At 44.0% G+C, this 71,370-nt stretch overlaps 2 protein-coding genes across 3 annotated transcripts; both read left to right on the top strand.

Moving 5' to 3' along the window:
- The first annotated feature begins 19,516 nt into the window (after window positions 1-19,516).
- On the top strand, window positions 19,517-24,538 carry LAMTOR5 (late endosomal/lysosomal adaptor, MAPK and MTOR activator 5). The gene is made up of 4 exons (XM_002928300.4): window positions 19,517-19,675; window positions 20,489-20,550; window positions 23,441-23,558; window positions 24,225-24,538. Exons 1-4 carry the CDS (start codon window positions 19,641-19,643, stop codon window positions 24,283-24,285), a joined length of 276 nt encoding a protein of 91 aa, XP_002928346.1. The 5' UTR covers window positions 19,517-19,640; the 3' UTR covers window positions 24,286-24,538.
- Window positions 24,539-32,000: 7,462 nt separating this feature from the next.
- Window positions 32,001-57,782, top strand: SLC16A4 (solute carrier family 16 member 4). Of its 2 annotated transcripts, XM_034654060.1 has the most exons (9): window positions 32,001-32,138; window positions 33,375-33,473; window positions 40,204-40,336; window positions 41,166-41,309; window positions 41,480-41,641; window positions 43,204-43,659; window positions 45,673-45,884; window positions 46,867-46,960; window positions 57,465-57,782. In XM_034654060.1, exons 2-9 carry the CDS (start codon window positions 33,387-33,389, stop codon window positions 57,644-57,646), a joined length of 1,470 nt encoding a protein of 489 aa, XP_034509951.1. In that variant the 5' UTR covers window positions 32,001-32,138; window positions 33,375-33,386; the 3' UTR covers window positions 57,647-57,782. The 2 variants fall into 2 exon arrangements, with proteins under 2 accessions (XP_034509951.1, XP_019664610.1); XM_019809051.2 differs by lacking the exon at window positions 32,001-32,138 and having other exon boundaries at window positions 33,271-33,473.
- The last annotated feature ends 13,588 nt before the right edge of the window (window positions 57,783-71,370 follow it).

Genomic DNA, 71,370 nt, shown 5'->3' with positions numbered 1-71,370 from the left:
AATGCAAGCGGGAAGATTCTGGAACTTACAAACCTACCATAAAAATGCATTCCCTGTCATAATGGCCAAATAATGTTCTAATTTAGATAAACAGGGTGTTAACTCGTTATACTGTGAAGGTCACCTCCACAGGGAGCCGAGGCTATGGAACAGCCACAGGGCCATCCATAGCTTGTACTTCCAACTCCATTAGCTCATGGGGTCTTCACAGCAACCCAGTAAGTGGGCAGGAGCCATGAGGCTCATCTGTCTTTTTCTTTCTTTCTTTCTTTCTTTCTTTCTTTCTTTCTTTCTTTCTTTCTTTTTTTCTTTCTTCCTTTCTTTCTTTTTCTCTTTCTTTTTTGTTTCCTTTTTTCCCCTAATCTTAACACCCAACATGGGACTTGAACTCGTGATCCTGAGTTCAAAAGTTGCATGCCCCACCGACTGAGTCAGCCAGGCTCCCTTGTGAGGTGCATTTTAGTGATGAGGCAACTGAGGCCTAGGGGGATAACACTATGTGTCCAAGGTCAGTGACCGGACCAAGCTTAAATCCCAAGGCCAGTCTCAATGGCCTGGAGATCATCACTGCCATTTGAATTTTTAGCCAACAATTAAAAATCAAGAGATTTTACAGTGAAATCCTGTTTTTGGCTTCTCTGAAAAGTCCGACGGTCTGGCTTCACTGGGCCCACGTCCCACATGGCCACAGTTGGCTGGAGCCGAATGGTGGCTGTCTCTTCAGACAGGACATGTGAGTGTTAGGGCTAACTCACTACCAACTTGCTTCATACGTTTGTGTTACTCTCCCAGCCCCTGTAGGGCTCAGTTTCCTTCCCAGCTCTGTCCCCATCTCTCTGTGTGACCTGGAGTAAGTTACTTCTCTTCCCTGGGCCTCAGCTGCCCCTTCCGTAAAATGAGGGGGTGGGACAGGGTAGTTTTGGAGGCCTCTTCCAGCCCCAGGAGTCAATGCCTAGTGCCAGACTCAAGGCAGAGGAGGGGAGAGCTACGAAAGCACCAGTTCTGCTCCTGGAGAATGTCTCAGTTGTCTTTGACTGGTTATAACAAGTCATCCAGGTAAGGTTTCCAAAGAAAGTAGAAATACAGCTGACAGAGCAAGACGAGGCCAGTAGCTAAGTAAGACTGCTGGGAGACAAGGTCCGTCTCCCTGCCCATGATGGACAGCATGTCCTCAGCATGCTGATGGAATCTGTCTCTCTCTCTCTCTCTCACCGGAAGTGCCACCCACCACCACCATTTTAATTTTCCAACCTGACCTGCCAAGCCTCCTGACAGCCCAGTATCCAATCTTTGCTGATGGCACTTCATCTCTAACTAGAACCTCAACAATTTGTAACGGAAACATACTCTAGATGAGGGAGACAGAGGACCAGAAGGACTAGGAGAGACACAGAAAACAGGAAATGAGGTGGGGGGAATCCCAGCCCGGTTATGCACCCAGAACAGTGTTTATCGAGCACCTAAGTGTGCCAGGCACTCTCCCCAGTAACTCCATGAAGTAGATATTCTTTTGGGGAGAAGGGCACAGGGTAGTGGAAAGGTCCTAAGCTTAGAAATCAGCTCTTCCATTCAAGTCCTGCTCTGCCATATGTCAGCTCAGGAGGTGGGCCCTGTGTCCACTTGATGGATACTTACTGGGGGTCACCTTGGGGTGGGCATTGTGCTCAAGACGAGGGGCTCAGTCTTCGTGCTGGGAGTCAGCCACAGGACAAGCGTGACCGTTCCCAGTTCCTCCATAGTGGAGCTGTCCACAGGGCCTCCGTGAGCACAGTGCCATGCTAGGGGGTGGGGGGTTAGGTAGGCTGAGGGACCAGGGGATTTGAAAAGCATCCTGGGAACAAGCAGACCCGGATTTTCCTTTGAGCTGAAGCCAGCTCTGTGTTTAGAGCAAACATTTCATGCAAAAAGGAGTGAGAGGGTCAGTAAGCAGGCAGGAGCTCGGGGAGGACCTGAGTGCCCAAATTTGGACTAATAACCAAGTCCAAGGCCATGGGGAGCCCTGAAGGGTTTAGAGCAGGAGAAGAGCATAGGCAGGCGTGCTCTGGAGTGGCCCACCACTGAGGGAGAGCTAGCGTGCAGCATCGGGAAGGGTGTGAGAGCCGTAATTATCACTATCATTAGAATTATTAGAATAATAATTATAATTACTCTGTGAAAAGCTTCTTTGAGTACAGCTTCTGTACTTGCAAAGGGGAGCACGGTCCCAGCCCAGCAAGCTTCTGAGCACGGCCCAGGTCCCTGGTGAGGGCGGGGTCCCTGTGCGTGCTGACCTCTGAAAAACCGCCAGCCCCCTTCACCCCGGGAAACACGCGGCCAGTTCCCCTTCTCCTACTAGGAATTTGTCCACCTGGAAAGCTCATGTAAGAGCCCTCCTGCTCCGTCTGTGTTCTGCTACTGCAGACCCAGAGGATTAAGGTGGGGGAGGGTGGATCGGGGACTGTGGTCTGTGAGATGCCCTGAGGAGGCAAATGGTCGTTGGCCAGTGCCTGGAAAAGAAGTTCAAAGCCACAGAGCTCCAGAATCCCTTAACAGGATGAGCCTTGTAAACACTCGGGGGGGAGAAAACTCAGGATGGTCGGAACACAACGCTGGTGGGGACATCAAATCCAACGGCTGCGAGAGCCCCCTGCCCACACAGCGGGTCAGGACACAGCCAGGACCTCACGGACAGGAAGGGGCTGTTATTCCAGACCAGTGTTGATTGACCTTGGCAATCAATGGCTCCATGGGAACAGACAGCCGAAGCTTCACAGGGGGTGATCAATCCGAGCTGGCCAATTCCCCACCGAAGTAAGTCAGCCGCATTCTCCTGCAGAGCCATCTGGAGCCACCGGCCCAGCAGAGAGCCTCCAGCACTCTATTCTCATTAAAACCTGATCCTTCCATTTCTGAAGCTTCAGAGAGAGTATGTGGGTGACTGTTTTAATGCCGTTCTCTAACCCATGCTCTTTTATGCATTTGAAACATTTCATTAAAATAAATAAAAACAATTAAATTAAAAGCAATTCTCTTGGTGGCAGACCGGGGACCTTCGTCAGCAAAGGGACATTTGCCACTTCCCTCTTTTTCTCCCCCACATAAGATTTAGCAACTGAACATGCCTTTTTCTTGAGGAGCAAGAATAGCAGGGTACGGAGAGGCCCAGCTGGGTTCTTCCTGGTACGAGGGTCTCAGGAAGCACGGCCAGTCCAGGGCCACCACATACAATGAGCTGACTGCATGGCACAGGGACAGGGCTCTGCACCTTGCCTGCCTTTGGGAAGAAGGGCTCCTCGGGCCCCCACTTCAAGCTGCCCTGCCCAGAGGTGGGAAGAGTTCTAAGGATGGGTTAGGAACAGGCAGGAGCAGGACTGCTTGTGGCAATGTGAGCAGAGACACCCCCAGTCTTCTATCAGAAAATGCTAACTCCGGGAAAAGACTCCTGGGAAAAGACGTCTTTAGCTCCATTTCCTCCAGCCACCTCCACCCATCCAGCCACCTCCTGCCCTCACTCTTACAGGGAAAAGAGACAAACCGGAGGCCCTTCTAAGCATTCTATCCAATGGGAGCTTGGCCTATGATTCCTGCTATGATGAGAAACTAATTCTGGAAAGGTTGAGGCCAGTGCTGGTTGGTCGGAATGGCTGCCGAGAGAATCGAACTGAGGTTGAGCCTGAAGCCACCGCGGGGCTCCGTGGGAAAGGGTGCCAGCATTGATTGGTGATGTCTGCCATGGATACAGGTTGGGAAAATACAGGCATTAGTGCCATGTATCTTCTAACCAGGGGATCGTACACAGAAAGAATCCTTGTATATTAGAAAATACCCACAAGATAACAACCCCAGGCTCAGGGTCAAGGGACTTTCAACTCCCGGTTATGCTTTTGCCTCTGATTACAGAAATGAATTCCAGCAATGCCTTCGGCCTCTGGCTCAAGTCATCCAGTTGGAATCAGAGTTCTTCCTTGAGAGCTCTGGGTTGTTGGTGCTGGGAATGGGGTTATGACTCATCAGTGTGTTCTCCTTTTCTAGTGGTTCAGGGAGTAAACTGCTTTTTTCTTTTTCTTACCCTTTTGGTAAAGAGACCAGGGCTGAGCCTTAGAAACTCTGCCTCCTGGGATACCAGTCCTTTCTAGGGAGGCCCCCCGCCCTGGCCATCCTTGGCCATCCTGGGCCAAGATGATTCCTATAGGCTCAGATCTCCCCCAAACGATGAGACACTCTTCACGCCTCCTCAGTTAATGTTTACCCTCTCAGAATGGTTCTTTTCAGCTCTGAGCGAAATAAGACTTACCCCTTCAGGCCTCAAAGTCTCAAGGTCAGTGGTTCCTGCCAAGCCTATGCAAGTTCACTTTGAGAATTATTTTCCAAAGGTCAGTAACTGATTGCTTTTGGGAAACAGGGACTGGAGTGGCTGCGAAGGGTCAGCCATCCTAACAGGGATGTGCCTTTTCCTCTGCATACAGCCCTCTGGGTCTAAATCAACTGCAGAGGAGGAAGGGGCCACACTGCCTTTGGGAATGTCCTTCTGGAAGGGCACTATATCACAGATGAACGGCATCGCTCTCTCTCACTTTCTCTCTCTCTTTCTCTCTCAGATGGGCTTTGAACAAGTGAATAGGCCCACCCCGAATAGGGTTGGGTAGATTCACAAGGCAGATATATGTCACTTGCAAAGCAAGTCCCTTGGGTACAAACCAGCTTAATCTGGAAAGAGTTTCCGGTGTCCCGCTGGGGTACAGCCCAGAAAGGAGAATTGTGACTGGACACAGAAAACAAAGCTGGGCAGGCTGTGCCTTGGATAAAAGTTAATGAGCATGAGGCCAAAGATCATGACTGATGTGGGGAAATGTTAATATTATATTGCTAAGTGAAAAAAGCTGGAAACAAAAAAAAGAATGTTCGATGTAATTCCATTTTGCGTGTGTTGGGCGGGTGCCGTGTGTGCATGCACATAGACACAAAGAAAAAGAAGGTTGGAAAGAAAGGAATTAAAAGGTGAGCATTTCGTCCTGGCGAGGAAGAATTGTTAATGACGTTGAGCTTGATTTTATTCATTTGTTGGTCTAGGTGATTCCTCTGCCTTCATACGTTTCCACGCCTTCTAAGTTCTCCATTGGAGCATGTGTTCCTTTTGTGATAGAAAATGAAGTAAGTGTTTCTTTAAAATAATTATAAAGGGTGGAAAAGGAAAAATATAAAAGAACAGGAGTATTGGGATAATTTAGAACTCTGCTCAGATCCTCATTCGGTCCCTGTTTAGCTGATGCCCTTGGAGAAACGATTTCCCTTCCCTGAGCCCCTGTCTCCTTTCCCTAACTCGCCTGCGAGGCATGTGCTTAGAGAAGGCAGGGCTGTTGTTTTCAAGGTGCTTGGTCACTGTCTGCAGAGCAAGGGCGCTTAGCGGCCGGTGAAGGACGGTTATGGTGCTAGGAAGGTCCTCTAGCACTGAGGTCTAGAGAGGGTGCACGGGAGGCAGCCCGGGGGAACCCTGGAAGTGGTCCTGCTGGGAGGTGCCCCCACTTGCCATCAAGAGCCCAGCAGTGCTTCCAACCCAGACGCAGGGAGTGGAGAAGAGCAGAGACCTTCGGGCTCCAGTGAGTGAGACTCCAGCCCCGTCTATGGCCATGACTCATGCGAGCTGACTCTGAAGAGTCCAGGACACAGTCTCCAAACAGAACGCTCTTTCTGAAACTCTGTGTGTGTGTGTGTGTGTGTGTGTGCGCGCCTGTGTGTATGTTTGCAGGTGGAGGTGAGAGGCAAGCCGGACTGGGGGGGCGGATGGATGAATCCACCTGCAAGTTGGTGAGACCCGCAGCCAAGAGAAGTGGCTGAGCCGCCAGAGCAGTGGCATATGGGACACGGGGGGATGGCAGGACAGGGCTGAGCATGCCTCCAAATGACTTTGGGGACCTTGCCCACCAGGGGAAAGACAGCGGCAACACCCCACGGCGGCCCAGCAGCATTTGCCAAAAGGAGCCATCCCAGCTCCCTTCTGCTGTGTAAATCTTACGCCAAGGCGCTCATGTTAATTTCAGTAAGAGGTCCCCAGAGCTCCCAGCTGGGCACATAATTTCACCTTCTTAATGGATCACCCGGCGTCTCCCTCCTGTCCTTAGAAAAACAAGAAAAGGAACTGCCAGAATTTCTCAAGAAACTAATTGAAAACAGCATGAAGTGTCTCATGAATCCATAATAAGACAGTAATTTGCTCCTTTCTCAAAGGCAGACTTGGAGGCTGGGCACTTTCCCTCCGGAGCCTGTTCACCCAGGGGCCCTGGCTTCTGGGAGGAGGCATGCCTGCCCCCACCGAACAGCAGCTGCTCCCTCTCAAGAAAAACTACCAAACAGCACATCCTCGTCCACCTCCCAGCCACGGAGCCTGGGCTGCAGACCTCACGGGCATCGTGGGGGGCTCTTCCAAGAAAAACAAGAAGAAAATGCCTCCGTGTACCCCAGGCACCCGAAAGAGGCTCTTTCCCATGTTCATGATATGTTTCGTTCACATGTTTGCCTCAGTAACTCCTTTCTTGGGTGGATGAAAGACCAAACTAGAACCCAAGCCTTAGAGCTGGGAGGAAAGCCAGAGAGGACCCAGCGTCCCCAGTGCCCAGCGCAGCACCCAGTGCTTCGTGCAGTCATTTGGTGGGTGAGAACATCAAGGCCCTGGGGGAAATCACAGGAACTGTCACGGTCACTGACACAGGTCCACTGCTCCCAATTTGTTCTACCACGTTGCTTTCTTCAGTTCTGTTCAATAAACCAGAGCAAAGAGAGGAGGCAGCAATGAGTAAGACAGAGCCCCTGCCCTCCAGGGACTGGTGGGAAAGGGGAGGATATAAATGACTGTGATGTTAAAAAAAAAAAAAAACCAACAATAAAACCTATAAATAAGGCCACAAGAGGACACTACGCCCTCCGGACATCATTTGGTCATTGCTACACAAGCCCACCCAAGGATTGCTTAATTACCTAGGGGATGGATTTCTGTTTGACTTGGCTATTTACCATTAAGGGCTCAGAGTCTGTCAAGTTACATATTAACTTCTAGATCGTGTCCAGTAAAGATGGAAATAATTTCAGGGCGCCTGGCTGGCTCAGTGGGGAGAGCAGGCAACGCTTGATCTTGGGGTCATAAGTTCAAACCCCACGTTGGGTGTAGAGATTACTAAAGAAACAAATAAATAGGGGCGCCTGGGTGGCTCAGTTGGTTGCGCGTCTGACTTCAGCTCAGGTCATGATCCCAGGGCCCCTGCATCGGGCTCCCTGCTCAGCAGGGAGCCTGCTTCTCCCTCTGTCCCTCCTCCCACTCATTCTCTCAATCTCCCTCTCTCTCTCAAATAAATAAATAAAAATCTTTAATAAATGAATAAACTTTAAAATATATACAAACAATTTCTATCAAATAGAAAAGATAACACCAATTTTATAATTGCCCTATAGAACATCAACCAGTTTTATTTTTTAATTGTGATAAAATGCACCTAACATAATCTGGCACCATCTCAACCACGCTAAGGCATACAGCTCTGTGGCATGAAGTACATTCCTATTGTGCTGCGACCTTGACCACCATCCGTCTCCAGGACTTTTCATCCCGCAAACCTCAGCGCCCATTAACAATACCTCCCCATTCCTCCCTCCCCCTGGGACCTGGCAACCACATCCCACTTTCTGCCTCCATGAATTTGACTACTCCAGCCCTTCTTATAAGTGGAATCATCTGGATTTGTCTTCTTGAGACTGGCTTGTTTTGTCTTCAAGTTTAGTCCATGTTGTAGCTGTCTTGGAATGTCTTTCTTTTCTAAAGCTGAATAATATTCCATTGTATGTACAACCCACAATTTGTTTATCCATCCACCTGTTAAGGGACACTTGGGTTGCTTCCACATTTTGGTGATCGTGACTAATGCTGTGAACATTGGTGTGCAAATATCTCTTCAAGACCCTGCTTTCGGTGCTTGTGGGTATACACCCAGAAGGGGAATCCCTGGATCATGCAGTAATTCCGTTCAATCTTTGAGGAACCGCCATACTGTTTTCTACGGTGGCTGTACCATTTTATAATCCCACCAACAGTGCACACGGGTTCCAATTCCTCCAGATCCTTGCCAATACTTGTTATTTCTTGGTTTTGTTTTGGGGTTTTTTTGGGGGGGGTTGTTTGTTTATTTGTTGGTTGGTCCTAATGGGTGTGAGGTAATATCTCACTGTGGTTTTGATCTGCATTTCCCTAACGATTAGTGATGTCGAGCATCTTTTCACGTGCTTGTTAGCCAGTCGTACACCCTCTTTGGAGAAATGTCTCTTCGAGTTCTTAGCCCATTTTAAAATCAAGTTATTTGGTTTGTTGTCATTGACTTATAGGAGTTCTTTATATGTTCTTGTCCCCTCAGTCATGAGTTACTAAATGTTTGACACATGTCTGTTCCGTATTTTATGAGAGCCATGTTTTTAAATGTTTGAACATTATGTTTGACGGTAACGTACAAAGTGCTATGCGTGTCTGGTTGGGGGATTCAAAGACCTTTTCTCTTTTGAGATCAGCCCTCTGATTAACGGGTGGACTTTTGGCAGGTAGAAATGGAGATCTGTGGTAGACATCAAAGACCCCAGGAAGGGTGTTCTCCTACCAAGACAGCAGAAAGGGTGTTCCCCTACCTGTTGGCTTCCTTTCTTGTGTGTCCTAGCCAGCAAAATCTAACGGCCAACACAGATGTGATACTTTCACACAAGCAAGCCAAGAAAAAAAGCCCACTGCCTCTCTCCTATGCTGTTTCTCCTCACAGCCCTTCCCACAGGGTCCCTGTTACAGCTCTGGGATCGAGCAGCCCCTCCCCAGCCCCCACCCCCCTTCCCCTACCCCTCCAGAGGCTAGAAAGGTCCTGGGCCTTTCCATCAACACTCCAGGCTCATCTTCGAGGCTGCCTTAACTGCGGAATCACATTTCCTGGCTGTCTCAATCCTCCCACATGGGGCATCCGTGAAATATCTCCCTGACAAACTCTAAATGTTACCAGCATCAATCACGGGGATAAACAGCAAACAAGCCCGACACAGAGCAGCCATCTCTGTCGGACCCAAAGTGGTATTAATTAGAAAACTTACTTCTGGCCCCAGAGCCTGCACCCCATGGCCCTGGAAGGACCTTTGCTTTGGCAGCGAGTGTCTCCAGGGAGCCTGCTGGGGAAGCCCCTCTCTTGGGGCTTTTTATTCTGGAGGGTGCTTCTGTCCCCTGCTTCAAGGGAAGGGTCAAAATGTAATGCTGAGACTTGTGTTTTCTGAAGATCTCAAGTATTCATGTTCCTTCTCGGGGTTTTGCGATCACACTGCTGTGTCCCCAGGCTTCCCTAATGCAAACTTCCTAACCTCTGGTCATGGCATCTTCTTGGGCTCTTGGTGGGTACAGCAGCTGGCACTGGTCGGACACTCTGGATGGCCCAGCTTTAGCCAAGAGACCATCACTGACCTCACTTCTCTCCTCCATGGAAATTCATGCACAGCAGGAACCAAGAGAAGCCTCAGCAGAGCTGAGCCCCTCGGCCCCGGCTTGCCCACTCCTCCACCTCTCCCCAAGCCTCAGCTGCCCAGATGCCCTGACTAAGGCCTCCAGATGGTCCAGCCCCTCAGCCTTGGCTCGGCCATTACGACTAGCAAAGGCCATCTCCCCCTCGGGGTCAGCAGGGCTACCTAAGGGGCTGGCCGAGGAAGGAGGGAGTAGAATGGACAGAAGCCCGGCTGTCTGGAAGCTGTCCAGGGTTGTCTGGCCTCCTTTCCACCTCAGTAACTTGCAGGTACTGGGTGGGGATTGAGGGCAGGCTCAAGGGCAGCCGGGCTGCACCTGACTCACTTTCACTAGCTAAGTAACCTTGGGCAAGTCACTCCACCTGTCTAAGCCTCAGTTTCCAAATCTGTAAGATGCTGCTGATGATAACATCTCATAAAGCTGCTGGAGAGTGAAAATAAAACACTTAGTACAGCACCCAGCAATAACCAGTCCCCAGCAAATGTTCACTATTTCTTGGGAGTCCAAGGGTGGATTTCGTCCTGTTTGTGTGGTTGTGTGGATGTAAGAAGTAGAAAGTCTCAGGGAAAGGACAAGGGAAAAGGCCAGAGAACTTGCTGCTCTTTCCCCTAGACATTCTCCTTGCTGATCGATGTTTCCACCAACTCGTAAAGGAGGTTAGTCCTAATTTCATATGTGCTTGTCCGGAGAGTGATAAACTGTTATCCCCTTAAAGTAATCCACACTGCTTTCAGATGGGCCCTTCTCCGCCTTGACAGATGGGGTTATATTCATCTCGCTTCCCCTTTAGCAATTGAAAAGATCAATGAGAAATTAGTCTTCTTGCTTCTGACTTTCTCCTGAGGGAAAATGCTGATGGTCCAGAATTAATGTGGCAATCGATTTACTGTGTGGTGTCCAAAGGCAGGCGGACAAGCTTTCCCACCAGTGGGAGGGGAGGTGGGCGAAGGCAGCCGTTGGACACTTTATGGGACTGGCTCAGGCACCTGTGTTGTCTAAACTGGGGGAGAAAATAGTTTGCAGAGTGTCCGACTGATCTGGGACTTACATCCTGGCGAATGAATGCCCCTAGCTGTGGAGTCCCCAAAACCAAGGACACGTTCAAGTTCTGTGTCCTTGACAAGTTACTGACCTCTCCAGGCCTCCGTTCCTTCATCCACAGAGTGGGGATACTGATCCCCCATCACAGGATGACTGTGGGATCAAAATGAGGTAACGTGTGTGAGCAGATGGGCTCTGTCAATGTCAGCTTTTCATCTTCAGGTGCAAGAGCGGAGGCAACGCTGTTGAATGAGAAACTGACCGAGGTTACAGATGTTAAAACCCAGGCCTAGAGAGAGGAAATCCGTAACAGACAGTGAGTTAGGAAGACCATCCATCATCTTCACTGCTACTGACACCTCAGATCACCACTGTTTCTACTGGTTCCTTGGGAGCTGGAATAAGGCACAGACGAAGGGGTGGACAGGGTCAGTTTCCTGGGATCTCCAGAGGGGATTCCTTCTCTAATAGAACAGACGTTTACTGAACACCAGCTGCAGACAGATGCTTTTCTAAGGACCATGGAGAGTGAGGACCACACACTCAAGTTCTGAAAAGGCCTTGGCTGTGAGAGTGGGGTGTTTCCCCCTTGACCCTCCTGCCCCCCCCTCTAGTCTTCTCCTTCCCAGAAGCAGCTCTGTCTGTCCCTGACAGGCCTGGCGAGGGGCAGATGCCTCCCCCCAAGTCCTCTCCTGAGAACCTGATGCTTGGAAAAGGCAGTGCTGGCTCCAGGCTCCAGGCAGGGCCAGACATGCAGGTTGTCATGGGTGATGATCATTGGTCTGAAAAGTTTTTCTTTCTCGAAATAAAACATGGGGCTTTTTTTCACTACATACCTCATCTGCTGCATAGAACACAAGCTCCTTCCCTAGGGCAGCTCGGCCTGATTTACCAGTGCTCCCAGTGTAGAATTTGGTGAACCAGGACTGTGAAATCCATAAGGAAATGGAACTGTAGGCCGACAGCGAGGCCACAGCGTGAAGTTGGTGGACATGCAGGCGCTGAGATGGCTCGGGCGGCCCTTATTTCTAGGAACACAGAGCAAAATGACCAATGCTCTAGAATTCCGTACAGACAGGGCTCATGCAGAAGAAAGAGCAGAGGGCGCTCCCCACCCCTTTCCCAGGGAGCAGAAGGTTGCCCAGCTGCGGAAAGGGCGATGGGTGCCCCTCTTGCGAGGTCACCCTCCTGCAAAGCAAGGCCCCTGTAGGAGACACTTGAAACCCTGTCTTGTTGCCCAGCCCCCTATGAATGCCTCTCCCATGTTCAGGGCACTTTCATATCTGATCGAGAAAGTCGAACACTTCCTCCTGGACCTCCTTTGCACTAAAGCCAGGCGGGTGATCCACGCCTCACTGCTTACGCTCCCCTACGTGAGACCTCACACACTTTGCTGGCAAGGGCAGCCACAGAGGGGTGGCTGGGGGGTGGGGGTCGTGGTTGTAGGGTTCGGTTCCTGACACAGAAGTGGCACGGGTGCTGCGACAGGCCAGGGGCAGCACACCCCTCCTGTGGGGTTTGGAGCTCTGTCACTGGACGCTGAGACCGACCTTTCTGGCCTTCCCAGTCCCACCAGTTTCCCAACGTCATTTTAAAGCTTCCTTTCCTGGGGTGCCTGGGTGGCTCAGCCAGTTTAGCTGCCGACCCTACGTTTTGGCTCAGGTCATGACTGTCGTGAGATCGAGCCCCACATCAGGTTCCACGATCCGTGCAGCGTCTGCTCAAGATTCCTTTCCTCGGGGCGCCTGGGGGGCTCAGTCAGTTAAGCGTCTGGCTTCAGCTCAGGTCATGATCCCGGGGTTCTGGAATCGAGCCCCATGTCGGGCTCCCTGCTCAGCGGGGAGCCTGCTTCTCCCTCTCCTTCTGCCTCCCCTGCCCCTTTCATGCTCTCTCTCTCTTGCTTGCTCTGCACTCTCTCTCTCTCCAATAAATAAATAAAATCTTCAAAAAAAAAAAAAAACTTGAAAAAAAAAGGTTCTTTCCCTCCCTGTCCTCCTGCCCCTCCCCCCACTCCCCACGCATGGTCTCTTTCTCTCTCTCAAATAAATAAATAAATCATTAAAAAATAATAAATCAGGGGCGCCTGGGTAGCGCAGTCGTTAAGCGTCTGCCTTCGGCTCAGGGCGTGATCCTGGTGTTCTGGGATCGGGCCCCACATCAGGCTCCTCCTATGAGCCTGCTTCTTTCCTCTCCCACTCCCCCTGCTTGTGTTCCCTCTCTCACTGGCTGTCTCTCTCTCTGTCAAATAAATAAAATCTTTAAAAATAATAATAATAATAAATCAAAATAAAACTTCCTTTTCTACTCCATAAGTCAGCTCCTACTGCTGGTACCTACGAACCCTGAATGACAGTCGAGTTCAAATTTGCCCCAGCTGTCATATCTTGAGGTCCCAGCAACGACAACGGCTTCGCTTTGTTCAGTGCTCGCGTTGGTGCCAGGGACTGTGCTCCGGGCTCCACGTTCATTGTCCACCAGAATCGTCACAAGGCCCCACCGGGGCAGGTGCTCTTCTTATCTTCACAGATTGTGGGGCAAAGTGGGGACATCGAGGCATGAGAAGACTTGTCCAAGGTCTCCCAAGAGAGTAATTAAATGCGGTGACAGTAGCTAAGTGCTTGAAGCCACACGTGGATGCCACAGCCAGTCCACAAGAAAGCTTCTCCCTCTGCTCCCCTAGGCGGGCTGGGAAGAACGAGGTGGGTCATCTCCTCTTCCCAACATTCTCTTCTCTGAAGTAAGGATGGGCATCACCTCACCAGGTTCACAGAGGGTGAAATAAAGACACAAAGACACCGTCCCAGAAAGGATGTTTCCACAACGGTGGGTTTTTTCACAAGATTACTGACCATGGGGTCAGCACTGTTCGCCCACAAGCATGTTCTCTGAAACCCACCTGGGGCGAAGGGGATACGCGTCAGGTGGACAGGGATATGTAGCAAAAGAAGCTAGAGGCCGACGTTGGACTTGAAGCCTGTGTCCAGGCCTGCACTGCAAATACATTTTAATACGGGTAATTTCTTTTCCATGCGTTTCCAAGTTCTTATTTCATTTACACAATTCCAAGGCCGATCAATCTTGATATTAAGGCTGATGTGATGTGTGGTACAGACGGTCGAATTAAGGATAAGATATTTTATCGGCTCCTCTAAATTTTCTTTTCTCTGGTCGACAATTTTTTATGCTGCGTTGATCTTTTTTTTATTCATAAAGGCTTCATTCCCATTTGTCATGGCTGCTTTAACTGGGCGTCTAATGAAGGCTTGGATATGGAAGTCTGCATCTCATTTATCCTCAGTAGCAAAATTAATAAAGCATCAGGAAAATAGCTTCCAAGCTGGAACTTCTCTAGCCCAGCCTGAGTCATCTAAAATATATTTTGCTTGGGTCTTCCAGGATTGGGCCTCGGCTGGACACTTTGGGAGACAGTACCCAATTTCAGCTTCCGTCCACTGACAGTCCATACCCTACCCCCCGCCCAACTCGTTGTTTGGAGAGGCTTGGGTTAGAATGGCCAGGAGCCTATTCTCGTACGCATCCCCTCTACACACACTTATTGAACACCTTGTATAGGCCGAGCTCAGGGATATAAAACAGACTCAAGAAGGTCACGGCCAAGGAGGTCATGCCACGACCGTTGGCCAATGTCCAATATAAGGAAAATAGCCAAGTATCAGCATTGGGACCAACTGGAAAGATAATCTGCTCTATCCTTTTGCCTCTGGGAAGGAAATCTTCTTGTATTTATCTCTTTGACACAGAGAGAGAGAGACAGCCAGCAAGAGAGGGAACACAAGCAGGGGGACTGGGAGAGGAAGAAGCAGGCTCCCAGCAGAGGAGCCTGATGTGGGGCTCGATCCCAGGACTCTGGGATCACGCCCTGAGCCAAAGGCAGATGCTTAATGACTGAGCCACTCAGGTGCCCCTGGGAAGGAGATCTTCTTAACCAGTTTCTCTATCAAGGGCAGCCAAATATCTGATATCTCAGATATTGACTTTGACTTACAGAGTTTATGGATATACGAGTATAGTGGTTTCCCAGGGCTGTCATGACAAAGTACCGCGAACTGATGGACTTGAACAGCAGAAAGTTATTACCTTGTAATTCTGGTGGCCAGCTGTCCAAAGTCAAAGTGTCAGTGGGGTTGGTTCCTTCTGACATCTGTGAGGAAGGGATCTGCTCCAGCCCCTCTCTTTGGCTTGCAGATGGCAGTCTTCTTCCTATATCTCCCTGTATCACTGTCCCCTCTGGGAATGTCTGTGTCCAAATTTCCCCTCTTTTTAAGGCCACCTGTCATATGGGAGTAGGGCCCGCTGTAACGACCTGATTTGAAGGATTATCATTGTAAAGGCCCTATTTCCAATAAGGTCACATTCAGAAGTACTGGGAGCTAGGACTTCAACAACATGAATTTTAGGGAGACCCAATTCAACTGTAACAATGAATGTCTCTGAAGTTGGTTTAATGGAAGGTCTAAAACAGCCTCCAGCAGCACAATCCAGTTAGGTGGAAGGTGGAGAGTCTGAAGTTCAAGTTCTAAACTAGCCACTTCCCCTCTCCGAGTGGCGGATTTCTTCTCCAGAGAGCAGGCGATCTGGATGGGGCCTCCAAAGCCCCCTCACCTTTCCAGGACTGTGTTGCTGATGCAATGAGAGACACTGAGGCCATGGAGTAGCAAAGTCCACGGGGAGGCCCCGCTACTTGCAACTAGGGTGACCTTGAGCGAGGACTGAGCTTCCAAGCCTCAGGCGGTTTTAACTCTAAACAAAAGTTGTGAGGGCTATACAATGAAATATCACTCAGCCCCAAACAAGGAAATCTTGCCATTTGCGAGGATGTGGATGGAGACAGAGACTATTATGCTAAGCAAGATAAGGCAGAGAAACGCAAGTACCATATGATTTCATTCATATGTGGAATTTAAGAAACATGACAAACAAGCAAAGGGAAAAGAGAGAGGGAAATCAAGAAAGAGGCTCTTAACTATAGAGAATAAACTGATGGTTCCCAGAGGGGAGGTGGGGGGGGGATGGAAAAATAGGCAATGGGGTAAAAATAGGCAATGGGGATTAAGAAAGGGACTTGTTGTGATGAGCTCTGGGTGATGTATGGAAGTGTGGAATCACTATATTAGACACCTGAAACTAATATGACACTGTATGTTAACTATACTGGAATTTAAAAAAGTTAAAAATACAGAACTTAAATATTCTACTAAAAACAAAACAAAACAAAAACCAAAAAAGGCTGTGAGGAGTAATGAGGCCTGTGAACTGCCCAGAGCACAGCTGTCACTCATGTACATGAACCGTGAATAGTGTTACTGTTCTTAGCAGGGGTGGTCAGGCTTTGGATCCAGGACTCAGCTCTCGGTGGCATCCACTGTCAGAAGGCAGGGACCCAGCGTCCTATCCAGTGGCTCCCATGGAGTGAGATGCCTTAGCGGCAATGCTCCGGCGACCCCTGGGACCTGCCTTTCCCCAGCTCCACCTTACCCAAATCCGTCCCATTCTATTTAGCTCATTCACCTTCGTGTCATTAGGGTTAGGGCTAGGATCTCAGGTGATTTTTTCCCTCTCACTGTATTTTATAATTTTTATACCATACAAAAGTGTAATAAACCACATTCAATGATGGCCTTGAACTCAGCTCTGCAGAATCCAGCCCTGCGACCTCCCTTGCCCGTGAACTAGACGGCTGAAGGTATGCCTCAGCGTTCGGCTCTGACCTTCGTTGAACTGTTCCTTCTTTTCTCATGCGTGTCCTCACCTAGACTCTAAACAATGTGAGGCAACAAACAGGGCTTCTTACTCGGATCTGGCAGAGCTGATGGACTGGCTCCCACAATGCACCAGCCCCTCTTCCGTAAAGCATCTCGCATAATCCTCCCCACAGCCTCAGGTACCGTCAAATCACAGAGGAGCCCTGAGGCTCAGAGGGCACACGGGTAGGCGGTGGCGAGCCAGGATCCAATTCTCCCTCTGTGGGACTCCGAAGCACAACGCTATCCTCACCAAGCTGTACCAGCTCGGCCGGCTTTTGGCCCCCTTTCCTTCACCCGGGATCCTCCAGCCTGAGCAGGGTTTTCCATGGCCCTGGTGCCCCCTAGTGGCAGGTGAGGGCCCATTCCGCCGCCAGGTTTCAGGCTCATTCCACTGCAGGCCTGGGACATTGGGCACTTGACACAGTGACCAATAGGGCTGGCCCTAGGGTGGCAGACCCTGTGCACCCAAGGGAAAACGAGACCCTCTACCTGAGCTGCGCTTCTTCAATGGACCCCTCCTCCAGGAGGACTCTGCTCCTGAAAGGTCAAGGAAGAGGGGCTGGGGTCTTCCAGCAGCGAGAGGACCTAGAAGGTCTGGATCTCCTAACTGTGCTTCTCACCTCCAACATCCCAGTCAAGACATGTGGGCAGGGCCACTCTCTGCTGGCCCCTCCTGGGACTTTCATTTTCCAAAAGCTTGTTTATGGAGAAGGAGAAAGAAGAGGATACATGTGGCAAAAGTTCAGGACTTAATGGTTTTTCTTTTTCTGTTTCTTTTTTTTTTTAAAGTAATCTCTGTACCCAACGTGGGGCTCGAGCTCACAACCCCAAGATCATGAGTCGTACACTCCTCCAATGGAGTCAGCCAGGTGCCCCACGACTTAAAAACGTTCCTAACACGACAGAGTTCCTTTTCCAAAAGACCCATCGAGATTCTTCAACAAATATTGAATCCTTACTGTGCTCCACAATGTTCAGGATGCAGAAATGGAGGAGACACTTTTCTTGTCTTTGAAAAGTAAACATATAAAAATTACAATGCCATGAGGCACGTATTCGAATATCGGACTTTTCCTGTCACCCCAGAAATGGATATCAGCACTCAAAACTGAGAAAAAGAATCATCAAGTACCCCCGCTCACTGATAAAGTAGAAAAGAGTGTGGGGTCAGGCACTCCTCCGTCTCACCAACCCCCAGCACCTCCCCAGCCTACACAAGCTACCACCTCGCAGGGCCGCACAGCAACGGACACAGAGAGATGGGTAGCGTGGAGGAGTCTGCCCTCCCGCCTCTGGTGCAGCAAGAACGTGTGGGCCAGCGGTCATCCTCTTCCTCCTTGCTCATTTTCCCTTGACAGGCCTTTCCTATAGCCTGAAAAGCAATCACCAGCTTTTCTGAGAACACTTTAATCATCAATCTGGCTTTGAGATCATCGGAGATACCCGGGAGCTGCGTTAGCCAATATGGTAGCCCTTAGCCACACGTGGCTATTGAACACTTGAAATGTGGCCGGCCTGAATTTGAAATGTGCTGTGAAAAATATACACCGGATTTTGAAGACTTGGTACAGGGGGAGAAAATGTAAAATATCTGATTAGTATTTTCAAATTGATTATATTTGAAATGACAATATTTCGGACACATTATTTGGATAAATAAAATACACAATTAAGATTAACTTTACCTGTTTTACTTTTTTAGGGTGGCTCGAGTTATATAGCTCTCTATAGGATGGCCTTGCCCCCCGGGAGGATACAAAACGGGAGCTGAGAACCCCTAGTCCAGTAAAGCTTTACAACGCATGGGACCATAGGGGGCGCTACCGCAGAGCCAAGCCTCCTGCCGCAGAACTTCGGAGCGAAGGCGACTGGCTTCTTACATTTTTTAATGCTATCTTTTAAAGGTAGTTTTAAGCTGCTTTTTCTTAAATTTAAATGGCCCATACTATGTGAACATAAATAGTTTTTCCAGACACAAGACCGAAACTCCTAATTTACAACATTCAAGACTAGAATTTTAAGGAAGCTGAAAGTTTCACTAGCACAGCTAGGGACATACCCTTTGACCCAGTAATTACATTCTGGTAATTTATCTTAAGGAAAATTTTAACGTGCACAAATATTTAGCTACAAAGATATTCACCCAGCATTTGTAATACCCTCCCCCCGCCCCCCTCAAAACCCACAACCAACTAACTGGGTATTAATAAGGGATAAGTTACATGACTTATGGTACAACTACATTATGGAATATTTTGTAACTACCACAATGGACGCAAAGGAATACTTATTGACATGGAAAGACATTTATGCTAAATTCTGTGGAAAAGGCTAGCTACAGAACTGTCTGTCCGTTATGTGTCAATTTTGCCTAAAAAAGAAAACAAAATGAATAAAAGCATACTTTCAGGCAATGGGCTGAAAGGATAGTCTCCAAGGAACTTTTTTAAAAAAGATTTTATTAATTTATTTGAGAGAGAGAGAAAGCACGAGCGGGGGACGGGCAGGGGGAGAGGGACAGGGACAGAGACAAGCTGACTCCCCAGCGAGCGGGGAGCCCACCGCCAGACTGGGTCCCAGGGACCCAAGATCATGACCCCAGCGGACGTCTGACACTCAACCGGCTGAGCCACCCAGGCGCCCCTCTCCAAGGGATTTTAAATCCTCTCTGGACAGACTATGGGTGGCTTTCTCTCCTTATTTCACAACTGCTCTTCTAGTAGACCTATCCAGTCTTCTTTACAAGTGACACCTTTCCCAAACTTTTCCTGCGCCCTCGCCAAAGAAGAACCAATGTCTTCGTTAATCCCTCCACTTCCCAATACCTAGCTTGGGGTTTTCACTGCATTCCAGGCGGTCCTCCAGCCCCTGCGTGCACCTCACCTCCCCCACACGCCTGTGCAGCCTGGCGCCAGGGTCCCGCGTCTCTCTCCGTCCCCGCCGCACCGCCTGGATCTGACCCTGTCTGACCCGCCCGGTGATTGCAAAACGCAAACAAGATCTGGCCTGAAGGTTTCGGAGTCGGTTGAATGGGAATCCAAAGGTTGACATCGCTGAGACACAGGGCCAGGCCGGAACCGAGGCCCTGCTGCCCCGCCGCACGCCTCTCCCCCGGCCGCAATCACTCGCGCCAGCCGGCTGCGGCTCGGGGCGGCACGAACTGCTCCGAACACAACGCGGAGGTTGCCCGAAGAAGTTTGTCCCTTTGGAGGCGCCGTCCCCCTCCGCGCCCTGCGCGGGTCATGTGAGCGAGACGCGCTCCGGGCTTGGGGCGGAGAAGGAGGCGACGAGGTGCGGGATCCCGGACGGCTGGAAGGCGGGGGGCGGGGATGGAGGCCACCTTGGAGCAGCACTTGGAGGATACGTGAGTTGCGCGGCGGGGGGACGGGAGCGGGACACGGGGCGCGCTCTGCGAGTGCCGGCCGGGCGTGTTGGGGACGCCGCGCGTCGTGTGGGGGGGAGCCCTGTCCCGCGGCCGCGGGGTGGAGGGGTGACCCGGAATTAAAATCCCGCAATCCCGCCGGGGCTCCGCACCCTCTCCGCAGCCCAAGGCCAAAGCCAAAACCGCCCGTCGCCTTGCAGTTGTCTGTATGGCAGGTCATTCTTTAGTTTTAGGAAATGGGTTAATTTGGGGGAAGGTTGTTAACGGCTGTGCAAAGCGAGCCTTGCAATGTAAACACAAGGACACAGGTCTCTCCTCGCGTGTGTAACCAGTTACTGGGTGCTTAGGGAAGTGAAAGACATCTCTTCCATTTTCGAACAAGTAATATCCACGTAAAGTATGAAATTGAAAGTGTAAGAAGGCGCACAGGGAACCAGCTGCCTCCCACCAGTGCCCTCAGTTTCTCCCACTTCCCCTCCTGGAGGCAGCCGGTGTTAGTTTTTTCCGCTTCTTCAGCAATGACGACAAAATACGGATATTGCCATATTTGCGGCCCTCCAGAGCTCAACAGTACCTGACACACACAGTCTTTTCTCCCATCGGACATAAATTGGTTTAACTATTAGATTTAAATTAGCTCGTTGGTCTCAGAGGGGGTGATAAAAAAGACCGAGAAACACTGGTTTAAAGCACAACAATGCCTGGTACGTAGAAACACCTATATGTGTTGTTATAATTATTTAAATTCATTTTCTGATATCATCTGCTTCATTCCTCTGGTGCTCCTGGAATTAGAATGAAGAATCCATCCATTGTTGGAGTCCTGTGCACAGATTCACAAGGACTTAACCTGGGCTGTAAGTATCACACCATCAACTCTTTGGTGGATTGCACAGCATTTGATATTGACTGGGACCCTAGTGTGCCATTCTCTAGTTTGTACTTCCTGTTACCCTGCCCCTTTCTGGGTACTTCTGTGAGAGAAGAGTTTATCTCCAAACAGGATTAGAAAATGGAAACTTTTCGGTTGGTATTTATGAAGGTAGAAGGAGTTCTTGCAGTTCTAGCACTATAAATTGTTGCTACTAAAATAGTATTTGAATTATTTTAAATTGGGTCTAGAAAGGACCTCAGGTAATAACATCAGTTACCATTTGTTGAATGTGTAGACCCCTAGGGCTTGTGTACTTTATCTCTCATTTTCACAATAACCCAGCAAGGTGGACGGTGCTGTTTTGTAGTCCAACTACACTTAAGAGAGTAGGCAGTAGAAATGGGAGCTTCAGAGTTGAACACACTTGGGTTCAGCCCCCTGCTCTTCCTTTGCTAGTAATGTGAATTTGGACCAAAAATAGCCTTTCTGAGCCTCAGTTTCTCTACTGGGTTGTTTTTGTTGGTTGGTTAGTTGGGGGTCTAGAAAGGGGGTCTGATATCTTATTCATATAAATCCTTATCTGCAATGTAATATACAATTTCTTGTGGACACATTAACTTCTCCCCGTCTGTATCAGGAATTTCAAACCCAGGGGCGCCTGGGTGGCTCAGTCGTTAAGCGTCTGCCTTTGGCTCAGGGCATGATCCCAGGGTCCTGGGATGGAGCCCCGCACCAGGCTCCCTGCTCCACTGGGAGCCTCCTTCTTCCTCTCCCACTCCCCCTGATTGTGTTCCCTCTCTCTCTGGCTGTCTCTCTCTCTGTCAAATAAATAAATACAATCTTTTAAAAAGAAAAAAGGAATTTCAAACCCAAGTCATCCTCCATGGTCAAGATAATCTCCACTTGGTCCAGACGGTCTAAGCGATTTGGTCTTTCATTAAATGGGAATTTACCTAGAGCTTTTCTGGGTCAATCTTGTCCATGAGTTTTAAGACTTTTTTTTGTAAGGAACATGGTCCTTGATTCCCTCTCACGTCAGAGGAGGCGCATCACTAAACAGGCAGCCCGCTCGTGCCCCTTGGCCCGGACCCCGCACGAGCACCGAGGCCACCCACGCAGGCGCAGCCCTCAAGCAGGCCCCCGTGGGCCACAGGGCGGTGCTGAGCCACCAGGCCTCTGGCAGCAAGGGGGCGTTGGGTAGCAAAGGTCAGGGCAGTTGGCTGACATGGGTGGAAAGGACACGAGCTGCCAAGGCTATGCCGACCCAGGATCTCTGTCCTGGGTTGTTGTTTAATAATGATAGTAATTATAGAATTGCATTTATTGAGCGCCTACTATGTGCAGAGCACCGTTCTAAGTGCTTTACCCAAACTGAGTCCTTTAATCCTTGTAACAACCCTATGAGGCAGATGAAGAAATTGAGGTTGAGTAACTTGCCCCAGGTCATAGAGCGAGGGTTGAGCTAGGATTTCAGTCTGGCTCCAAAACCTCTTAGTCACAGTGCTGTAAGATTATATAATGTGTGTAAAACACTCAGCACAGAACCCAGACGTGATGCTCAATAAATGGTAAGAGTTACAGAGGAGATAAATCCTGGACGGTAAGTAACTACGACATTTAGCTAATTCATGTCAGAACTCGTACACCGAGGACTCCTACCTCCTTGCTCCCGTTTACTGCGGGAATTTTTAAAGCTCCGAATTTCCGCTGGGAGGGTAACTGAAAGAGGTGATCAGTGTGACTCAGGGTTTACACCGATCATGTAGCTGGGAGAAAAAAGGCAGATTTACTTGAGGTGTTTGTTGATGGAAAGGCTGAAATTCAGGTGTGGAAATCTAAAATGAAATAAGTTCCTTCAAGAAACCCACAAGGCCCAAAAGACTGCACCGTCTGTCCAGTTAGCATGTCATGTAACTGTAGTAAGTCCTCCGACCCTGCCGCACTGGTGTGCCCGTTACCTGGCAGAGTGCCAGGCAGGCGAGCTTGTGTCGCCTTGGTAACATGGAAGCACAGTGTACAGTTCGTAATTACTTTTTTTTTTTTTTTAAGATTTTATTTATTTATTTGACAGAGAGAGACAGCCAGCAAGAGAGGGAACACAAGCAGGGGGAGTGGGAGAGGGAGAATTCTGTAGGCTCCCAGCGTAGGAGCCAGATGTAGGGCTCGATCCCAGGACGCCGGGATCACACCCTGAGCCAAAGGCAGACGCTTAACAACAAAGCCACCCAGGCGCCCCGTAATTACCTTTTGCATCGGGCACCCAAGATTCAATTATTATTGGCAGGCGAAAGCAAACATTAATAAAAGGCCAGTTAGGTTTGTATTTGAAAACAGCCAGTTTATTCTGGTTGAAATAACTGCTCACAGACTATTCTGTCAAGGTGATGTTACAGCTTAACTCCTGAGTAAAGACTTTTGTATCCTTTGAGGTTGAGCTCATTAAAAAGAAATCAGATTCCCCATGAGGAATTAATTACTTTCAACAAGTCTCATGCCCTGACTGCTTTTTGTCAACTTCACCTCTGAGTGTCTTGTTGGTTTCACTAAGCTTCCTGTAAAAGGAGTTTATGGCTTTCAGATTGACTTGAATTATAGCTTCCTTGTATGCGTGAGAAGGTGTTTAGAGATGGTGATGAGAGTGATTGAAAATTGAGTGTCTCCTGACACTTTATTGATTGAAGAACTGTTGTCTGGCTTTCTGGCTTTCTCGTTTATGTAACCAGCTGAGTATCAGGACAAAACCATTTCATGTCAGTACCTCACCTAAAAGACCATCATCCGAGGTTTATTGTGAATAAATCAATGAGAGATACTATTGTAGCTCCGTACTCATTTTTGGACAATCAGGGGACATGATTACTTCTGTCTTCCAGGCCGTGGGACCCTGTCAGATGAGCATGCTGGGGTGATATCTGTCCTAGCCCAGCAAGCAGCTAAGCTGACCTCAGACCCCACTGATATTCCTGTGGTGTGTCTAGAATCAGATAATGGGTGAGTAGATGTTGACAGATCCTTTCCTTTTTAATCAGAAAAGTCCCTGGGAAGGTTGATTGGGGCCTGCCCTGTGTTATTAGTGATTTGCATTCAAAGACCTTGGAGGGACGTTCTTCACCCTTTGGGCCACAGGAGGAAATAGACTGACCTCTGAAGCTAATGTGCTTTCAGACCACAACGACATTTAAATGACAAGTAAGAATTGTCATGACTATCAGTCTATCAAGAAAAAGAAAGTAATGAATAGCACAGAACAGAAACTACTTCTGTAGTAATAGAAATACTAAATACAAATATAAATACAAAGATATTCCAAGTGAGCATCCTCAGAATAACAGTACGTGAGGAAGGCAGAATCCGGAACTGTGCACAGGACGATCACAGTCTGGTAAAAAGAGAAAAAAAAATGTATCTATACATGCAGATAACAAAACACAGTAGTGGCTGTCTCTGAGCAGTAGGATTACAGATTCATTTCTTTTGTGTATTTTATCCTTCTCTGTATTCCCCAGATGTTTTCTTGTGTTCATATATTGCTTTCAAACATTAAAAAAATGATAAATAATATTTCTTTAGTTGTATCCTAAACCAAACAGCATCTTTAATCTTCAGCAGACTCCCACTTACAACATTTTCCTGACTGTCTTCCGCTTTGCCTTTCAGGAACATTATGATCCAGAAGCATGACGGCATCACAGTGGCGGTGCACAAGATGGCCTCTTGACGGCTCCTGTCAGCTCTCCGGCAGCCTGTACTAGCGGCCCGAGCCTAGCAGTGCAAAGTATCTTGAAGAACTATGAAAGTCCCAGTAGTTAGGCCATTTAGTGTGCACTGGGCACTTTTCTGTTAATTTTAGAGGAAACTGCTTTTTGACACTCAGTGGACTGACCTAATTAGTAAGAAAGGATCATGTTTTGAAGTCCAGGTCACTTTGTACATAGAATTTTCTTACGTTCAATAAATCTGGTCAGAGAAAAGCTTGGATCTCTTCTGGATTCTTTAAATTCTTATCATTTGTTCATTTTTTTCCAATTATCAAATTCTAATTTTTTTTTAAGGTCCTTGCTCCAAATTACACTCTTTTCTTTCAGAAGCTTCCTGAACTACATACATACTCACACAAGTGTCCATGGATATTGAAAACAAATTAAGCCTATTCCCACCCCGTAATAACATGATAGCTAATTATCATTAAGAACTTGCTACATACCAGGAACTCATTTAATTCTCACTGATACCCTTATACGGTACGTACTCTTAGCTGCCCCATTTTGCGTTTGTGTAACTAAGGCTAGGGATATACAGAGTAACCATTTGGATTTGGATTTAAGACTCCCAACTCAGGGGCGCCTGAGCGGCTCAGACCATTAAGCGTCTGCCTTTGGCTCAGGCCATGATCCAGGTCCTGGGATCAAGTCCCACATTGGGCTGTCTGCTCAGCGGGGAGTCGGCTTCTCCCTCTCCACTCCACCCCAACTCCTCCCCCTCTCCCCCTCCCGCCCATGCTCTCCCTCTCTCTTATACTCTCTCAAATAAGTAAATAAAATCTGAAAAAAAAAAAAAAAAAAAGACTCCCAACTCCGAGCTTGTACTTTGAACACCAGACCATTGTAAAAATGGCATGTTTGGCCAGAAAAAAAAATTAACCATCTGAACATATAAGGCAACAACATTCTTTTCTTTACCCTCTATAGTTCTCAACAGGAGAATGGTGCACAGGCAGGCACAGGTGACCTCATTTTGTTGAATTTAAATGCAGCTCCTGTTACTCTTAGCAATTTAATACTTGACAGTATAAAAAAATCTCCAGAATATTATTTATTCAAAAATATCAAGCGGGATGCCTGGGTGGCTTAGTCGGTTAAGCGTCTGCCCTTGGCTCAGGTCATGATCCCAGGTTCCTGGGGTGAGTCCCACATCGGGCTCCTTGCTCAGTGGGGAGCTTGCTTCTCCGTCTGCCTGATGTTCCCCCTGCTTGTGCTTGTGTGCTCTGTCTGACAAATAAATAACATCGTTAAAAAAAAAAAAAGCATCTCCAAATAAAAGATACTATTAGAGGTTACAAATATTTTGCCTAAGACCTGGTTCCAGCATTTGAGTTCGTACTTAGATAGAAGGGATGGGCGCATAGGTTGTCTTCACCGATACTTGACATGTAGTATAATGTTTGCTTTATATATTAAAATATGTTTCCATGTTACATTGTATTTGCCGGTCTTGCCTGCCTCTCATAGGTCCTGAGGGCAGGTGCTTTGTCTTACACACGTGTATTCCAAGTACTTCGAACAGTACTAGGACATAGTAGGCACTGATACCTGCCAGATAGAATAATATATAACCAACAGAAGAGACTTTTGTGGAAAGAACTAGGCCTTTCCAGGCAGAGGGAGTGGCAAGAGCAAACACCAGTGAGAAACCAAGGGGGCTATTTATGCAATAATGCTTTAGTTTGGTCTGTGAGGTAGGAGGTGAGAAAGCTGGAAGTTAGGGCAGCTACCTCAAGAACCTGAATATCTACGTCTTAAGAATCCTGGGCCTTATCCTGTTAGCAGAATAGGGTTCCGAATAAGTAGGCACCAAATTTGAGCTTAAAGATTAATCTGATGAGGTAGACCAAACTCACTTTTTGCACGCAGAAAAACTTCCTCTTAGTATGTATTTCCAATTCTTAACCCTGAGTGATAAAAGCCGATCTTCACATTTTTGCTACCTGCTAGACATATGCTAAACAATTTACATGCATTTAGCTCCTTTAATCCTCTTACAAGGTATTATCCCCATGTCAGAGAGGAAGAAATAGGCTCAGCAAGATAAAGTCCTTAGCTCAGGATCAAATATGAGACAATTAAAAAAACAAATGGGCAGAAAGGAAACAGAAGGAAGCATTAAAGATAATTGAATTGTCTAATCTAGAGATAGGAAGAAGTAGGTGCCCTGGAAAGAAGCAGTCAACTCAGAGGGAAGGATTACAAAGCAAAGAGCAGAAATGGCTGGATTTGATATTAGGTATGTTGAACTTGAATTTGTATTCAAGTGCAGGAACAAACGCATATCAGGTGCTGACTCTGTAGCAGGCACAGTGCTACACTTGCCATTGCCTGTAGAACAAAACCTGAAACTGTTAACCGTGGTCTCTCAAGCCCTGGGAGATCTGGCCCCTGTCCACCCCTTAGGCCACATCTCAGACCACCCTCTGCCTACGCGTAGCCCTTCTGCCTAGCACAGCATCCGGCACATAGGAGGCAACTTTACTGAATGAAATTAATAAATGAACATACTTCCTCATCTATTCTTCATAACAACCTTCGAGGTAGGGCAGAGTCCACCCACATTTATTTATTTATTTATTTATTTATTTATTTATTTATTTATTCGACAGAGATACAGACAGCCAGCGAGAGAGGGAACACAAGCAGGGGGAGTGGGAGAGGAAGAAGCAGGCTCATAGCAGAAGAGCCTGATGTGGGGCTCGATCCCACAACGTCGGGATCACGCCCTGAGCGAAAGGCAGACGCTTAACCTCTGTGCCACCCAGGTGCCCTCACCCACATTTATTGATGGAAAGAGTGCTGCAAAGAACTCAGGGTTAGAGACGGCTGATTTTGTATACAGAGTGGCCGCTGAAGTGGGATTGGATCGTATGCCGCTGAAGTAGGGTTGCGTGTGTGTGCTTATACATAGATCTCCTGCCGGTTCTGTTTGTCTACAATCTCCATATATTGTTAGTCCTCACAAAAAAACTTGCAAAGTAGTCGCAGCTACATTTTACAGGTTTGAAAACAGAGTCAGGGTAACCTGTCCAGTGTCTCCAGGCTTAAGAAAACAGCAAAGTTGAGATTCTAGCCAAGTCTGCGTTTCCCACCACACCCAAAAGCTCCTTGTATGCCATAGGTGCTCTGAGTGGTTCATGGAGGGGGGGACTATGCATCCCTCCCAGCCTCCGTGAGTGAGTGACTGTTCCCCGCCCTTTGAACCTGACCTCCAGCCCTCAGCATCAGAGCTATCCACAGGAAGCCCAGCCTCATCTCATCCGGCTATCAGAATCATAGGTAGCCCGCTTTAAAAGAGCAACAGGTACTCCCCACACCCCCCCCAAATGAGTCCCACAGATGTTTACTCGAAGATGCTCATTAGTATGTAAGTACGACACACTAACAATTAGGAACACTGTCGGTAACCACAAAGAACTGTCTGAAAAGCCTTCGCCTGCTCTCTTTAGGGTTTTGCCCTCTGCAGAAGGTCCTTTGGATTCTTATCATTAGCACCACCAACTGTGTAACCCTTTCCATCCGTAACACTCGCAGGGCCTCTCCCCGAACCACTAAGCTGTGCATTTGCTGGCACTTTCATCAAAAGGTATTACAGAGATTGGTTTTAAGAGCCTGAGAAACCCCTTATTTTTATAAAAGAGGATGCATAAATATGGGCAGATTTTCCAGATAAAACAAGAAAAACACACTGTGGTTCAAAACCTAGAATGCTGGTGCTGGGGAGATGAAAGGCGATTTCCTGCAGCCTTTTTTATTATAGTTTATTTTTTGATGTGGAGGGTGGAACAGAGGAAGGAAACGGGATAAGAAAGCTGAATTATCCCAGTCATTTTCAAGGAAACGTAACCATTTCCAAAATGCCAGAAGAAAGGCTTCATTAAAACTCCAAGTGTATCCTTCCCACAGGAGGTGTTTGGAACGAAGGTAACCGAGAATACAAAAAAGGAATTGAAATGGGGCTTCAACTTCAGATTACTAAGTAAAATGAGCCCGTACACAAAAGGTCACACAAGCAGGCAGAACGTACTGCAGACTGCCACTTGTAGCCAGGAAACTATCTCCCAGCTCTGGGAGAGTTGAACATTACCAGTCAAGTAAGCGTATTCTGAGGAGCTCCCAGGAGCAGCGCCTGGATCAAAGTTCCGGGGCCCCACACCCTGCCTCCAGCATAGTGTTCAACAATCAACTGAGGTATATTAAAAATTGTAAGGGGTGCCCAGCTGCCTCAGTCGGCGAAGCACGCAACACTTGATCTCGAGGGTGTGCATTCGAGCCCCATGTTGGGTGTAGGGATGATTCAAATAAACTTTACAAAAAATTTAAACAAAAATAAAAATAAAAAACCCATTCTACTTTCCTTCCTTGCTTTTCATACATAGTTGTTTCCTTTCACCCTTACTATTTCTAGGTAGTTGTGATTACATATATTAACTAGAATCTTAACCCTTAAATCCTTAATTTCTTAGGAAAACAGAGAAGCAAGCAGTTGTGGACTGTTACACTGGTATTCTGTGAACTGGCAAAATTACAAATACATTTCATAATTTCTAGTGGTTTGTCCCGCCTCATAGCAAATTTTTCAGGGTGGCACAAAAAATACCGATAGACTCAAATATCCTTAGGTCCTCTGTATAAAAAGCCAAAAGTAAATAAACTTACATTTAGTAATTAATATTCTAGTGTTTTATCTTACTTGGAAATGATGTAGATATTCAATGACTATTCATCATTTAACCTAACTTAGTAGAACTTTCTCCTAGTTTCCAAGCAGCGCCCTCACTCCCAACCCCAGTTTCTTTTTGTCCCTTCTGATAAGAATTACCTCCCTGAAGTCTGCATTTCAAAGAAATGGCTCTGGCTACCTAGAGAACAGAAGTAGAACATTTACATCTCAAAGGCACAGGGAAAAGATATAAATTCCACCAAAAAGGACTTTCATTCCCTAATCCAGATGTTTTATAGTACCTGCAAGCTTTTTGAGATGAACAGAAGTCTGGGGATGGTAAAATGGATGGTGGGCTTTGAACTGTTTCTAGAGCCACATTTCTGTTCTTGTAAAGATGAGATTTGTGAGTACATTTGTTTCTAATTCCTCAAAGAACTGGGTTGCAGTTGATATCAAGAATATCAAGAGGCTGACTGACCCTCCCATCCACCTACAGGATCTTCAATTTGCTGGGTCCAGATAAGAATAAGAATTTATTTATTATTCATTACTGGGATCTTTCTCTTTTTCTTTCTTTTCTTTTTTTCTTTTCTTTCTTCTTTCTTTCTTTTTCTTTCTTTCTTTCTTTCTTTCTTTCTTTCTTTCTTTCTTTCTTTCTTTCTTTCTTTCTTCTTTTTAAAGATTTTATTTATTTGACAGAGAGCACACAAGCAGGGGGAACGGCAGAGGGAGGGGGAGAAGCAGGCTCCACGCTGAGCACAGTCCCCTTTGGGGCTCCATCCCAGGACCCAGGGATCATGACCCGAGTGGAGTGGAAGGCAGACACTTAACAGACTGAGCCACCCAGGTGCCCCCATTAGGGGGATTTTAACTAAGACGGAAATTAAAAGATTCTCACACTCTAGATTTAGAGCTGTGTGACTTTATGATTTAGTAAATCCGTTCACAGTGGCTTGGGAATGTTTTTCTTTCCCTTTTGGGTACATAGTTTCACTTTAGGGGAAAAGGCCTTTTAAAAAGTTCCTATCAGGCTCTGAATATCAGCTTCCCATTTGGCCAACTTTTGACCACAGAGCTCACTAAAAATCCTTTCAGCACTTTTTAGCTGGACGAACAGTAAATATTTTTCTTTTTCTTTTAAACCAGTGGTATCCCTGTCAAATGACTCAAAACCCAAACTAACAAACCTTTTATGACTTAACCAGGAACAGAGCGGTGCCCCCAAGGAGGGTGCAAGAGATACTACCTCCCAAGACCCTGAGTTACTCCCAAAGAGAAGCCAGAGGAAGACTTCAGACAATCCCCTGACAGGTGGACATGGCTGGCAGGCCACCAGCTGCATTGCATATGGGGTGCAACCCATCTTTCTGTCCAGCCATAGTTTTAGGGCGTCCAATCCTACAGTTGAGCTGCCCGTACTTGCAAGAATTAATAACCTGTGTGTCCCAACAGGCAGAAGAGCCAAGCCAAATTCTCAGGACACAAAATGAGACAAAGGGGAAAGCAATCGCTGTCTCCAGGAAAGAAAGGATTGATAACAGATGGGTACCCAAACAGAAATGCATGAGCCACAATTCAAAGATCTAATTCTCACAAATATGTTTCTCCTGTCAATCCGAATTCGGAAAAGAAGGGACAGCATGAAGCTTACCTTCCTCTCTCAACCAGGCACCACAGAGATCCGGAGAGTTAACTTTGGTAGGAATTCTCATCCTCTGCTGGCTTCAGCCAGTTTTCCCACGATCCCGTCTGCAGGCTCTGGAGTGAGTGGGGTGTCCCAGGTCTTATTCTGGTGGCCAGAAATTGCAGAGGAGGAAAATGATTTTCCCCCACTTTTTATAGTGAGTGTTTGGCTAAGACCCTTTTTCTCTAGCGAACCGCATAAATGGATACATTCACCTAAATTAAAAATTCTCCACTGTGGCCACTGGCATTCAAGATTACCTTTGGTAAGGTTAACCTGCTTGTTCAGCTTTAACACAATATTTTATTTGGGGCGCTGAGGCCTCACGCTGGACCCAGCCCAGTTTAAATTGGACCTAGTCTGTCCCCAGACCCAGGCCAGTTTTTAAGTTGAACACAGTCAGTTTCTGGACCCAGGAGCTAAAAAGAAATGCTCGTTGAAGTCTGACAGTTTGGAATACAAAAGCTGTGGAGCTAGGACTCAAGGGGGACTTGCCCGTCACCTGCAGGGGCAGCGAGAAAGCCTCAAGCTCTGTGGGCTGGGCGAGTACCCGTGCCCCTTGCTCGTGGCTCCTGGGGGGGGTGTGTGTGTGTCAAGGGTCTCCTTCCTTTGTTCCTTCTTCTGATACCAGAACTGTTAAAAGATAAACTGAGGCATATTCAGTAAATACGTTGAGTTTATTTGGGGAAAAATCAATCTAAATTGGGCAGTGTCAAATCAGAAGAATTTAGCAGCACTCCATCAACAGGAGCTCAGGGAGAGGCTTTTACAGAGAAAAGGCGGAAGCAAAGCAAGGAAGTTTTTGGTGTTTTGTTTTGTTTTTTAAAGACAGTTTATTTATTGATTTTAGGCAGGCCCTATGCCTACCATGGGGCTGGAACTCAGGACTCTGGGAGCAAGAGTCATGACCGACTGAGCCAGTCAGGGGCCCCAGCAAGGAAGTTGTTGATAGTCTATAGTTTAAAGCCTAGCTCACTGCGATGAGTCGTCCTTACCATTTTCATTTGGTCACTTTGTGGCACTGACGGGCCTAGACATCGGTGTGTTTACAGAAACCATCTTGGCATTAGAGCCACCTCTGTGTAAGCGCTCCCTTGTTGAATTAATTTAACCATAGTTACCAAAAGGATTTTCTACTTGGTTTACTCTGATGCTTGCTTCTGAGCCTGAGGTGAACAGCTCTACCTTCTGAGTCTGGATGGGTGGAGGGAGGGCCTGGGATGATGTCAAATCACAGTGTTTCCTCCTCCCCTCAGGAAGTAAAGTCCACTGGCAGGAGTGACCACATTGGCTCCAACCTCACAGACTTAGAAAGCTCGCTTGTGTTCACACTGCCGCCGAATGAAATGCCTTAAAAAAAGAGTAACTTTGTCGACAATCCTATACTCTATTTGTCCTCCCAGACTGCCTCATTGCCTCATTGGTGAAGGATTCCTTTGCTCAAGACCACATCAAAGGTAAAATGAAAATGGGACTGTGTGTTGGGGTTGGTTTTCTGTAATGTTCTGAACGACCGGCATCTCCCCCCAACCCCCCACCCGCCTCCCCTGGCCTGCTCGCCAGACGGCCATTCCGCAGGCTGCCGGCCATTCCACATGCACTGGCCTGGCCGTGGCCTGCCCTGCCCCGGAAGCAGCAGCCTGCCAGCCTGACGGTGGGAAATAGAGAATGCCACATGCTTTCCTCAGAACGTTTACATTTCTCTTTGCTGTTTCTCTTTACAAATAGTTTTTACTGAACCACTCGTGAGAAAATAGCAGGTTCTATACTTCAAGCCTAAGCGCTTTCTAGCTCACAGCTCCTGAGACCAAGAACACGCTCCTGGCAGAACCACAAGACCACCGCCACCCTCAAGAGATTTAACGTGGCCTCCTAAAAGTCCAGAATTCCGATTTCCCCAAGTGACCTCCCAAAGTCCTTTACAACTTGTTTTCTGGTCCCGGAGTCATTTGAGCGACGGTCATGGCATTTTTATGGTCACATCTACTTAGTTAGTCCCTTAGAATATTTTCATTTTAGCAATTGCTTTGCAAAAGGAATTCCTAAACCCGAGGCTCCTCCTCCCTTCCTTCTTTCTCCAAAGTCAAGAGCTCACCCAGAGAACCAGAGGGTGATGCACAACTTCCCCTAGGATGTGGCTTGCAGACCTAGGCCATGGACGCCAGCGCTAAGAGCGGCCACCCTAGAATGAGGTCAGGCTTTCTAGTTAACTCCTTTGCATTCTTGCCTGAAATACACTGAGTGGTCAGCTTTCAGATGCCATTCAGATCTCTGCAATGGTTCTGATGTCCCTCAAATCATGGCCTTTCATTAGCTGTTTCTCACCTCTCCCATGGTTCTGCCTGGATTGTGATTATGGAATAAACAGGGATAGGAAGACTATATTATAGTCAGGCAGACTTTATATGTAACTAAGGACATACCCCCAAGATAACTGTCGAAGCCATCTGGACTTGCCAGGTGAAGGCTGGCAGGCCTCCAGAAAAATCCCCAAAGATGATACAAAGCCCTGCTTGCATTTTTGAGGTTGAGATCAGAGCCTGTAAATAATTTAGGAATGAGGAAATCATCAATTTTTAAGGGGTGGGCTAAAAAAAAATTCACAAGTGATTTTATATCACAGAGAAAAATAAAGTTTAAAAGTTTAGCTCAGTGTCTTGTCAACTAAATCAACTGTCTTGGTATCATCACAGAGACCAACCATCATGATGCAGAGGGCAGGGAGGGCCCCGCCTTACACTAAAGCCCTGGATGGAGGCTGGGGATGGATGATTGTATTCCATTTCTTCCTGGTAAGAATTTACTTTCCCCCTTCTATTGCCCCAAAGACCGCTCCCCTGCAGAAAGGCTCAGAGCAAAGCCAGGAATTGCCAACAGCTGCCAAAGTTAGTGGCCCACGCAGAACTCGGGAGAAAGTTGCAAATGTCCTCCTTGACTGGACACAGTGTTCCCCTGCAGTGCCCTCCTTACTACCATCCCCAAAACTACAGAATGTGCCAGCCACCACCAGCAGCTCTACCCTGGCTGCATGGCAATTAGGATGCGTAGACAATCATATATTTAAGCACCTCAGAAGTAGCACTGGGACGTGCTAAAAAGTGCTGTTGGGTGGGTTCCCAGCTCGGCCCCGCATACACATGGCAGCAACCTCCCTCTCTCCTAGGGAATGGGGACATTTCCTCTCTGTTTTGCCTGCTGTCTGCTTCCTAACCCATCCTCACAACCATAACTTATGCTAGAATTAGGCCCAGTGTGTATTTCTGATATGTCTGGAAAGGGAGAGAAGTATGTGGATTCTGAAACTGGAGCGTGATTTTTCTCCTTCATCTGTAAGCAACTGGACTGGGCACTCCATTTCTTAACATACTTCCCTCATCCTCCCAGAGGCTCTTAAAGTTGTTGTGAGACAGTGGTGATCTGCAATGTCAGCAGGACCATTCTAGAATATTGGTGAGTCCCACTCTGGCTATGCCCCAAACAAGACTGTAACAGTGGCACGAGCTCCACATTCCGCATAAGTGTTCCCAAATCAGTTAACTTTGAGATGGACTCACGAAGATGTCCTATCCCTCCTGTCCTCCTCCCCTGCTGTGCCTACAGTAAGAAGCTCACAAAGACAGGACTGTGGGTCTTGGTGACTACTAATTAATAATCCTGCAGTCCACAGTGTGATACAAGAGCTCCATAAACGGGACGATGGGAAAACATCATACCTCCTCCCTAGTGACATAGGAGGGGAAAGCAGCGGCACGGGTCTGCAGGCAGGATTTATGTAAGACACAGCTCCTAACCAGAGGACTGTTTGTTAAACATTAGCTTCATTACCAAAGAATGTGTACTTTTTTTTTTCTTCCCAGATATGTTACTAATAAGGAAGTTAAGTAAGGATGTCCTAAGTCTGAGAGCCCTCCCAGTGGCTGGGCCACCTCCCCAAATCATGGCTTTGCAGAACCAGCACTGCTGGTGAGGATCTCCAGATCTCCCACCTTTCTCCCCAGTAACAAGCCTTACTTTTCTGACATTATCCTCTGGGGATAGAAGTTATTTGACCAATGTAGTTGCTGGTAAGAAAGACCGTCTAATAACCAGATTATTAAACAGTGTTCCACTTTTCTGGGTGCGACGCTGCTGATAAAAGCACAAAGAACATACTGAGTCCTCGAGTGTTAACAATGAACTCCGGCTAAGTGACTGCAGTGGTATGTGGATACTTACAGACTACGGTTTACATTCTCGTGTCTGCATGAGTTACAAGTATGTTTTTCTACAATAGATGAGTTTCTGAAAAGGTGAGTGAAAAATCCTGCAGCATGTGGCTAGTGCAACGGAGAAACTACGTTATGGGAGGGGCTGAAACATTGTAATTTAGTAAAACAACTGAACAAAACAAGGTGCTGAAGTGTGCAACATATTCATACAAACACCCTCAGGTGAACATTCAAGTCAAGTGCGAACTTCATGCCCCTTTCCCTAGTCCTGTCCTCACACCCTGGGGGACCTTAGTGTCCCTCCACATACAACCATGTACACTTAATTTGAAAAAGGAAGCCCCCCCCCCACCAAATAAAAAAGAAAAAGGAAGCCCCAGTATATTTTGATGTAGCCCCCAACTTAATTAAAATTAGACTGAGAATTAGCCCCCAACTTAATTAAAATTACACTAAATGAGAATTAGCCCCCACTTAACACTACCTTGAAATTCATTTAATATTAAAATTCAAACAGCCACATGTGGCTAGTGGCTACTATATTGGACAGAATAGTTCTACAGTCTATCCTGTGGCCTATTATAAAATGTTCCTTTCAGATTATCAGCCTAATAATTATGTCTTAACCAGTTAATAAATGAGCAGTACAGAGAAGCCCTTTGGTAGAATTTAAAAAATGAAGTGCCTGGGAGAAGAAAATGAGTGAGCAAGCAGAAACCAGAGCCTGAAGAAACAGGGATGGAGTTTAAGACACTCAAGGACTCATCTTGGTTCTGTCATGTAGCTGTGGGCCCCTGACAAGTGATATAACCTCTCAAGGCCAGCTTCATCCTCTGAGAAGAGGGGTGGGAACAACCCTGACCTCCAGGCAGGGATGACTACATCATTTGCAGGGTCTGGTGCAAAATAAAAATGCACGGCCCCTTACTCAGCAATTATTAAGAATTTTTTAAAAAGAAGAAAGAAAAATCCAGTAGCAAAATGTTCTTTGGGAGTGCTTCACTTAAAAAAAAAAAAAAAAGGAGGGCTCATTTTTGGGACACTTGGCTGGCTCAGTTGGGGGAGCATGTGACTCTTGATTTGGGGGTTGTGGGTTTGAGCCCCATGTTGGGTGTAGGGATTACTTAAAAATAAAATCTTTAAAAAGAGTAAAAGTTATTATTAAGATTTTATTTGACAGAAAGAGAGCACAAGCAAGGGGAGTGGCAGGCAGAGGGAGAGGGAGAAACCGACTTCCTGATGAGCAAGCAGCCCGATGCGGGACTTGATTCCAAGACCCTGGGATCACGACCCGAGACAGACACTTAACTGACTGAGCCACCCAGGTGTCCCAAAAGAGTAAAAGTTTTTAAAAAAGAACTCATTCTAACTTACCACACTTCGTAGATACACATTTGCATGGTGTTTTTTTTTTCTGTATCCGGTCTCTCACTGGACTGAGTCCCATGACAGCAGGTACCATGTGTTTTGCTTACCACTATAAGCCCAGGCCCTTATAGTAAACAGTCTGGGACATGGTAGGACTCAATAAATACCTGTTGGTGGATGGGTACGATGGATAGAAGGACGGATGAACTGACTGATGGACACACTTATGAATAAAGTGAGTGATAATGAGATTGGGTATGGGCAGAGGCCTTGTAGGGACATGTTTAAAACACTGGTTTTTATCTTGAGGCTGAGGAGCTAATGGAAAAAAGCAAGCAGGGGAATGATGGGATCAGATGGGATCTATTTCAGGAAAATAGCTCTGCCTGCAGGGTGGATGATGATTGGCGGGGGCTAGGCCTGGAAGCAGGAAGACCCACTGGGAGGGTGTTGTAATAATCCAGATGAGCAAAAAAGGCCCTAAATTAAATCAACAGCAGTGAGGATGGAGGAAATACAGGTCGGTGCAATATGGAGGAGACGGACCTAGAAGATTTGGCCAGGAACAGAGTATCAGGGAAAAAGGGAGTCAAGGAGTCCCGGGCTGATGTCTTGGGCAACTTGGAGGATGATGCGTCATTCACTAAGTTGGAGGACAGGAAGGGAAGGACATCTGAAGATGCTTGGGTGGCTTAATAATGGGCAGGGGCTGTGGGGCCTGTGACATAACCAATTATGTGCTCAGCAGCCCCCATGCAGGCAGAGCATGGGATCTGCGTGCTGGTATCTGAGTCATCGGTATGCATGGATGGGCTTGAACCCACAGGCAGTTTGGGTAAAATCACCAGGGAGGGGGAGAAGAGCCATCCGCAGAAGCCCGGGGAAAACTGACGTTAGGGGTCGGACAGAGAGCAGCCCACGGAGGAAACTAAGAAGCAGGGGGAGAAGCAACACTGGCGCATCACAGAAGTGAAGGCAGGAGTGCCCAGGAGCCAAGAGGGAGGACCAGATGCTGCCTTGGGGCGAGATGCTGCAGAACTGACAATGGGTTTGTTAGCTGGAGGAAGCCTCTGGTAGCCTCGCTGAGCGCCCCTACAGTCCACAGTGGGATGTGAGGAAGTAGAGATAACCTAACAGACTGTTCTCTAGTTTGTGTCGTCCAGAAAGGAAGAGCTGGGGTGATAAGAGAGAGACCCACAGAAGGAGGAAGTTGTTATTAAACAGTAATTACCCCATCATTGCTGACAAAGCCAGATGCTCTCTATTCAAAAGGGGCCCCTGTGGCCGATCCAGGGGGCTTTCCCAAGACAATATTCAATGAGTGTGATCTGGGGAGGGAGCTCTTACCGTGTATGAGTGTGTGTGTGTGTGTGTGGGGGGGATGATGCTCTTAAAGATACAAAGAATATGAGGGGGCTGAGTCAGCCACGGGAGAACTTCTCAGGACTTTTATTTTGGGGTAAGCCCATTTACAATGTCTGAGGCGAACTCTGGAACAGGACTGAAACCCACCTACCTTGGTCGAAAGCCCGGACATAGACATACCTAGTCTGCTTGGCTAACTAAGGGAAAATCCAGATCTTGCAGGAAAAAAAAGTTTTGATATCTGAGTCAAAATAGAAACAAAGTTGGAAGGTTACAAGTTCAGGAAGGGAGGCAGAGCTGATGCAAAGGCTGTGTCCTTGGCTTTCTTGACACACAGTGGAAAGCACAGACCCACTTGTCAGAGACAAGCCCTATCCACTCCCTGCTGCAATGCCCAGACATCAAGGACAGACCAGAGAGGAAAGGTCCTGAACTGGGCGGGGGGGGGGGGGGGGAAANGGGGACAAGAAGCTAGCCAAATGCAGGTGGCTAAGAAAGGAGAGGTCAGCACCGTCTAGACACCAGCACGGAACCCGTGGCCACAGAAAAAGAGGAAGGGTATTTCACAGAATGATGCCTCATTGTGGTGTCCCTCGCTCATGAGAGGCCACAGTCACCACTCTGCATTCCAAACTGAGAAAAACAAGGGGGGGCCGCCTGAGGTTTGCTATGCTCTCGAGCCTCCTTTCCTGAGAGAAGCAACTTTGAGGAACAGGAGGATTACAAATCACCTGAATAAGGGCCTGATGTCTTTCTCACTTGTGAATGTAGAGTCCAGGTGTCTGTGGCCTTGTTCACTCTGAATAAGGACAATTTTGTTGCTGCTATCAAATCAAAACGGGAAAAATACCTTAAGGGACCCCCTTCTCACCATGCCCAACTTTTGCAACCTCGGAGCACCACTGGTTCTTCGTCCCTTACTCTAGACAAGAAATACTACTAGTCTGAAACAAGAGTCAAGTGAAGGGGATGGAGGGGAAGCTGTTGGATATGCAGCACCCAGAGGCTGAGGGAGAAAGAGGCCTAAGAGGACGCAGGTCTCTGACTTGGGTGAGCAAGCTGATGGTCCCAATGAAAGGAGAAACATAATGGAAGGCTAGGTGTGGGATTAGGGAAAGAAGAGTCTAATTTTGATGGGCTGACCTGAGTTAGATATGGTAGTTATACAAATGAGTCTGAAGCTCTTGAGAAAGCAGAATGTTTACACGAGGTAACCAAATCACAGTTAACAGTTTGAATTTTCTCAATCTTCAGTTCTAGAAGCATAACATTTCCTTTATCTTCACTTTACGAAGAGAAAGCTTAACTTCTGTAAAGTAGGCTGTCCAAGGTCACACTCCGCATAGGAAGTGGAGCCAGGATTCAGGCCAAGGCAGGCAGACTGCAGAACAGTACTCGTAACCATGACATTACCAATACGGGGATGGTAACTTAAACCTCAAGTGAATGATTGTCTATGGACCAGGTACAGAGTGAGATGAGTGAACGACAGGAGGTAATACTTACAGGTAGACAGAGAAAGTGGAATTAGTGAAAGGAAGCCCAGGGTCTGTGGTTTGTGAGCGATGTGCGGCCAGGCTGAAAGCAGAGAAAGTGGCCTTGGAAAGCTAAGGCCACTGAAAAAAAAAAAAAAAAAGAAAGGAGAAGCTTGGAAGCCCCTGGAGACAACTGGCACGTACCTCCTGTGCTGAGTGCCTGCAGACCCTGGCCCAGAGGCTTCTCTCCCAGTTCCCCCTCCCGACACCTGCTCTTCACTGCCCCCAGGGTAATCGGAATTCTAGGAAACAAATGTTAATATGCCACAGAAAGAAAACATGACCTCAAAAGGGATATTCCTCCTAGTGCAAGGGAGAAGGGTGCTGCTGGCAAGGAGGGTTAGTTGGGACAAAAGAAAAGGATGGGGCACATGACCAACCATAAAGTGACTCTCCAACCTGTTTACCCTTGCTGTTCTGGCAAAATCAGTAGTGCTCCTTTCTGCTCTGAAGTGTTTCCATTTGGATGATATATGGCTACCCTATTTATGTATCTAGTAAGGAAGGCTACTCAGTTTAAGAGCAAAGTTAAAGCGAAGCTAATCTAAGAACCGATGGGAACAATTCACCTTTTGGACCAATGTGCTTCTCTCACAAGAGTTAAATGCAATTAGCTGTCTTTAACGGATGCGATTCTAACAGAACAGCAGTGACTGGTTTGGAGTCAGTCCATCTGGGTTCAAATCTCATCTCCGGCACCCCCATCTGGAGTGACTTTTAATCTCTCTAAACCTCACTTTCCAAACAAAACAAAACAAAACACAACACCCTACAAAACAAACAAAAAAACCGCCCCCCCCCACTGATTCCATAGCCTTCTAATGAGGATTAAATGAGATGATTTGTGCAAAGTACTTAGATGCTCCAAGGGGACGGGCGCCCCACGAAATACAAAATGTATAATGTGGAACCATCAAACTGGTAAATACTGGTGACGTGGGGCCGGGGGGGGGGAGCGGGGCGGGCATAAGCGAGGGCAGCTGTAACCTTCTCTGTAATGGCTCACTCACCGCCCGCCTTGGACTCTCTGGTCTGCTCTGATTTAGGTAAACGTGTTTGTGATGGGGATGCTGAAGACGTTTGCAATTTTCTTTGTGGTTTTCCAAGAAGAATTTGAAAGCACCTCAGAGCAAACTGGCTGGATTGGATCCATCATGTCATCACTTCGTTTTTCTGCAGGTATAAAGCTGGCAGTAAGCTTGCTGTCCAAGGAAAGGCCCCACAAAGGGCAACCCCAAGAATCATCTGTCAGTCATTTGAGACTGAAGCGTTGCTAAAATTCAGATTCATTAATAGGTAAAGCTGAGAAAAGTTACGGACTTGGAAGTGTTTAGCCTCTACTTAGCTTGACAAAATCAGAAGAGGGTTCAAAAAAAGCTTAAGAATCCAACTATTTAAGTCCATGGTTCAAGTTTTCATGCCTTGTTTCTTTTCACAGTGCCTGAACGCGGGTTCAGTGAGCCAGTCTCTCTGGGAAATGAGGCCATGAAATTCTTAAGCCCAACATCGAAGCACACTCAAAACAACACAGAAAACCAATTCCTCTTCCTTTGCCTCTATTTGGGGCTAAAACATGAAGGGTAGATTAATGATCGAACCTTGTTCTAGTCATAGATAACTAGGTGCAATCTCATTTTTTTTTTTTAAGGTTTTACTTATTCAAGTAATCTGTACTCCCAGTGTAGGGCTCGAATTCATGGCCCTGAGATCAAGTCATATGTTCTGACTGAGCCAGCCAGTCGCCCCTCGTTTCGTGGTTTTATAATGCATTTTCAAACCTGCTTCTTTACAATCCTCTTTGTAAAACAAACAACTTTTTCCAAAAAGCAAAACAGTGTGGGACTGGGAATATTATGAAACCCAATACAGACTCCTTTCTAAAGGATATGCAATACTCCAAAGTCAAGTCCTCTTGTTTGCCTTCAGCTGCTCATTTCAACTGCACATCAGAAGGTAAGAAATGCCAAAGCGTATTTACCTGGTACTTGCCTTTTTTCCTTTTTCCGAGGTCCCCTGGTTGCCATTATTTGTGACATAACTGGAGAGAAAACTGCCTCCATTCTTGGAGTTTTCCTTGTTACTGGTGGATATTTGATCAGCAGCTGGGCTACTAACATTCCCTTTCTTTGTGTGACTATGGGACTTTTACCTGGTGAGTCCACTGTAAAAGTAAGACTGTAAAAGATGGAACTAGGAACCTTCCCTTTTACTGTCTTGTCCATGAGCCCAAAAGGCCTACTTACAGTATCTCAGGTCCAGGAGAGTATCTCGTCTGGTACCAAGCCACTTCATGTGATTCCAAGCTACTGGTTTTCTTTTTAGGTTTGGGTTCTTCTCTCTTGTACCAATCAGCTGCTGTGGTAACTACCAAATACTTCAAGAAACGATTAGCGCTTTCTACAGCTATTGCCCGTTCTGGGATGGGACTGACGTTTCTGATAGCGCCTTTTACGAAAGTCCTGATAGACCTATACGACTGGACAGGTAAGTCATTCTGTGTCTGAACGATCAACTCCACAAGGTACGTTCGGCTCTTTCCCTCTCATGAGTGGAAGTGAAGACTTTTTGAGCCAGGGAAGAAATAAGCAGGATTTCTAAAGGAAAGCAAACATGTACCTCCTCTTCCTTGGAGAACACGCAGCAGAAGACAGGCTGAACTACTTGCAGGCTTCGCCGCAGACCACACAAGCACCTCAGAGTTCACAGGGTTCATGTCTGAGGGGATGGAGGCCACTCTGTGCAGCTGGTGAAACACCTTGCAGGGAAAGTGATACTCCTGGGGACACACGGATTCCCTTCTCCTCTTTCATCACTAAAGCACTCTCTTTTCCAATATTCCCTTAAGACAAAATTCCATGTTAAAAAAATGCCTCTTCCATCTGACTCACTAAAATAGACCAAGAAAAAGAAGGGGGTAAAAAGAGCATTATGCTCCTTAATCTCTTATATACCATCATCTATAAATTTTTCACAAACAAATGAAAACCATTCACTCCACAATTTTCTTTGTCCCTGACCTAAAACATTCGGATTAACATAATCTTCAGGGGCTCCTGGGTAGCACAGTCCTTAAGTGTCTGCCTTCGGCTCAGGGCGTGATCCCGGCGTTCCGGGATGGAGTCCCACATCGGGCTCCACTGCTGGGAGCCTATTTCTTCCTCTCCCACTCACCTGCTGTGTTCCCTCTCTCGCTGTCTCTCTGTCACATAAATAAAAATAAAATCTTAAAAAAAAATAAAATAATCTTCAATTACTGGAAAACTGTGCATACGTATATGTACATGTACATATATAGGAATATATACAAGACTGTTTCTACCTACAGAGCATTTTGGTTGACTCTTTCCCAAATGAAAAACTACCAGTGGTCTCATTTAAATGGAACCAGCTGGCAAATCCCTAAGACAGGACAGCAGAACCCACAGCCAGTTCTATCTCTGGAAGCTCCACACACAAGCCACAGCTTTGGTCAGACCATGCTGAAACCAAGCAAGAACTCAGCTTCCAAGGCAAAACTGGCATCTGTCTCCTTTCAAGGAAATTAAAAATGGCATGAGATCAAAGGCTGGCCCCTCTTCTAAGCGGTTTCCGAATGACTCTCATCATCTAATTCCAGGATTCTGTATTTTCTGTCCTTAAATCTGTATCCCCAACTTCAGGGTATCTTAAATCCCTATTTAAAACACACCATAATTTTCTAACATTTCAAATACCCACCCCCCCACCCTCTCCCCCAAAACGATTCTTTTTTCCTCGCACAAACAACACTCTCTCCTTCCGGGCCATCTCCTGGTGCAGCTTTCTGGTTTTCTATTTTCAAAGGACGCTCTGTTTTCACAAGGATACAGTGGTGTTTGGGGCTAAAAATGAAGTCAACAGATTTAGATACTTTAAATATAGGGGACAAAATAGTGTTTTCAGGAATTGCTGCAGCATGATTGAATATATTTGTGCCAGAGGCCCCTTCTGGGCCTAAGAGCACAGAGTATTGTGAAACGAGAGGGGTAATTTTTAACCTGACTTCTCACTTTCTCTCCACCATGCAGGTGCCCTTATACTACTTGGAGGGATCATACTGAATTTGTTGCCTACTAGTATGCTCCTAAGACCCATCCATATCAAAAGCGAGAACAGTTCTGATATTAAAAATGAAGACAGCAGCTTGTCTGCAAGTAATCCAGGGGCAATGGGTGCAACAGAAACATCATCCTGCAATGAGACACAAGAGGCCACCATCAGGGACAGTGCTATGCAGAAGGCCGGACAACCTGGTACATGTTCAACAGTCTCACAAAACAAAGAGCTCAACAACGAGCCTACGGGGGACAGTTACGAAAAACTCTTTGACACCTCCCTTTTAAAAAATCCTTTCTTCTACATATTTACCTGGTCTTTTCTCCTCAGTCAGTTGGCATATTTCATCCCTACCTTTCACCTGGTGGCCAGAGCCAGAACACTGGGGATTGACATCATGGATGCCTCCTTCCTCGTTTCTGTAGCTGGTAAGAAAGCACACTTTGACCTCAAACTCAAAAGGAAAAACGAACTTAGTTTTACTTAAATTTATTCAATTTTATAAAAAACTAAAGACAATTTTTTTTTTTTTAAAAAGGAGTTATGGGAGGGCCAGGAAAAAGGAGGCCGTCTGAGGCTGGTGGGAGCACCAGGCATGCCCCTCCACAGATCTATCACCGCACCTTGCACACAGGTGCTCTATGTCAGACAGTGGCCTCTAAGCAAGTCTTGTTCATTTTCATGTCAGTGTCTTCTGACACAGTACACGTTAAGTATTTGTTGCATAAATACTTGATTTTAAAAAGCTGGCAACAGCCACCTCCAAGAAGCAGGAAAATCATAGGCAGATAGCACAGGGCAGAGGTTCCAAGGATTGGTTCTAGAGCTTAGACTTCCTGGGTTCAGGTTTTGCTCTGTTATTTCCTAGCTGTATGACACTGGGCAAGTTACTCATGTTCTCTGTGCCTCAATTTCCTCATCTGTAATATAGGGATAATAATACCTATCCTCATGAGGTTATCAGGACTGAATGAGCAATGCATGTAGAGTTTACAATAGTGCCTGACCCATCATAAGCATTCAATAATGTTCTATTAGTATGGGTGGCTAACAATTTTTCCCCTTGCACTCATAGTAAGACAGATACATACGCCTGTTAAGGCAACATTCCCTTAGGGACTGGGCTGATACTTAACATAAATTAGAATGTTATGTTAAAAATGGAATCATTTTAGTTGAGTATTTATAAAAACGTAAGTAAACAAAATGCTTAATTCAAAAGAGGTGGATTCTCTCAACGGACAAAATAGGGAGCCTAAAAAAATGAAAAGGGATGACATGGAACGGGACTGTTCTAAATCTCTGGAAATTTTACATAGCTTGATGTTAACTTTTCTCTCCTAATCTCTTGAAAAGGCTGCTTACACAGTCCTTACAAAACTGACGATAGGCCATTCCAACTGCAAAGATACCCCACTTCAGTCAAATAAAGCTTGTGTACACAAGAAAAAGATACATAGCTAAACTGCTTTTTTTATTCAAATGTCTGGTAGTCATCAATTTAGACGAGATTAGGCTGTGCAACAGGACGAAAGAACTTAACAAAAAGTTTCCATATGTATCCTGGGAAGTAACTAAAAATAGAACAGGAGTATGCATTTTCTGTCCCCCCCCCTTTTTGTGAAGCAACATAAGAAGAATTTAAAGTACAAATCAACTGTGGCTCATGCTACAGTGAAAATGTTCTATTATTTAACTGCTACATTAGTTTATAATCGATAAAAAATAAGAATGTTGTTATCATGAACTGAATGAAAAATACGGTTCTTAAATTTTATTCAAGTTTACACCATAGCCCCAATGTTCCGAATGATTGTGCACTTCCAGATTCCCTATTTCCAAAAAAAAAAAAAAACCAAAACAAAACAAACAAAACAGATATCCTACCTACCTCCAAGCATAATAACCTTTAGAGGAGCACTTAATTACCAAAACCTCATATACACCGTAAGAAAGAGTCCCAACATCTATTTTTTTTTTCAACACAAGACTTTATTATTCATAACGTCCAGTCTTCCACCACTGGACTTCCCCAGCACACTGCCCAGAGGGTCTCCCAGTCTTTAGAACTCTCACTCCCTCACCTACAGGACCTCTTTGAGGAAGGCCTCCTGAGCGCAGGGGCCTCTGTAACAAGGGATTCCCAGTTAGGTGGTGCAAGCTTTCCAAACCCGATGAGGAAAAACAAACAAAAAAATATCTGAGGGGTCTTCTACCCAACTCTGGAGGAGCCTTTCTGGCACTGTATTAGATGTATATGGAGTAGGTAAATAAATGGCTGAGCCTACTGACAGACAAATGAGACCATTTTTTGCTCATGTGTCCTCGCCTCAGGAAGAAGGCGTATTACTCAGGAGAAGAGGTCTTACGCAGTTACACTTTCCAAAGGGGCTAGGGAAGCGGAATTCGGATTTCATAAGGTCTTCTCAATCTTGTTCCAGGTGTCACTGAGGCCGTCAGTCAGATAATCTCTGGATGGGTTGCTGATCAAAACTGGATCAAGAAGTATCATTACCACAAGTCTTACCTCATCCTCTGCGGCATCACTAACCTGCTTGCTCCTCTGGCCACCACATTTCCACTACTTATGACCTATACCATCTTCTTTGCCGCTTTCGCTGGTGGTTACCTGGCAATGATACTTCCTGTACTGGTGAGTAGACATACTCATTAACACTGGTAAACCATTTAGTAAAAGCAGGTATTAATAATTACCTCCCCAAACAGAATACGTATTTTGTATTAATTTTATAATTTAAAAAATCATATGCAAGGCCTCAGAAACCCTGTAGCGATATCCTGTCCAGTTATTCCTCTTACCTTCGGAGGAGGAATGATGAGAGAACTAACCTATATGGGACAAAAAACAAATGAAAGCAAAAAAGGGATCAGCAGGATTCCACTCCGCTTCTCAGTCTCCCAAAAGGTTAGGTTTGTGTTTACTTGTTTCCTTTAGCTCCAGAAATTTCTTTGGCTCCTTCTAAGACACCACCTTGAGGAGTTCCTTGAGAGAAAACAGGAGTTCCTCACCAGTGTGGCTTCTCTCTTGTTGAGAGTAGTTCTGTGTACTTTAATAGGGACATTGTTTAATTTCTCTCTACTTTTACCCCAAATTGACTTAAAGTTCTGGGCCCAAAAGGAATGGAAATACTTATACAAATACTTCATGGATTCTTCTGGCCTGATATCAATATTCACTTAAGGGCTGTAGGATATTATATGAAGCTTATGTAAAACCAAACTTTCTAAAGCTGAAATCAACCTGGGAAAATGGACTTCCTACAAACCAATTGCTGGTATTTAGCCAACAGTGGATTTGAGAATATCACTGTCAGCTCAGAATGTAGTATCATTTCCTAACAGAGAAGAACCATGAGGGTCAGGGAAGAAAGGTACCCTGGGTTGCCTCAAAGATTTAAAATAAGAAACCCTATGTTCCTTACTAATACAACGCGAACACGCCTGCCCGGCACAATTACTCTTCTGTTTGCCTCAGCTCTTATAGAATATCAAGGCAAAAGGCCATTCAAATCACCTCAGAAGTCAACTGTTCATAGTATTTAACCCTTTGCAGGCATAGGTCTCTACAGAGTTTCACCCTCAATATGGCTAACACTGGATTCTAATCCCTACAGGTTGATCTGTCTGGGAATTTTAGAGTACACAGGTTCTTGGGACTTTCCAGTTTCTTTGCTGGGATGGCTGTCCTTTCTGGACCACCTATAGCAGGTAACAGCTTAGCCATATTCTGAGCAAACTTCAACAGCTATGAAAGAAAATGCTGATCCATTATGAATGGGAACATGCAATGACAGGATCAGGTTAAAAACCTGATGAGAGCTCTGCTGTTCCTACACTCGCTCTCACGCTCCGTCACCCATCCAGGAGAATCTGAGGATTCACTCAAGAGATAATAAGAGGTTCATTAAGTGGCTTCTAACAGTATTTTGGGAGTCTCAGAGCAGGGATTGTATGTATATCTACTAGCCTGGGGAGACAATTCAGAGTTTTATAAAATTCTCAAAGACCTATGATGCCTTAAACAAACCAACCCCTAGCACGTTTTATCTGGGCAGGAGTCACTACAAAGCTTGGAGGTTGCCTGACCCCTCTGCTCTTCAGATGTGCTACTCACACTGCTTGTCCAGGGCTTCCCACCCATCTTTGGCATCTTTCATTTTCCAAGAGGGAGAATGGAGGCCCTTCATACTCTATCTGGACCAAAGGTGGGAGGATACTTGGCCTACAGGCCAGAGTCTCTGTGGAGAAGATGTGTGGGGCCAGCCACTGGTGAATATTAAATACAAGTACAGGAAAAATTGGGGGAGTTCTGATATTTCAGCTAGCTTTAAGACTAGAGCATTGTTTTATATGCACTTTTAACTTAAATGGACATTTTGTGCTTGCTGAACATTTAATCCAAGCCTCTCAAAAGACTACTCACACAGAAATATTTCTAGGGAACAGACTTAAACTTCAGTATTTTACACACTACAGGCTCTCAATGTTTAAATGTCCAAATTACTACAGCATTTCCAATCATCCACAAAAAGGAATTCAGCCTAAAACTTCCTTTTACTTCCTTCAGTCCTGAAGTGAAACACAAAAAAAGGTATGATCTTGCCTCATTATCACTGTTGCCTCTGCCCACGTGGTCTAGCTCAGTCTACGTCTCACACCTGGAAAGCAGGCTCGAATTTTAAAGTCAGGCCCAGAACTGTGATGTAGGGGTTGGTAACAGGAGACTAAACACCAGACGTGCTTAGCAGAGCAGCTCTGCGGCTAGTGCCCAGGTCAGCAAGCTAGAAAAAACAGAACTCAAATACGGTTTGCCAATGCATTTTCTCAATCTTGATCCTTCTTCAAAGGCCATCCCAGTGGTGCCTTGAAACTTTCCAAGCCTATTAGGCCCAAAGTATAGGGAGGTAACAAATACCAGAGAGTATCTTACTCAAATGATAAACACATGTAACATGTTTAGAGATTTCAAGTTCTGTATGTTCTTACATACATCTTAAAGTGGTTTTTTTTTTTTTTAATTTTTATTTCAGAGAGAAAGAGCTCATGTGAGCGCGCACGAGTGGGGGCAAAAGGGGCAGAGGGAGAGGGAGAAGCAGGCTCCCCAATGAGTGTGGAGCTCTACGCAGGGCCCGATCCCAGGACCCCGGGATCATGACCTGAGCCAAAGGCAGATGCTTAAACCAACTGAGCCATCCAGGCAACCCTACACCTTAAAATGTTTAAAGAGTTCAATACATGAGAAGACAAGTTTTGTGAGGACTATTACTCTAAAAGGAAAAACTACAGATGTGTGTAATTGTGTAGTCTTCAATCAATTTGTTGGGTCATGATCTTTTATATTTTTTAATGAAAAAGAATAGACTAGGGGGTCCTGGGTGGCTCAGTTGGCTGAGTGTCCAATTCTTGGTTTCAGCTCGGGTCATGATCTCAGGGTCCTGGGATGGAGCCCTGTGTCAGGCTCTGTGCTCAGCATGGAGCCTGCTTAAGTTTCTCTTTCCCTCTGTCCCTTACCCCTGCTCTCTCTCTCGCTCAAAAATAAATAAATCTTATTTAGAAAAACAGACTACAACAGATTAAAAAACACTGTGCATCACTTTATTTTAAACACACTCACCTACGTCATACAAAATATATGTGATGTAAAACACATTTCTTACAGCCAATGAGTCAAAAAAAAATTTACAAGCCTTTTACTACCCAATGTCCACAGTACCCTAGCAATATATGTGAGGATAAGAAGAGCTCATGAAAGAATTTTTACCCACTAATTCTGAGAGTATTATCTAGGCAATCATAAATTTAGAAAGTCTACAAAATAGTCAAAGGAAGTGAAAAGGCTGTTGCTGATAGCTTATACATAGATTTTTAGTCTGGGAGTTGCTCATAGTATCTTAAACCAGATCATAATAATTAATACAAAATTCAGCTAAATTTCCTTCTTTATACCATGATCTCTCACTGACTGCAACACTATGCTAAGCATCTTGTTAAAAGGAGAAACTTCAGTAAAGTCCTTACTCATATAAGCCATTCTTCTGTGAAACAACAAAGAGAATTTTACAAAGGCCATTAGACTTATTCTTAACTTTTGACTCTAGCACCAAGGACCAAAGAAACATCAAAGGTGTTGATTTACAGATTCACTCAACTCTCGACAGGTTATGGGCAGTCACTTTATCATCTTCAGCTTTAACTAAATCAAAAGGCTTACCGGTTACAAAGTATTACATTCTCAACCAAACTTAGATTTTCCGAATGTAGGAGATGCTCATTTTGCACTTACCTAGATCTGTTATTATCAAATTGCAAAAGTTGAAACTCCTATAAAAGATGACAGGCATTTTTAAATTAGGAATCAAGCAAACGGTAAAATTTTTCACAATAACCCTCAGTTAAAACACTAGTTTAAAATTGTAACATCAATCACATTAACAGTATTTTTCTCCTTCCTGTATGGAAATGAAAAAGAAAAACAAGTTAGTCCTACACAGCATATTTTAATAATCCGAGGAAAGGAAAGAAAAAAAAGCTTAAGAAACCCACAGGAATCATATGACTGAGTTTTCAAAAGATACTTTTCTTTTAAAAAATGTAAATAGAGCATATGGGAAAGAAAATTATTTCTAGACCTTTATTAACACTGAATATGATAAGAAACATAGTAGCAACAAAACGTATTAGATCTCGAATGAAAATAACAAGACAGGGACCGAAATGGAAAAAAGTGAAAAATGATTCTCCATACACACACAGCTTCTCCCACCCCACAGCCCCCCATTCCTTTCTTTTTTTTTTTTTTTAAAGATTTTATTTATTTATTCGACAGAGATAGAGACAGCCAGTGAGAGAGGGAACACAAGCAGGGGGAGTGGGAGAGGAAGAAGCAGGCTCACAGCAGAGGAGCCCGATGTGGGGGCTCGATCCCACAACGCCGGGATCACGCCCTGAGCCGAAGGCAGACGCCCAACCACTGTGCCACCCAGGCGCCCCCCCCCATTCCTTTCTGACACTCTGTGACAAATTCAGTGTTAGTTAATAATAGGATCTGCTTTAGACTAGGACAGTTTTTTAGGACTGTTCTAGGTTTTCTGACCTAGGGTGGTCAACAGACCTAAGTGTAGGCCAAATGTCACTGCTCATCCAAACCCAAGGGCTATTTTTTGCTGATGGATGGCATCCAGAGAGCTACAAATTAGCCCAGATGAAAGCCTTGGAAGGTTGTAGAAAAATAAAAAGTATTGATATTTTAAAACCTTATTATTATTTCTAGTTAATCCCTGTTAACAAAAATGAACCTGCACAAAGCAATGTAAATACAAAACTCAAGCCTTAAGCAAACAGAGCATATAATCATACTCCCTAACACATAAGTACGAATGTGAAATTTCCATCTTGTATCCAAGGCATTTGATATGTGAGCTCAAAAATGCTAAAGGCTCAGTTTCACTTAAAAATAAAACCACCAAGGGCCCATTATTAGCTGCCTATAAAATAAAACTGAATGCAGTTGCCCTCTCTTCCACATATCCCACCCACTGCCAACTGATGAATGCCTATATTACGCTACTATATATATATATTTTAAATATATCTAAATCAATCACAATATACTCTGAAAACTCCCTTAAACCACCATCAATAATTATAACTCAGTATTCATTCAATAATTATCAAGCAACTTATTAGCACAGCACTCTCCGAGCTGCTACGGGGAACACAGAGAAGACAAAAGTTATTCTCTTATAGTTCTTCCACAGCACCTTGGGTCATGGCAGAGCACTGTCACATACATTGCCAGAAATTAATACTAAGGACAATAGTCTAGAGCCTCTAAATTTAGAATTATTAGAACGTACATTCTTTCTCTACCTCATTAACTTAAAATTTGGTTAAGTCACTATAACTTGGTTATTGTGAAAACTGGTTAACTCTGTTTTACTTTTAATTTAATTTAAATTCAATTAACACATAGTGTATTATTAGTTTCGGAGGCAGAGTTCCGTGATTCATCAGTTGCATATAACACCCAGTGCTCATTACATCACGTGCCGTCCTTAATGCCCATCACCCATTTACTCCATCCCCTACCCCCCACCCCCTTCAGCAAACCTCAGTTTGTTCCCTATGGTTAAGAGTCTCTTATGGTTTGTCTCCTTCTCTGATTTCATCTTGTTTTATTTTTCCCTCCCTTCCTCTATGCTCCTCTGTTTTGTTTCTTAAATCCCACATATGAGTGATCGAAGTTCCACCTACGTCATCGCAAATGTTAAGATTTCATTTTTTGATGGCTGAATAATATCATTATATATAATGTGTGTATATGTGTATATCTATATGTATATAGATATAAACACACTGTTTTACCTTTAAATGAAGATATCCTGAGCTGTGGTATAATAAAATGACCTTAAAAAATACTGAAGCTTCACTCAATCAAGTAGGTATTTCACAAAAGTGATTTTTTTCGACAAACTCAAAGAAAGCCATTTCTTTTGTTGTTGTTGTTAAGAAAGCCATTTCTAACGCTGAAAAACTATTTAACTTACTGCAGAGTAAGTTAAATAGTTCCTAAAGGAGAAGTACATCTCTCTCTTGCTATTATTTGTCAACCTCACACCTCATCAGAAATACCACGGAGGGAAACTGATAATTTTACACTAACTCTTCATCTGTGTTTTATACGAGCAGGCAATGGCTAAAATGGAAATGTATCCATCTAAGTTTGTCTCTGTCCCATTAATCCAGATAAGGTCATCCCCTCATGAAATGGTCACTCCCTCTCTCTATTCTACCCTCAATTTCAGATGCAACATGAAACAAATACTCCAGCTGTCCCTCACTCCACCTTTTATTAATCACGTCCTCTACGGTTTTATCATTTTGGCCATTCAGTTGAAAACTTCTCTATGACCTGAAATTTTATCTGGAAAACAAATAAAACAACTCAACCTTTTGATGTGCTATAAATCCACTTTGGAGGCTGGGGTAGGTGGAGAAGGTAGAGATAAGTAAGAAGACAGAGAAAGTTCTCTGTCCTCTAAATCCTGAGGAATATATTACGCCCTGAAGATTCAAAAGAAAATAATGCAGATCATTAATTACTCTGTGATTATTTTCCCCATAAACAATAGAGCCCCAAAGAATTGTAATCTGATTCAGTATTCCTAAGATTGATGAATCCCTACAAAAACATCAAAAATAAATTCCAAATTAGCTCTCTACTGTGGTTAAAAAGAGGGCAGGGGTGGAGTAGTATTTTCTTCACAAAGTCAAAAAAATCAAGCTTCAAAATCCTAACACAGAGCACAGTCCTTTTAATGAAACTCACAGCACAAAACAAATACTTAAAGCACTCCTGATAAATCTTACTTATGTAGGGACTTTAGAGAGCTCCTGTCTTAAATGGCAGTGAGGTTTGGGGCGCCTGGGTGGCTCAGTCGGTTGAGCAGCTGACTCTTGGTTTTGGCTTGGGTCATGGTCTCAGGGTGGTGGGATCGAGCCCCTCATGGGGTTCTGCGCTCAGCAGTCTGCTCGTCCCTCTCCCTGTCTCTCCCCCTCCTCTCTCTCTCTCTCAGATAAATAAATTTTTGAAAAAACTTAAAAAAAAAAAGGCAGTGAGGTTTAAATTTGCTAAACCATGTTTTGCAAGATTTTTCCCATCATGGCACGTATAGAAAATGTTTATATAGCACACCCTAAGTAAAATGAAAAGGCTGCTAATAGCCAGCCGGTGGCTCCAGCGACTCCAGGGATGACAAAAGATCACTGTCTGTACACCCTGGAAGTCTACCACTATGCTGCAGCCCAACAGCTGGAAGGTCTGGTTCAACACCCGCTGTCACTTACAGAATTCTCAACCACTAATTTGAACTAGCATCAAGGAACTTGGGAATTAAGGGCCTTATGGGTATATTTCAAATTTCTTTTTAAAGATTTTATTTATTTATTTGACAGAGATAGAGACAGCCAGCGAGAGAGGGAACACAAGCAAGGGGAGTGGGAGAGGAAGAAGCAGGCTCATAGCGGAGGAGCCTGATGTGGGGCTCAATCCCATAACGCCGGGATCACGCCCTGAGCAGAAGGCAGACACTTAACCGCTGTGCCACCCAGGCGCCCCTCAAATTTTAACAAGATGACCAATAATATACTTACAGTAGTAATCCTAATAAAATGTTTCATGGGGCACCTGGGTGGCTCAGTCAGTTAAGCATCAGACTCTTGATTTCGGCTCAGGTCATTATCTCGGGGTCATGGGATCAAACCCTGCATCAGGCTTCATGCTCAGCATGGAGTCTGCTTGAGTTTCTCTTTCTCTGGCCCTTCCCCTGCTCGAGTGCTCTCTCTCTCTCTCTAAAATAAATTTTTTTTAAAAAAAGGATTCATAACTCAGCTCAACAATCTGGTTCTGAGATATCAGGAGTACTCTTTATTTATCTATATAGGATTTTTATTTATTTATTTGACAGAAAGAGACAGAGAGAGCACAAGCAGGGGGAGTAGCAGGCAGATGGAGAGGGAGAAGCCGGCTCCCCACTGAGCCAAAAGCCCGATGTGAGGCTCAATCCCATGACCCTGGGATTATGACCTGAGCCAACGGCAGATGCTTAAGCCACCCAGATGCCCCAGAGGTAGTTCTTAGACAGGAGGTTACACTCATTTTTAAGTATGTATGGCTCTGCCCATAAAATGATGCTGAATAGTTTAAAAGTGTTGACATTAAAAAAAAAATTCAGAACCCTATATTAAATATCAAGTTTGATAGATTATAAAAAACTCATTTGCAAAACTGTTTACAGAAGCAGAGCCCTACCTTCTTAGTTGTTTTAAATAATCAAAGGAAATATTACTATACATTCCTGCTTAAAATAAGGGTCACAGCCAGAGACATAGGAAAACAATTTGGACTACAATTTTATTGTGAATAAGAATCGACTGGGTCACCCATGATGAATTACGCTTAAGGGAAACCAATGATCTGCACGATGAACGTGCATCTCAGATGAATCTGGGGTGGGCAGTCTGTAAACACTGAGGAAATGCTAACAGGGCACCTGAGCTTAGGCAGTCTGCACCAGCTGCAGGCTGCTGGCTACACACGGAAGTACTCAGCATGGAGCAGACACTAGAGGGATACACACTCTTCTGGAATACGGCTGCTACATCATCTTGTCCTTCTCTGTCATTCACAGTGCTTTTGCTATGACCACAAAGGAACCCTATCTTTTGAATGTCAACTTAGGTGTTTACATTTCAAGTAGTTAGAATATGACAGGCTGTCAACTACCAATAATCATTTCTTAAAAATATACACACAGGAGCCTTAAACTGTGTAGGGTTGAAAGTGCATTTGTACACAGCTTTTCCAAACTGTTACCAAAAAAGCAGAGAGATCTAATAAAATCAGACCAAATATACAGTCTTCTCTTACTTTCGGTGGTGGGAAAAGGCTGATTATTCTAACCAAATACAGTAGATGTTTCAATACCAATGAAGCTCTGAACTTAACTTACTTAGTTGCCATGTAAATCCAAGCTTGAGTATGACAGCTAATACTTTCACAAAACAGTCAATAATATGACATAGCCCTACATCCTACATTTCATTAGTACCTGCTATTTTTATAAATACAAATATAAAAATACTCAACTGCATGATTAACCTACTGAATGGCAAATGGATCTCAGAAACAGAATTTTAAAAATTTACTAATATCTCAGTTATCAAGCATGAATAAGAAGAACAGATTAAAATTTTTTTTGTTTTATTTTTATTTACTTGAGAGAGAGAGAGCATGAGCAGCGAGCCCAACTCGGGGCTTGATCCCAGGACCCGGAGATCATGACCTGAGCCGAAGGCAGATGCCCAAGAGACTGAGCCACCCAGGCTCCCCAAGAGAAACAGATTTAAAAACTAATTATTTAATTAAATTCTGCATGGAAATACATGGGGAGTTCTAAATAATTCCCTGCCCTGGTAAGAACATGTATTAAATAAATTTTCATCTTTCAGAAACATTATGACTTTAAATGTGTATGTGAAATGAAAAGCTTATTACCAGTTTTCTAGGATTTATAAAGACAACCACCACCCCCACCCATTTTCACTATTTTTACCTACATCCTCCTGACTTTTTAGCAACATAATCTACTTCCTTATCTAAGAATTACCAGTCTTTTCCAGAGCATTACTCCTAATATCCCTATCTTTTTTTTTTAAGATTTTATTTATTTATTTGACAGAGATAGAGACAGCCAGCGAGAGCGGGAACACAAGCAGGGGGAGTGGGAGAGGAAGCAGCAGGCTCATAGCAGAGGAGCCTGATATGGGGCTCGATCCCACAACGCCGGGATCACGCCCTGAGCCAAAGGCAGATGCTTAACCACTGTGCCACCCAAGCGCCCCCCTAATATCCCTATCTTACAATTCGATACATCTGCCGTACTGGTGGACTACAGCAAGAACGACAAGGTATAGGAAGGGGTCCTGGTGCTTTCTATACTTCCTCCTTTCTAGAAATTTGAGGGTGTCCCCTACCTATCTCTTTGATGTCTAAAGTGCAATCACAAACAACATAATACAAAGACTTGGCCTAGTCAGTTTCTCTCCATTCTTTTGCTTAACTCCAAGAAACATTTAACTGAGGTCACTGATCCAGCAAGGGGTTAACTGGTAAAAAGCAAGTTAAAGTTAGCTGAATTTAAGAGGCTATAAAACATTCCATTCATTCATTACATTGAGAACAGGAAACATAAAGCTAATGAAGCAAACAAAAAAATTAAATGTCTATATCAGAACCAAATAAAAAAAAGGACAGGAGATAAAGACATACACAATCAGACCAAAAAGAGAAGAGGGTGAGAAATCATGTTCCAAAATATCAATGAAAAGATACAACACATGTTCCACGAGGGCAGATATTTCCATCTGTTTCATTCAGATGTTCTAGTACCGAGAACTGTATTGGCACATAGCTCCAAAACTTCTTTGAATAAATAATGAGAATAACATCTTTAACTTTTTAAGGTATTTTAGGATTAAAAGCCAATTTGCATCTATGAACATAATACGCACATAATACTTTCGAAAACAGGTTCTCAGAGTGTGGTTTCTCAGAGTGTGGTCAGTGGACACCTGGAAGTCCTAAGACCTTTTTATGAAGCCTCAGAGGTCAAAACTACCATAATAATACTACTAGGATGTTATTTGACATTCACAGGGCTGACTTGTATAACAATATTTAAAGGCCAGTTCCTTGCACAAATATTCTTTGCCATCATACACTCACAGTTTTTTTAAGAAAAGTGTTTCATTTAAAAAGTTCTGGTATGTGCCATAAGCCAAATGATTTTGTGGACACACTCATTCTTGCTTTAAAAGAATATTTTGATTTCAGGGGAACTTACAGTTATTAACCCACCTAAGTAGTCACTTCCTTTTCACATGCTCTCACAGTCTCCTGAACCTTCCCTTCATAGCCCTTATGACATGTGTAAGTCATGTGGTTAATACCCAACTCCCCATGAAACTGTACAGTCTGTGAGGGCAGGGAGCACGTCTGTTTTGGCTCATTACCATTCTCTCCTCCAAAAACTAGCACACTGTTGGGAACACAGTAAGCACTGAAATGTTTGTTCAGTGAGGGGAAAGAAAATCAATTCTCTCATTTTTTTCTTTGGAAAACAGTAGTAATTCACAATTATTTTCTTTGTAAGAACAGTGGCCTCCTAATAAGATTCATTGTAATATCAGGGGCACCTGGGTGGCTCAGTCGGTTAAGCGTCTGCCTCTGGCCCAGGTCATGATCTTGGGGTCCTGGGATCGAGCCCTGCATTGGGCTCCCTGCTCAGTGGGGAGTCTGCTTCTCCCTCTCCCTCTGTGTTCTCTCTCTCAAATAAACAAATAAAATCTTTAAAAAAAAAATATCGTAAAATCAGATTGTATATTCCCTAATTTTCCTCAATTTCCACTCAAAGACTGCAGATGAGTTCTGAGTCCATGATGACATTTTTCCCCCACAGGGTTAAGTCCCTAACTCAGGTGGAACAGATTTAACTTCATCAATAGAAAATAAGGTAAGCAGGTAAACTAACTTCCTAATGGTCACAATACATACTAGTAAGTACCGGAGGCTCCTTCCCTCAACGCAGTCGACGGCTGAGAATTACTACCTGAAAGGTCTGCTTCACTAACAGAGACCACTCCTTCCTTCTAGGCTGGTTATATGATCACACGCAGACATACACCGGCTCCTTCTACTTCTCTGGCACATGCTTTCTCCTCTCTTCAATTTCCCTGTTCTTTGTACCGTTGGCTGAGAGATGGAAAAACAGAGCTGACCAGAAAGGAAAAGGACTGCAATCAAGCGAGAGCTTAACAAAACACAATCTAAACTAAGAAGTCACTGGAAACAAAAGCTTGGAAGAAACCAGTTTCCTCATCTGTAAAATGAGAAGGCAAACCAGGTAGTTTTTAAGGTTCCTTTTTGCTTTCACTTTCTGAGGAATGTCTAGTTAATAGCGAGAAAAGAATAAGAGCCACTTAAACTAAGCTGTCTGTTAGTATTTAATCAAACAGGCTAAAATCTTCATCAGTCAAAACAAAAGCCTTAGGTATTAGTAAAAACCAGAATGTACTTAATAATAAATTGACCAAACTCTCAACTGTGCCTTGGTAATCCAGCCACTAAAATACGTGGAGATGAAAAACTATTCTTATTAGCTTAAAGAAGTATTAAATGTAGCCACTGGCTGACTAGGCCTCTGAAATCTGAATGAGTACTAAAGCCTCGTTGAGTGACTAGAATAGTATACATCCTCCAGCAAGTTATCTTTCCTTATTGGAAGTAATTAGAAGTAAACTCTGTTTTCATTATTTTGTTTCCTAAATTTTCTATGATAAATATGTACTGGTATGTAGTAAAAAATAAGAATTGCAAAAAAAAAAAAAAAAAAAACCACCAAAGACAAAAAAAGAGGGCACCTGGGTGGCACAGTCGGTTAAGTGCCCAACTCTTGGTTTCAGCTCAGATCATGATCTCAGGGCTATGAGACTGAGGCCTGTGTAGGGCTCCATGCTCAGTGGGGAGTCTGCTTGAGCTGCTCTCTCCCACTCCTGCTTGAATGCACGCTCTCTCTAAAATAAATAAATCAATCTTTAAAAAGAATTTAAAAAGGGGCGCCTGGGTGGCTCAGTCGGTTGGGCGTCTGCCTTCAGCTTGGGTCATGATGCCAGGGTCCTAGGATCAAGTCCCACATCAGGCAGGGAACCGGGCAGGGAGCCCGGTTCTCCCTCTGCCTGCCACTCCCCCTGCTTGTGAACTCTCTCTCTGACAAATAAATAAGATCTTCAAAAAAAATTGCTTAAAAAAAAACCTCCTTTATTTCAAGATCATTTGAATAGTATTCCTGCCCATCCAAACAATATTACTTTTCACTACAACTAATTATCTAAAATATTCAAGATAAATGATCTAGATGTGTCTTTAGAACTACAAGTGTTAGGGGTGCCTGGTTGGCTCAGCTGGTTGGGCACCTGACTCTTGGTTTCAGCTCAGGTCATGATCTTTGGGTCGTGAGATCAAGACCCATGCTGGGCTCCATGCTCGGTAGGGAATCTGCTTGGGGTTCTCTTCCTCTCCCTCTGCCCCATACCTGTGTGCTCACACACTCTTCTCTCTCTCAAATGGATAAATAAATCTTAAAAAAAAAAAAGGGGGGGGCCTGGGTGGCACGGCGGTTGAGCATCTGCCTTCGGCTCAGGGCGTGATCCCAGCGTTATGGGATCGAGCCCCACGTCAGGCTCCTCCGCTATGAGCCTGCTTCTTCCTCTCCCACTCCCCCTGCTTGTGTTCCCACTGTCGCTGGCTGTCTCTGTCAAATAAATAAATAAAATCTTTAAAAAAAAAAAAAAAAAGGAACTACAAGTTTTATATGAAGGTTGAATAAGTAGCTTTTAATGGAAGATATACTTAAACTGTGTTTTTGGTTTTTTTAAAGATTTTATTTATTTATTTGACAGAGAGAGAGGAGAGAGAGAGAGAGACCACAAGCAAGCAGAGAGGCAGGCAGAGGGAGAGGAAGAAACAGGCTCCCCACTGAGCAGGGAGCCCAAGACAGGGCTCCATCCCAGGACTCCAGGATCATGACCCGAGCTGAAGGCAGACGCTCAACCGAATGAGCCACCCAGGCACCCCTAAACTATGTTTTTTAAATATAGGATTATGTTAACTAGTTAATAATGTCACTCAGAGTAAGCAATTACATGTGAATAGAGAGCCCTTCATTTCATTATTTGGGTGATTTTAAGAGGAAAGAAAATACCTAGAGTTCTCTCTAACACCAAGCTCCCTTACAATGTCTTTCAGAAGACTCTTCCAAACTCCTGTTATTAAAATTAAATAATTAAAATAAGTCATTTAAAATGAAAACTAATTAAAAAATTAAAAATTATTATCGTTAGTCTATCCTTCCATTCCTCTCTGCTTTAAAAAACCTATTGATTCACTACGGAGAAAAAGACTAAACTGAAAGCCTGCCTTAGCTCTAAAATACCATGGCAGCTCACTCCCTGTGTATGCCTCTGTGCAAGCTTTGCCATCACTACAGACCCAAAGCTCGCCTTTCTTCCTTGGGCACAGTCTCACCCTTTACAAGCTGACTCAGTCAAAGGCTACCTCATCTGGAGCCCTCCCCCAGCAGGAAGTCACTCTGTTCAGATCTTTTCTATTCGTCTGCAAGATCAACAAGTTAGATGGTGTTCTACTCATCTTTTTATTCCCCAGCATAAATTTTGGAACCAAATTAATCTGGGTTCAAATCTCAGTTATCTTAAAAACAGTAGTTGGTCCTACTGAAAACACAGATTTTACATTTAGATATAAATGTCTAACATTCTTTTTATATTTTAGATGTAAGACAATATGGAAAAAACAAACACCACTCCTCTCACACATACAGACAGCAAAAACAGTTAATAATAAATTCCGCTCTGCCACTTGTTACCATATGACCTCATCAAAGTCATGCCACCTGAGCCCCACTTTTCTTCTCTATACATGAGGGTAACAGTACCAGCCTACCTCATAGCTACACTGTGAGGACTAAATGAAAATACTCCTGTACTAAGCAAAATAACCCGCAGACACAGCAGCTTCTAAATTTCTATTTTTCTGCTTTCTACATCCTTTCTATGTCAAAACAGAAGACAAAAGAAATCCACAATTTACTAGAAACCACTCTTATCCATCCCCTCTTCTCTTGTGAGCAATACTTTTCTCAAGAGACTTTACCTAGAACAATGAGATTCTTTCCTCCTAAGAAAGCAGACTGTACATTTTAAGTAGGACCAACTAAAGAACTCCACGATTAATTCAGATTTGGACAGGTTTTATGAATCTTACGCAACAGAGCGACTCCTCATCTGCTCAATGGCAACAGCCCTCTGAACCTGGGTGGTGTGGATTAAGAAAGTCTGATTCCCTAGGATACAAGAACTTAAGACAGCTATAACTAATGTACTCCTTGTAAGAACAACTAACTTATGATGTTCCTATTCATTTAATACTTTTCTTGGACAACACTGTAAGATATAAACACATTTTTAGGAATTCATAATCTAGAAATACTATCTCAGATATATACCCAGTTTCAAGAAAATCAAAATAGTTCACTGATTTTCTTTCCCCTTTTCCCTCAGGAGATCCCTATGGGACAAAGAGGAAAACAAGTATTAATTTTAAGATACACAACTATGTGTGACTGCAGAGGTAGGGTAGTGAACAACTTTATTTCAACATCCAATATATACCCGTCACTGAGGGAGGCACATTTAATATATTACGTTAATCTTCACAATCTTTAGAAACAGATACTATGATGCCCATCTTGCAAGGAATTAGCTTAAAGTCAAAGAAATTAAACACCCAGTAAATACTGAAGTCACAATTCATACAGACTGACAAGAAACCCCCTTTAGATCACCCTGACTTCTTGGCAGTACTACGAGATTATGAAGCTGATTTAACTGAAAGCATTTACAAATTTGTTTAAATTCAAATTGGCGTAAAATTTTATAATACCTAGACTGAAAGGAAAAGGAGAATGCAAAGTACCTAAGAACTAGAACAAACAAATTAAAGCCACAAGACATCTGCTACAGTGCAGTAACAATGTAATTTAACAAGAATTAACTTTTTTAGGTCTTCCAGTATTCACCGAATCTTACCAAAGAAGGTAATGCTTGAGTATAGGTCACTTATAATTAATTCCTCAGTACTAAAATGTTGGTTGGAATGTTTATAAATTTTAAGCCTTGAAATATACATAAATGTATTTTTTTATTTAGTAGAGCTATGATAATTTGAACATAAAAGTTCAGCATATTTTCTTCTCAGCTACTTATTGGCTTATATTTAAACCTGTTGGGCGCCTGGGTCGCTCAGCTGGTTGAGCGACTGCCTTTGGCTCAGGTCATGATCCTGGGGTACCAGGACTGAATCCCCACTTTGGGCTCCCCGTGCTGCCTGGGGAGCCTGCTTCTCTCCCTCTCCCTCTGCCTGCCACTCCCCCTGCTTGTGCTCACGCTCTGTGTCAAATAAATAAAATCTTTTTAAAAAATTTTTTTTAAAAATTAAACTGTTAGGATACCATTTCTTGCAGCCATTACTCTAAGAAGTGCCATATTATCGTCGCAAAAGGAGGAATTTTCTACATATGTTGATCATTAAGGACTATTTCTGATACTAAAACTTTACCTTTACGATACCTTTAACTTTTGAAAGTCCTTTCCTATCCATTATCTTATTATCATCCTGTCGAGCCTGTAAGGACTTTGAATAGGTATTATTATTCCTATTTTATACTTAAGGAACAAAAGCAAATTAAGACCAAGTTATTTGCCTAAAGTTACAAAGCTAGTCTTTAACAGAGCCAATTCTGAAACCTAATTTCCAGTGTTGATTAGATCACAGTCCCTGGCTTTCCATTCTGCAATAATTGTCTAGAAGGTTAAAATTTAATGAAAGCAACAACAACACTTAAATGGACTGAGGTGATAATTTTGTGAGATTTTCCAAATAATCTAGGCATATTAATATATGTGATGCTATGTTTGTTTGCAAAAAATTAGCTTAGCTAATAAACTTGTCCAACTGTAAAATCAGCTTTTTCCATGAGAAAAAACATGCCGTGTATTAGTATTTGATTTTAGTTATTTTTATGCAAGACAATACAAAACACGGACAGTGATTTCTCTGAAGACTTCAATACAAAAAAAACCCCAATACTTTTTAAAAACCTTAAGTGTTTCTCTTAACCTAAAACCAACTCGTAGAAGGCTTTATGTACACATATTTACCTCATTTGCCTACTCATTTCCCACAAATATCTACCCAACTGTCTCAGATTTATACCTAAGGTAATAACATATACACAAACTAAAAATAACAAAAGTGGCTGGAATCAACTTTTAAATAAATCAGTTAAAATTCATGTTTTATTTCTGAGCGGTAAGCTGGTATTACCTACGGTCGCTGAGACAAAAGACAATCATTTCTAAAAAAAGAAAGAAAGAAAGAAAAGAAAGAAAGAAAGAAAGAAAGAAAGAAAGAAAGAAAGAAAGAAAGAGAAAGAAAAAGAAAGAAAGAAAAGAAAGAAAAGAAAAGAAAAAAGAAAAGAAAAGAAAAGAAAAGAAAAGAAAAGAAAAAGAAAGAAAGAAAGAAAGAAAGAGAGGCGCCTGGATGGCTCAGTGGGTTAAGCGTCTGCCTTCAGCTCAGGTCATGATCCCAAGAGTCTGGGACTGAGCCTTGAAGCAGAGCCTCGAAGTACTGGGCTCCCTGCTCAGAGGGGAGTCGGCTTCACTCTCTGCCCCTCCCTCTGCTTGTGCTCCCTCTCCCTCTCTTTCTCTTCCTCAAATAAATAAAAATCTTTTTAAAAATTGTTTTAAAAAATTAAAAAGAAAGGAAGAAAGAAAGAGAGAGAGAGATGGGGGGGAGGGAGGGAGGGAACCTAATCCCTGGTAACATTCCAACAGAAGCTGGTATATTGTGAAATCTTCTATACAAAATAATGATCAAAGGTAAGCAAGTGAAGGTTTTTTTAGGGATATAAATAATAAACTAAGATAGGGTAACCAACTGTCTGGGTTTGGCTGGAAACAAGAGAGTTCCTGGGACACAGGACTTTCAGTTGTAAAACCAAGATGAGTTGGCTGCCCTTACTAAGGAGTAGACAGCACATCCAAATGTCTAGATATTTGACAGCACACAACTAAAACCTAAAGTTTTCTTCTAGCCACCTCTGCCCCCCCAAAAAGAAAATCACAAATTCAATTCTATTTTTACCTCATTCAAGCCCCAGTGAGCAAAGAGAAACAGGATACACATTAGTAGTTAAGGAAGGGAGGCATACATTTTTAATGAGAATCCACTTTCAGGCATTAACTGACCAGGGACTTGGAAGTAATAGAAGACTTCCAGCTTTCACTTCTACTATTTTTACAGAAGTGACGATTTGAGCTGAAATAAAGCCAAGATGTCCCACTCTTTGGTTCATGTCAAGCAACATTAATGTTTTGGCAGGGAAGAGAAGTTTGTCAGGACCAAAGAAATGAGAAAGTTAAGTGTTAAAGAGCAAGGGCCAAATTGCCTTCCTTCCAGTATCTCAAAGCTCGTCAGAGTTTAGCATAAATTATTTGCATACACCAACCTATAGATTGGAGTTTATCACACCTGATTAAACAATTTCAAGCCTAAATGCCCCAGCTGTGTAGCATAGCCCTCTGAAGCCACAGCAGTAAGATGACTCACCAACTGGCAGGTGTCTTAGGGTCTACGAATAATGGAGGTCTGCCTGGATGAAAACAAACGTATGTGCCCAACAGACGACCTCATCCTGCTCGGCAGAGAGAGGAGAGAACCTAAAAAACTGGTCAGTAGTACAGTACTTGTTTTATAATGGAAAGAATCGGACTTAGCTCAAAAAGAAGAGACTTGCAATTCATGCAGACTTTTAAAATATTTTATATTCCAATTTTCACTTACCAGGAAGGTTCAACAGAATAAGCTCTAAGAGGATAAAAATCAATTTTATAACCCCCAAATTAGAAATAACTGAAAGTGAGAATTGTCATACTGAGTTCAATTGTTTCAAGAAATGTGAAGTCAGAGTCACAAGAAAAATAAATCCATATTTAAACCCTCCTATTATATTTAATGACTTGATGTCAGCTTCCACTCAAGTGAAAATTAGTAGTTCATGTTTGAGTTCTGGTTCACTGATGTATTTTCCTTATTGAAAACTGACACCACGCCACAGTTAATAAGATATGGGTTTATAAATATGGAGTTTAAAAGAACTTACCCTTTCCCTTTGTGCAGCTCTGACTTCCAACCCAGTTTCTATAGAAACAGGAGGACAAGTGCCAGTGCCAGAAGTCTGCCAATTAGAACTCATCTTTTAGTTGTTGAATAATAAAGTCATATCCCAAAGTCGGCTATAGGTTTTTGATTGTCAGTAGTTCCTAAAAAGAAACCCAGGAGGAAAAAAAGACGTTTAACCAATTATTGTACTTAAAAACGCTCCCTCCTTTAAACTTGGCTATTAAAAAAAGTGGAGGAGGTTGAGCCAATCAATAACATACATGTTAAAAACATTTTATTAGAGCTTCCGGTATCTCTAAACTTAAAGGAGCAGCAAACTGAAGAAAAGGTGTCTTTGAAGGTTCAAAATACCTTTACACCCACACACTGAAGAAAAAAACCACTCATGTATCATAGAAATAAAGTACTGTCAACCACCAAACCTTAAAAGTTGAATTCATTCTTTTTTGTGAAATGTATTTTCAGTTAAGATTATAACACTATAGAGTGTAAACTTCACAAATAAAGTTTGCCAGGAGAGATAAATGATGATATAGGTAAGACTCCACTAAAAACAAACGTCTCAGGTCTCAGGAGAAATCTATAAATCAGAAAGGAATCCTAGAAAAGCTTTCTGGAGAAACTGGCATTGCTAGCTAGATAAAAAATGCCTCCAAAGCATATATGCCAATTTTAAAATCAAAACATTGTGGAATGTGAATAATCTTGCTGCATTTCTTCATTTGATATCTATGGGATTGCTTGGTGAATGTTTTTTAGAATGATTTATCATAAAAATTTACACATTAAAAAATCATTCCTGTATCTAAATTGATACACTGCAATTTAAGAGTATTCCCTGAGCATTCATACCAGACCATTCCCTTTAAAATATGAATCTTAATATTTATTATGTTATTTGTCACTGATTAATATGAATCAGATTCTTGATTCTTGTTGCTATGTGACGAAAATCAGTTTATTGATGAAGTTACTATATTACAATTAAAAACCAAAGCAATTCAAACCTACTCCTCAATCCTGTCTATACCCAACCCCCTAAGAGATCTAAACCTACCTCTACCAAATTTTCTAAAGTATGAGGCAGCTATCAGAAAATACTGTTGCAACTATCCTCACCCATATCTGTAAAAAATAACAATTTCCATCTCACCACGAAAAGAGTTGGCTAGAACAGAACAGGAAGGAGAGAAAAAAGACAGAAACATAACAAAATAAGCAAAACCAACCAAGACAGGCAATAGCAACCCCTCCCCCTGTCTTGGTGACAGAGACCTCTAGTAATTTTCTGGTCACCAGAAGCTCACTACCTAAGAACTCTTTGTTCCTACTTTCTTGATGAAAATATTTTCTAAATGCTTTAAAGTAAATGTCACATTCTAAAGAACAAATCAAAAAATCTTACCCACAAGGAATAAGATTCTAATCATCCATTTTTAGCATACAGAATATATCTATGTATCTACATCTTAAGCATTGCTTCTTAAATTTTAAAGTACATACGAATTACCTGGGGAATCTCATTCCATGCAATGGGTCAGGGTGAGACCCTGTAATTCTATACTCCCAACAAGCTTCAAAGTGATGGTAATGCTGCTGGTCTGAGGTCCACACTTTAAAAGGGCTAAGGGTTCGGGAAGACTAAGCAACATATATGCCGTACTGAACCCAAATTGTACTCTGAAAGTTTTTGGTTTTTATTTTCAAACAGTGCTTAAGAGGTTGAGAGTGTGTGTGTGTGTGTGTGTGTGTGTGTGTGTGTGTGTGTGTGTCTAAGGTCTGTGTCTAAAGCAACGGTTCTCAACCCTGGCTACATATTAGAATCATCTGGGGCACTTAAAACAAAAAAATAATACTGGGGCCTTGGCAAAGTCCCACTCCACCTAGATCAATTTAAATGAATCTGACAGAGTGATTTCCAGGTACTGGCACTAAGAAGTTCCTCAGGTGATGCTAACGTAGAAGGCAACATAGCCGAAACTGTGGATGACTACAGTGGAAGCTCTCCTGACAGTGGGCTGGAAGCAGAAAGAGTAAGAAATGACATGTTGAGGAAATAAGGATGTACTAGGAGTAAGACTGCTTTGAAATCTCAGGGTGGCCAGCAATTTTGAGCCCGAAGAAGAAACACAATCTCTACCATGGTTATTTAAATAAAAGAACACCACTGATCTCTGAACAAGAACAGTTTCAGTCTTACAGTGAATCTGAAATGCTAATGTATCTTTGGAGGAAATATTATCTTTGACTTGTCAACAGCTGAAAGATTTCCTATTTTGAATTACTTATATTGCGTCTGTCTTCAATTAGTGTAGCTAATTAATTCTTCAAATATTTGGGTACCTTTTACATGCCAGGCATTATTCTAGATCTTGGGAATAGCTGGAGGAAATCTGAAGGAAATTTGTGTTACTTTCCTGAGACAGGTAGTCAAATCTTGATCAAATCACATCACTCCACCTCCTTAAAACTTTCAGTGGCTTTCCACTGCGTTCAGCATTTGTCCTTGGCAACCGGCCCAAGTTCACTATCTCCCTTCTTCCATCAGAATGCCAGCTCCACGAGAAAAGAGAAACTTGTCTGTTTTCTTCACCAATATACTCCCAAGATCTAGAATAATTCCTGGGATATCACGGATATCGAAATATTTAAAGAATGAATTAATTCTACACTAATTGAAAACAAACCCAGGTTAGATGATCCAAAACAGGAAATCCTTCAACCATTCAGAAGTCAAAGATACACTCAATTCCATTTGTAATTTGCAATTCCGTTCGGTCTCAATCCCATCAGCAACCTGCCTAGGAGGCAGTATATACAGAGAACAACATACTCGTGTACATACACATATACATAATCCTAAAATCACTTTCATTTTAGTTTAAAATAGGCTACAGTCACATTATTTTTCGATTAACATCTGAAACCTCAAGGTTGTCTCAATCAGTTTCTGGCTGTGTATCCCCTAGCAAACTCACAAAACTTTTCTGGTATCCCTTTAGCATTTTATAAACTTTTTAAGGAGTGGCCCTTCTTACAGACTGTTACAAGGCAAAATCACATACAAAGCTAGATTGAATTCCTTGGAAAAATAATCACATGACTATAAAACAGTTACTTAAGTGACAATTTTAAGTGATAAGCTCCATGGCACTTGCAGTTTCATTCTGCTGGTCTCTGTAACAGCTTTGAATTTATCTTCTGGAAATACCTCCTCTCAGCCTCAGACACAGAACACTACTCTGGCTCTTCTCCTTGGGATTCTTTGCCATATCATCTCCCCTTTCCATGCCGTATATATGACATTACCCCAAGTTTATACTTCAGCACTCCACTCTCTGTAGGCCAGTGATGCTCAACATGTGGCCAACGACCACAGACTACACCAAAATTACCAGGGAAGCTTGCAGAAGAACAAAGACTCCTGGGCACGCCGGCCCTAACAAATCCCAGAATGTGCGGGGTGGGAGCCAAAGGCCTGCGTGTTTCCCCAAAACCACAAATGGTGATACACTTCATAGTTTGAAACCCACTGCCCAGGCATTTTCTCAAGTTTGCAGCTTTATCCCATCCCAGGCTCCAGAAAAAACTAGTGAGGTACGACAGTACAGCAACCAAGAACTCTAGCTGGAACAAAGGCCTGTTTAGAACCCTGGCTCTATCAACTCTAGCTGTCAGATTATGGTCTGTAGTGAAACTTATCTGAGACAATGTGTGCACAGGCCCTGGCAGAATGCTTGGCCTAAAATGGGTATTTAATAAATGATTGTTATTATTAGTACTGTCACTTTCTATCAACCTGCCTCAAACTGATTACGCATCTCACTTCCCACCTTCCTCCAACTGCCTTGCCTTTCAGGATTCCCTCCCTTTTTCTGTTGACCTGACCATTTTACAAGTTTTCCAGGCTTCAGCCTGCTCAGCTTTTCCACTGATCAACACGCTGTTTTATTATTCATGCTTGCCTGCCCAATATCTCAATCCCAATCTCCCTCATCATTCCACATCCTTCTCCAACTAACAAATTATTTTGTAAAATCTTTCTTGACTATCCCAGCTTAAAGGAACCTTTAAAGTTCATATACTCAGACTGATATCACCCATAAAAATTCATTAGCAATTAATCAAAAACTGGCCTGTGACATCTCTCTTATAATTGCCTTAAACGGTGAAATTTTCCCCTGATATTTAACCATTTACTTTATAGCTGGTTTCCCCAATTACAGTATTAGTTGCTGACATGGGTAGAGACTATTTGATATTTTCACCTATTTGCTCAGCACCTTACTACTTAAGATACAGTTAGCATTCAGATGATTATACAGAAACTCTACCTGAAAGCCTAACATTACAGCATTTGAGTAGAAGCATGTTAAGTAATTTGACCTCAAGGTCAAAATCTCTTCTTGGCTGCTAAGGACAGTCTTGTCTGAGGTTTGCAGGAATTTTCATTCAATAAATTGCTCAGGGAATGGGAGGGAGATGGAAGTGGTGGTCAGATAAGCCATAATCAGATAACCCATTGTAAAAAGAAAAACATGCTGCAACCAGCCATAAGCACTAAATTTACTGCCTCAGATAAACAGCTTGTAAACAATAACGTGACTTATGCTACCGCAGTGGCAATCTGTAAAATCTAAGTTGTATTACTAAAATCAGGGTACCCCTATTTTCAATTCTAATACCCACAGCCAGGCTTTTCAAAATAAGCCCAAGTCAATTCAGAGGTGTTCTTAGAATAATTTCCTTTAGAGTAGAATCCTAAATTTAGACCATACAAAAAATACTGAGAAACCACACGAAGAATTCAAAAAGGCAGGTCCCAATTTATAAATCCAGAACTCTAGACCTAACACTCAACCTAATTAACAATTTTTCCTTCATGGTGTAGCTAGAAATAAAATGACTTCATGAGTAGTCTCAAAAGACTGTCACGCTGTGTACCCTTCCCTTTTGCATGATATGGTTTCATATACAAATAAATGTTCTATTTGCAACCTCTGCTTCTTGTTCTTGAGATGAAACCTGAGACCTTAGAAAGATACCAAACATGTAGAAATATGTAAAGTGTCACATAATCTTCCTTAAATCATTATAGTGATTTAAAAATACTTGCTTACTAGTTGGAGAAACAACTTAGCGGGCTTTCAGTGTGGACTAGCCAGAGAAAGAAAATGCATTGGAAATTGACATCTCCAACAAGTATAAAACATTTGAAGAAATGTAGGTGAGATCATTTAGCAGTTTTAGATGACAGCCAACTCATAAGCAGAGATTTTAAAAACTTGTAAGTCACACAATGAAACTGAAAACCAAAAACACACAACCACTGCCCTTCACTTTACCCTTTCGAAAGAGATGAAAAATCAGAATTTTGTGAAAAAGAAAAATTCAACATTTCAACCCCATTTAAAATAAAGGAAACCTAGTAGTATCAAACACTAAAAAAGCTGTGCACATATTAAGTTGCCAAAGCCTCATACCTGATTAATTTGCGGGGGGGATCAGAAGGGCTCAGAAGGCTGGTATGACTAAACGGACAATGAAAATGGTAAGAGCAGACAAAAGCTAGATTTCTTATAACACTGCCTCTTCACTTCCCTAAACTGTAGTTGCTTATTTTTATAATTCAATCTCTTTGCAAACCAAGAAGAAAACTAACCATTCTGGCTAAATTATCTATCATTCCCAGTCTGATGGCACTTCTCTTTTTGCGCTATATACTAACCCAGAGATTTAGAATCAGTGTCTGTAATGGCAACATTTTACAGTAAGTTCTTCCGGTACCATTATATCACCACAAAGGGTGAAGGCCACGGTTGATGGAAAACGTCAACACTTTAAAGGACATCAGGCTGTAAATCCCAAACCCTTAACCAGGATTTTAATACTTTTGGCTCCCACAATAAAACATTTTTTCGCAAGTTAAATTAAAAAAATACATACATATAAACACCAAGTACAACAGAAGTTCTGGTCTAGAATTTTACAAACACAACACTTTTTGGTGAGGGGAGGAAGCCAGGAATGGCAGCAGAGTGCCTAAAGACTTCCAATCAGAGAAACAACACCCCAACCAGTAAAAACCCTCACCCTGTTAATCAAATGCATTTTCGACCTCTAAAAACCCTCTTACCTGTTTACAAGAGTTTATACAGCTGTTTGCCACTGGAACACCACCTTGCAGAGTATAACCGTGGCATCCTTTGTTGATAATCACCTGTTGCCTAAGTAAGCATCATCCCGCATGGAGACAGACAGCACTAGGGCTCTTCCATCCGAGGTTAAAATTCAAAACAAGCCCAACAAGCCTGCATTTCAAGGTGGTCTTCGTCTGCAACTAGTTAAGTTTAAAACTGGCAAACAACAATGGTGTCTGAAGCCAATGGTGCAGCACTGCTGGCTTCCTCTTGAACTCCAGCGTTGTCACTGTGCACCGAAGTCTCCTGCTGCAAACAGGGGAGTTGTTCTCCTGTACTGGGAACAGCTTCCAAAACTCAGGAGCCCCTGTACAGGATAACGCAGGAACTAAAGGCAAACACTTTCTCCTCCTTAAGGATGCCTCCATTTTTTCCTCACAATCTGTACTACCAACCGAAGTGACTGGGCCTGAGGGTGCGTTCGTACCTATGAAACCGTCACGGTGCATGCGCATCCAAGGCATGTGGAACCACAGGTCAAATAAGGCACAGATACCAAGTAACGGTTCTAATTACAAACGCTAGCTCTCAGGAACTCTTCA

The sequence above is a fragment of the Ailuropoda melanoleuca genome, chromosome 2, assembly GCF_002007445.2.
Source record: "Ailuropoda melanoleuca isolate Jingjing chromosome 2, ASM200744v2, whole genome shotgun sequence".
NCBI lineage: Eukaryota > Metazoa > Chordata > Mammalia > Carnivora > Ursidae > Ailuropoda > Ailuropoda melanoleuca.
The sequence above is the reverse complement of the archived record's forward strand: the minus strand, read 5'-3'. Positions and strand labels throughout refer to the sequence as shown.

What these genes read in the sequence shown, in the direction of transcription:
- LAMTOR5 (XM_002928300.4), top strand. Translation starts at nt 19,641, where the DNA reads ATGGAGGCCACCTTGGAGCAGCACTTGGAGGATAC. An exon ending in GAGCAGCACTTGGAGGATAC is followed by an intron (nt 19,676 to 20,488) that starts GTGAGTTGCGCG and finishes TCCTGGAATTAG; the next exon opens with AATGAAGAATCCATCCATTG. An exon ending in TGTCTAGAATCAGATAATGG is followed by an intron (nt 23,559 to 24,224) that starts GTGAGTAGATGT and finishes TTTGCCTTTCAG; the next exon opens with GAACATTATGATCCAGAAGC.
- SLC16A4 (XM_034654060.1), top strand. Translation starts at nt 33,387, where the DNA reads ATGATGCAGAGGGCAGGGAGGGCCCCGCCTTACACTAAAGCCCTGGAT. An exon ending in ATCACTTCGTTTTTCTGCAG is followed by an intron (nt 40,337 to 41,165) that starts GTATAAAGCTGG and finishes CCTTTTTCCGAG; the next exon opens with GTCCCCTGGTTGCCATTATT. An exon ending in CTTCCTCGTTTCTGTAGCTG is followed by an intron (nt 43,660 to 45,672) that starts GTAAGAAAGCAC and finishes ATCTTGTTCCAG; the next exon opens with GTGTCACTGAGGCCGTCAGT.